Source organism: Notolepis coatsorum, assembly GCF_963971535.1.
Source record: "Notolepis coatsorum genome assembly, chromosome: 12".
Taxonomy (NCBI): domain Eukaryota; kingdom Metazoa; phylum Chordata; class Actinopteri; order Aulopiformes; family Paralepididae; genus Notolepis; species Notolepis coatsorum.
Window position 1 is genome coordinate 56,082,448 of NC_140176.1, and position 72,089 is coordinate 56,154,536.

At 43.9% G+C, this 72,089-nt stretch overlaps 1 protein-coding gene across 3 annotated transcripts; it reads left to right on the forward strand.

Annotated features, from left to right (window-relative positions):
* The first annotated feature begins 740 nt into the window (after positions 1–740).
* On the forward strand, positions 741–42,666 carry LOC311238170 (uncharacterized protein). Of its 3 annotated transcripts, XM_084326184.1 has the most exons (25): positions 741–830; positions 3,925–3,989; positions 4,085–4,170; positions 6,598–6,674; positions 6,858–6,940; positions 7,893–7,964; positions 8,062–8,155; positions 8,367–8,502; positions 9,904–10,040; positions 12,703–12,814; positions 14,943–15,060; positions 15,738–15,878; positions 16,497–16,610; positions 21,274–21,864; positions 23,430–23,639; positions 28,164–28,273; positions 28,470–28,613; positions 33,956–34,091; positions 34,285–34,495; positions 36,384–36,520; positions 36,614–36,868; positions 36,969–37,031; positions 38,514–38,744; positions 39,845–39,910; positions 42,320–42,397. In XM_084326184.1, exons 2-24 carry the CDS (start codon positions 3,951–3,953, stop codon positions 39,884–39,886), a joined length of 3,339 nt encoding a protein of 1,112 aa, XP_084182310.1. In that variant the 5' UTR covers positions 741–830; positions 3,925–3,950; the 3' UTR covers positions 39,887–39,910; positions 42,320–42,397. The 3 variants fall into 3 exon arrangements, with proteins under 3 accessions (XP_084182310.1, XP_084182309.1, XP_084182311.1); XM_084326183.1 differs by lacking the exon at positions 39,845–39,910 and having other exon boundaries at positions 42,320–42,666; XM_084326185.1 differs by lacking the exon at positions 39,845–39,910 and having other exon boundaries at positions 33,956–34,067; positions 42,320–42,666.
* Positions 42,667–72,089: the final 29,423 nt, after the last annotated feature.

Genomic DNA, 72,089 nt, shown 5'->3' on the forward strand with positions numbered 1-72,089 from the left:
ATATCTGTATGTTGTGACTGTATGTCATAAATGTCATTATGAATGAAAATGGGGGATCCTGCAATTCGAAACTGGCCCCTACAAATGTCCTAACCCAGTTGTACAGTATTCCAATGTACAGTGTACAGTGTGTGTCCCCCCCTACCCAACCCCCCCCCCCCCCACCTCCAATGTACAGCCCCACCCACCCCACCTACCCAACCTCCTCCAATGTACAGTTTCTATGTCAAATGTATATACACTCTTTTTCTGGACACTTTTTGTATCACAAATTACTGTATTTGCAAATCTGGTATGTCATAAATGTATAGATGTCTGTATGTCGTGTGTGTCATAATATGATTAATTGAAAATGGGGGACCCTGATGTAAACAAGACGAAAGTATTTCTCTGGTCTGCATCCCCTTAACAATTGTATGTATTGAGCTGTACTGTAACTGTACCCATTCTGCAATCTGTTAATAAACTTTTCAATCAATCAATCAATCAATCCGTGATTTCAGAATACCGGAAGTGTTACGAGAAACAACCCGCCCACGGCTACGGAAAGTATAGACGCCCCACAACTGCAGGTACGCCCAGAGCCCTATACGGCTCTGGGTACGCCCAAAGGGCTCTGGGTACGCCCTACTCCACAACCCATAAAACGCGGAAGAGGAGGAAGCGGAAGTCCTTCTTCCTGACGCGGATTGGTTGGTGGTCTCGGCATTTGAATCTCGCTCTAGTCTACACACCTGGACCCTCGGTAACGTTCAACGAACTGCTACTAAAACGAGATAAATACACCGTTCAGACTGACACATCGACTGTCTTATTCGCTGAACTTGTCGGTAAGTAAACGTTTTACCTCACGGCAACGTTACATTAGCTAGTGTAATTATTGTATTTGATTTCAAACCTTTATTTCAACTCATAAGACATCGAGGTATCCGTGCGACGACGAGCTTACAAAACAAGACAGTTATTCAGCCAAATTCAAACCGTTACATATAGGCACAATAAATAAGAATAACAAATTAATTAAAATATGCTATGTCACCGACGCAGGCAGACAGTGCGGCTCTGCAGATGCTCCTCATTGCGGCATTCGGGGCGAGAGCAGCCATACGTTCTTCGCTGTTTACACGTTTATAGAAAAATATTTAAAATGTTTATTAGCAACGCCGAGTTTTCAAACCATTGCGTTTCTCTGTCCAATACCCTCGTGCAACTGAGTACCTTTGACATTTATCTGCGATACTTCATAGTTCTATATAACGAACGTTTCGCGTCGGACCAGTTGTTCAGAGTTAAACAGGGTGGTGTCCTCTATGGGGGAGCAAGGGACTGTGGAGTCACTCGGCCAAACCTTGTTGTCTGCACCAGTCACGAAAGGGGCTACTACTATCCCAGAGTCCATTCCCATCCCTTCAATAATTATTTCCAGTTATTACATGGCGTTTTCACATTCGCCGAAATGCTTGCTTGTGATTGGTCAATAGCCCCCCACAGCGGTGAATTATTTTTCGATAACCACCGGTGATTGTTTTTCGCAGCTGGAGTAATCAAGCCCCACTGACGCACACTGTTTCAGTGCAGCCAATCAGACACACCTGCCGGGCTGCCCGCGATAATAATAATCACTTTATTTGGGCTGACGGAGCCACAGAACAACTGCGATTTGTCAAATGAATTAGGTATATTGTTAGTAAGTTAGCCATGTAATAAGCGGGATAATTTATAGCTATACTCGGTCATCATCGCAAAATAATTGACCTTCACTGACGTTTAAAATACCGAGCAATTATTTTGCGACAATGACCTCGTAGCTATACATTATCCCTTACATAAAGTCACAGGCAGAACAACGCAGTCATCCATCCCATCTCCACCCGCCAGATTACCACAAGTCCTATGGCAAATTCTCTTCAAATTCAAAGGAACATTTTCTTATCTGAATGTAGACAAGTTCCTGATTGAACGTAGATACTTATTTTTGTTAGTATTGCTGTCCCTTCCCTCTGTTCAGTTTCTCATTTTCTTTTGATTGATTGAAACCTTTATTTATACTCAGGTGAGCTCTGAGGTGAGGCCACCTCATTTACAGAACTGTGTACAACAAAATAAAACAACAAAACAATGTGCAGTGCATTCCGTTACAAACGGTTACAACATGAATCATAGAGAAATTAAATCAAACATTTAAATTCCATAAGGGAAGCAAGAACTTCCCACTTTAACTTTGACTGAATGTAATTAATTACTGGACTTTGGGGCTTCATAAGAGAATGTTGTCCTGTACTAGTCCGTGGAACTTTAAATGTGATCCAGTTATTACTAGATTGTGTTTGATGGGCTGGAGCATTCCTGTCCAACAAGGCGGCAGCTATACTATATGGTGGCTGTTTGCCAGTCAACGCCTTTAAAATGTACAAGAGCCAATGATAGTCACGCTGAGGTGCCAGGGATGGCCGACCAACCTTACTGTAGAGAGGATACAATGGTGTGTAGATTCGTACCTATCCAGTAATAAATCTAAGTGCAGAGTGGTACACTGAGGCCATGTCCTCACGTATATGGATCTTTTGCCAAACGCACATTTTATTCCACGATTGGGCCTCATCCACACGTAAAGGGTGTTTTCAGAGACATAAACGGAGACTTTCTTAAACTCATTTTAAAGTGAAGATTTTCCAAAATATCCGTTCAGTGGATCCGTGCAGCCACTGTAAACGCATAGTCTAGAAGATAAACGATGACGCCACAGCTCACTACGCATGCTCAGACTGTTGTTCCATCCATGGCAATACAATAGGCCGTAGCCTTGAAGCGCACAGAGGCAATAAGATGGACAGCGCCTGTTGCTGAAATGTCATTCAAACTATCCTTACTTATATATGCGACGGCACGTGAACAGTACAATGCAATTAATGAATGTCTTGTTGTAATTAGTATATATATAGTTTGTGATAAGGACTCGCCATATTTAGTTTCAGAATCCGTTGAATACATTGACATTGTATCTCCGTCGCCCAGTGCGCAGAAGTAAAGCATTAAATCGTGACATATCTAGATTGGTTGTTTCCTCTGGACTGCATCTAATCCACCGCTATATCTATCTTATTTATTATCTACTGTATGTATGTCAATATAGCCAATGGAAATGCTAGGAGTGGTGAAGTGGGCTGGGTGAACCAATCATTTCTCTGTCGTCCTGACCGCTCGTACCACCATGGTATTAGGGATATTGCTTATCGCCACCTGCTGGCCCGCATGCTTGTTGGAGCAATTCATATGCGTTTATGTGTTTGTCTGGATGGGGATTTTTTTTTTAAACACTGTGGTGTGGACGGGGATTTTATTTTAAACGGAGCCTGAGAATATCCGTTTGGCAAAAGATCCATGTACTTGAGGACATGGCCTGAGTCCAAGGGTTTCAGCGTGAAAGCTGAAGCATGACGACGATAAAATTACATCTCTATAATCAAGAACGGATACAAATATTGACTAAACTCTTTTCTGACAGAATTGAGGGAATCTTGAGCTCATAGAAACGAAAGCTTGTTTTTTGTTTAATGTATTTTCTCTCATAGGCCCATTTGGGTCTCTTGCTTCTGCTTTGGCACTTACAGTATTTTAAACGTGTTAAATAAATAAAAACTAAAATAATAGGGTAGTCAATTTGTAATTTTAAATATATAAAATGTTTTTGTATTTGCCATTTTTTGCAGGCCTACCGGGAGATATTCAGATACCCTGAATAAGTTGACTATAATGCTATACAGACATTCTGGCAATATGTTGTATAAAAGTTTGGACATACTCGGCACTCACTCAATAATCAGTTTATTTCAGTGGGTTGAATTTATGTACTGTGATGTTGGAAGCTAGATGCACACCAAGAGGTTTTGAATATGTTTTCTTAAAGGCATTTTTTGTGGACAGTTTTAGGTTGCAGACCCCCAGAAAAAATGACTGGTAACCGAGCAGTGACGGCTTTGCTGACCTGGGTAAGTGTGTTCTGCCCCGGACATGGTGACATCAACTTGGTTTATTTTCAACATCCATAATGTTGAACTAACTTAACTTTTAACTGAATCAACAGATTAACAGCACGCAACCGGACGAGCCAGATCAGGGAATCAGCGACTTGAAAGATGGCATGTTGCTGCTGAAGGTGGTGCATAAACTGTGAGTCAATGTGATATTTGTAACTGGTTAAACTACTTTTTTTTTATTATCTTTCCCACCTCCTTTTTCCTCCGATTTTCTCCCATCCCAATGTTAGTAGTTATGCCAATTCCCAATCCCCTTCCTGGTCGCTGCGCACTTACCCCCCACAGTCGGTCTGGGAGAGTGGAGGCTATCACGTGCTTCCTCCGACACACGTCTAGCCAATCAACCGCTTCTTTTCACCTGGCAGCGCGGACTCTCACTGAGCGGGTGTAACGTGTGGAAGGATCACACTACCCCCTTAGATCCTATCCGCGCTGAGCAGGCGCCCCGACCGAACTGTAGGATTCGCTGTTTACAACGACCCGGACCCACCCCGCCAGCTTTCCCACCCTCTAATACAGCCAATTGTATTAGTGTGAACGGCCAGCCAAGCTGGTGACAACGCCGGAGCTGTGAGCTGGATTCGATCAGGTGAATCCAGCGTCTCCGGCGTTTGGTGACGAACGCAATCTCCGCTACGCCACCTGACCGCTGGTTAAACTACATTTTAAACATTGCTCCTCTTGGAGAGCAGTCCAGAGATTGATTGATTGAAAAATGTATTAACAGATTGCAGAATGGGTAATACAGTACAGCTCAATACACACTTGTTAGGGGATACAGACCGGAGAAAGACTTTCGTCTTGTTTACATCAGGGTCCCCCATTTTCAATTCATAATGTCATTTATGACATACACAATATACAGATATATATCATGACATACAAGATATACAGTATTTTTTACAGAGATCCTAACAGAAACTATATACAGGGGGAGGAAACTGTACATTAGGAGGGGGTTGGGTGGGTCAGGCGTTTGTTTGGACATTTACACAGGCCAGTTTCGAATAGCAGGCTCCTGTAGGTGCTCTTTGAGGGCGGTTTTGAAGGTGGGTAGTGATTCACATTATTTTACAGCTGTGGGTAGGGTGTTCCACATTGTTGTGGCATAATTGCTAAACGTGTTTAGTCCCGGTTTGTGCCGAATCTGGGTTGAACATGATTTGTGGAACTCCCTCTGGTGTGGTCGTGGAATTCCCTGACCTTTTGGAAAGTATTTCGACATGTACATGGGTATCTTATAGTGGTGTAGTGCATCTTGTAGACGAGGCCCATTGCAAGCTGCTGTACTCTGTCGTCTACTCTAAGCCATCCTAGGATGTCAGTGGGCAGGGGTGAGGTGGGTTTTAGGAGTAAGGTCAAGCAGTAGTCTGACCAGTATGTTTTGTGATGTTTGTAGCCTTGTTTTTAGTGCCTTTTTAGGTGCTTTGGTACCATGAGGTGCAAGCATAGTCGTAGTACCCTTGAATGAGTGCTCCTGCCGAGTCTTCAGGGTATTCTTGTTTACCAGAGGAGATCCGGTACAAGAATCTTGTTCGTTGGTTGACTTTTTTTTATTACATTGGTTGCCATTTTGTCACAGGAAAGATTTGCCTTTTAGATGCAAGTGTTATCACATGGCCTAAATAGGGCCTTGCCTGTGACTGGCAATGTTAGGGTTAAGATAAGGGACTGGTAAGCTTAGGGATAATATAAGTGACTTGTAAGGTTAGGGTTCAGATAAGGGACTGGTAAGGTTAAGATACGGGTTGAAGGTTACAGCTAAGGTACCTCTGGGTGATTTGATTGATGCACATCCAAGACCCTTCCACAAATGCAGGATACAAAATTGACTCATTAAAGAAGAATATTATCCACACACTGTATCATGCTCCCATAGCCACTCCGAAGGCAGAGGCCATTCTAGCTGACCCTCTATGCAGAGTTTCGACTCTTGCCTTCAGGACGGAGGTATACCTCCCATAGGAGGGACAATCAAATGGGTATTTGTGATCATTTGTTCAGTCAGTTGTTGGATTTTTAAATACAATTTCAAAATAAGCTTAGGCTTAGCTGCTACTGTATAGTCACAACAAATACTCTGTTCTTATTCTACAGCTGATTAGTTTTATGGTGATCTATTGAATTTTTTAATGTATTTATGTCTTTATTGTATATTTGCCATGTGTACTGGTTGTGCTGTGTACTAATACTGTTGCAAACCAAATTGCCCCTTGGGGATAATAAAGACTGTCCATATCGCACAGCCCTGCTATTGGATAATCTTCTATCTTGACATGGGGCATTTCGTATCTCAATAACGATATATATCACTATATAGTAAATTCAATAAAACATTTGTCTGTACAAAATAACTGAACGCACATGCACAGAAAACATATTTCACCTCGGCATCTCTTTCTACCATAGCTTTCACTTATCTTGTGCAAAAAAATTTGATTTTCACATATTTGATTTCAGAGTAAGTGATGAATTAGCATTGTGTTTAGAGTGTAGATGTGATCAATATTTGTGCGTCAGAAATCCACTGTCAATGTGATCTAATCCTGGTTTTCCACAGGAAAGAAGAAGCCCCGCCTTCCTCCACCGACCAGCCCATTCAAGACCGGTTTGAGTTCATTGCTGACTTCTTGCAAAGTGAGTTTTCCTATTTCTCCCCAGCTCAGGCCATTGTTGGATAACTAAGTGAATGAGACAGGTTTTGGCTTTTAAGAACTAAGAGTATTCTTTCTTCTTCAAAATGAGAGATTCATATACTGGAAAGGGATTTCTTAATTCCTTTGTATTGTCTAAATTGTTGTCTTCCTGTTGCATGTTAAGAGGACTGCAGGTTCAGTCCCGGTAACGCAGCGGCATTGTCATGGGAACAGGTCAGCAGAGGCGATACAATAGAAATATGCAAGGTAGGTGTCTGCTTTGTTCATCCTCTGGACCATCTGGAAATGTTCCAAAATATGAATATCTATTTTAAGAAAGTAACCGTTACTTCAAACCCTTCTCTCAGTGTGTCAGGATATAGGGATGTGAGAGGGGGGGAAATATACACGTTGAGGATTTCTTTTCAATAATGATGGAAGGCACGTTCAAAAATCCAATTATTTGACTGCAGGATGATGGGAAGTGTAATCATTAATTCAAAACTTGACAACTTAACAAAATATAGCATCACAGTATCATAATATTGCATTTGTATTGGTGCTGTCAGGCGATTAAAAAAATTTATTACAGGATTTGTAATTAATCACATAACCATTTTAGGCCTGATATTCTATAATCATATTTCAAATGGCATGTGTCCGGATGGCACAATTCGGTACTGTATCTACAAAACCTTCTGTTTAATCATCTTCCCTTTATTCATTTGCTTAGATTTTTCAGGTCTAGTCAATTTGTGCATGGTGTTATTCAGTCAAAGATGTATAAAAAGAAAATTGAATTGATATTCTCATTTGGTTCATTACAATTGACTCAAGCCTAGTAACGGACACAGTATTTCTGACACTGGGAATACATTCCCTGAGATCCATAGATATCCCTAGAATCAGATACCAAGAACATGCAAATGGACCATATTAAAAAAAAAAAGGTCTAATGTGTATTCCACATTCTTATGGAATTAATGAGATTAATTAAAAAAAATTTTTTTTAAATAAATGAGTTTATTTTCATAACGTGATAATTTGCTGTGTAATTAATCTAATTAACGCAATAAACTGACAGCCCTAATTTTTATCATTAATTTATATAACAAAATGTATCACAGTATCATAATTATTTCATCTCCCACATAGATGATAATGGATGAATATGGGTATATTTCTGACATGGCGGTTTTGGTTTTTGTTCCCCCTCCAGGTGATTCTGTTGCTGTTGTATCATGACCTCATGAGAAGTTACCATTTCACAACCTTCCTCCTTAAAGTGGAGGTGAGGGGGGTTTCCTGGCCTAGTACACGTTGGTGTAACTCTAGTACATGTTTTGTTTGATGCGATGTCATGGCTGATATTTTAAACATATTTTCAGAAGGAGCTTGCGACCCTTGCCAGCCGCTTTGTGTTGGAGAGGGATGGTTGTGTTTCCCTGAATGGTGACCTGGAGAGCTACCTGAGGAATGAATGTAAGTCCCACATCACACTCCTACTGGACCTAATTGGATCGTTAAGGTCTTAGTTGATTAGTCCAGTAATTGGTCCTTACGGTCTTAGTGAATTAGTCTAGTAGTTGGTCATTAAGGTCTTAGTTGATAAGACCTTAATGACCAACTACTGGACTAAAGTGTATCCCCCTGTAGAGAATCCTATTACAGCGTGTATTCCTTTGTCTCTCAGCTTCTCCTTCTCATTCCATTCCGTCGGTGTGCTCCACGTTAAGCCCCTCTGGCTCCGATCTGGCGTCTCCGGTGTTCCACCGCTCCAGAAGTGTCCAGTTTGTGGATCTGCACACAGTGGCCTCCTCCTCCGTCAGGTAACGCCACACACTACACACCACCCCCTCCGTCGGATAATGCCACATACTACACACCACCCCCTCCGTCACACCACCCCCTCCGTCGGGTAACGCCACACACTACACACCACCCCCTCCGTCGGATAATGCCACATACTACACACCACCCCCCCCTCGGTCAGGTAACGCCACACACTACACACCACCCCCTCCGTCAGGTAACGCCACACACTACACACCACCCCCTCCGTCACACCACCCCCTCCGTCAGGTAACGCCACACACTACACACCACCCCCTCCATCGGCTAACGCCACACACTACACGCCACCTAAGGGACACTGTCGGGAAACCACTTGAACTGACGTGTGTTTGGTTAACTGTTTTAATTAGTTACTTTTACTGTGATGACATGAATCTGAGACACTGGGAAGAGGATTGTGAAATGAATAGAAAGGATAACTGCCCTCCAACTTCAAACAATAGATCGTATTATATACGTATCACACTCCATACATTTAGTACTAGACAGTAGACTATACGTGTCACTCCATACATGTAGTACAATAGACGGTAGCTAGGCCACGCTTTAAAAGATAGGAGTGCGTCACCTTGTTTTTAGAGCTATATCTATATTATAGCTATGGATGCATACTATGGTCGTTTGACAGTAACTATCTTCTGTCCAAGATGCAAAAAATAATAAAAAATTTTATGATACGTTCACGCGTTATCCCGTGGTGAATATAAGTATCGTTTTGGAATGATCCGGGCTAATTCCTGGGAGGCTGAGATAAAGGGCGCGTCGTTTGACAGTAACTATCTTCTGTCCAAGATGCATTGGCGTTGGACACGCTACTATGTATATAATGGGTATTATGTTTCATCATGAATGCATGAAGGGGGGGGGTGTCGTTTCTAATGCTTTGATTGCCAGTAACGGCATTCGTTGTGAACACTACACAAGCTGATCAGCTGGATCGAAATGAAAACATTGCAGGATCAAGCTGGAATTGACGTCACAGATGTTCCTTACCTTAGATCGGGCTTATTCCAAAAAGAATATTCCAATTGTTTGATCGTCATCTGGTCCACGACATAATCCAGCACAACACATGCATCGGGGGCATTTGACGCGCTTCACATTCAGTCTTAAAATAATTAAATAAAATTGGCTTAGTGCAGAATAATTCAAGACTATAAACTATTTAGTCTAGTTTTACAAATAATTTGTTAAGAAATCCCGATTCTGAAAATCACACTCGGCCCGATCTCCGATCACGTGATCGGATTGGGACATCCCTACTCTCCATACATTTATTACCATATACATCAGACCGTAGACTATATGCGAGAGGATGGGATGGGCCAGGACGATCAGACCATGACAGTGACTGACCTTTGACCTCTCCTGCGCAGCTCTCCTCTTCAGGATGTTATGAACACTCCTCATTTCCGGATGAGGAGGATGAAGAGGCAGATGATCCAAGACGCAGAGGCCCATGATAGCATGGAGAAAGAGTTGAACAGCTCACTGACTCTTCTGGAACGCAAAGGTAAATAACACTCTTCCGGAACAGAAAGGTAAATACATGACTCTTCTGGAACAGACGGGTAAATAACTGACTCTTCTCATAGAAAGAAACAATGGACTCTTCTCACATAGAAGGGTAAATAATAGCGATGTCCGATATTATCGGCCTACCGATATTGGCATTAAAATGTGATATCGGAAAATATCGGTATCCGTTTAAAAAAAAAAAACATTTCTATAACCTTTATTTACCCAAGCAAGTAAGAACATTTTATTTATTTTCTATTCCCCGTACCTGGTTCAACTAAATCCATCAAAAAACCCATTATCCAGATTCAATTAACCCGATGTTTGAATCCAGGCTTTCCCTGTTCCTCGAACACTGATTCAGTCTCGTTAATTCAAACCAGACTTGATGCTCAGGATAAGTGCGCACGGCACCTGAAAAGACAGCAGGTGTCGATCACGGAAATCCTGATTTTCTAACTGCTTAATGGAATGAATAATCTAATGAGATCTTGCTAGCAAAAATAATAGTTCAACTCTTTCAGAATAAGTAGATACAAACGAGCCCAAAGAGTATCTAATTGATACGAATTAATAGATACTTATGAGGATATCTGTACTGTATGCGCTCGTCTTGGGTATCATATAGGCGTGACCCCCGAAATAACGTGTCGGAGGCTATACAGTTTCACTATTAATCAGGTTTTAATCTGTTTCGGACATCATCCATATGGTTTATACAAGTGACGCCTCATGTGCATCATCAGATAACAGTGCTTAATGCATTTTCTCATTCATTCATCAAAATGTCAAAGGCTCATTCAATTTCTCAAATCGGTCAAACAGCGCATCATCAGACATTTTAATCCCAGTTACAATATCACAATAACGTGAGTGACAGTGATACAATTCAACAATCCACAGATTCAGAGTAATTCATAATCCACAGTCCACGCATAAAGACGCTTCAATTTATTCTTGAATTAATTTTACCTTTATTTTACCAGGTAGTCACTTGAGATCAAAGATCTCTTTTTCGAGCAAGACCTGGCCAAAATGGCAGCAAAAACAAAAAACAAACATACAAAAATACACAACACAGACAGAAACATAAAAGGCAAAGTGGGGCAAGGGGATACATTTGAGCTGCAGCAAATCAGATTGAATGTGATTGGAGGGTAGGGTAAAAAGGTAGAAAGAGGATGGAAGGTGAGGCCCTGCAGGAGGTTGCTGGGGAGAGAAGGTCAGGTTAAAAACATAAAATATAACGGCACATTATGCAGTGAAGCAGCGACATTCTCCCATCTCATTCTTTAAAATGCCCTTAATTTGAACTTTAAAATCAGATATGGTAGTGAGGGCCTGCAGTTTCAAAGTTTTTTGAAGTCCATTCCAGGCAGGGGGAGCCGAGAACATGAAGGCCCTTTTCCCAAACTCTGTGCGGGTTCTGGGTACTGAGGCATATAAATAGTCCTGGGATCGTAAGCTGTAAAATGGGTTTGATGTGATGGTGAGGTATGAACCGAGGTAAAAAGGGAGCTGACCAATAATTGCTTTATAAATGAAGGTGTACCAATGAAGCAGTCTACGGGCAGTCAAGGACGGCCAGTTAACTTTAGCATACAGAGTGCAATGATGGGTAAGTGATCTATATCCAGAAATAAATCTTAATACACCATGGTAAGCAGTGTCCAACATGTGTAGTGAGGTGGAACAGGCATTCATGTATAAAACATCACCATAATCTAATACTGGTAAAAAAGTGGCAGCAACTAGTTGCTTCTTTGCATTAAAAGAAAAGCACGATTTGTTTCTGAAAAAGAAACCCAACCTCACTTTTAGCCTCTTGACCAGGCTTTCAACGTGTGGTTTAAAAGACAAGCTGTCATCAAGTAAAAAGCCAAGGTATTTAAAAGTCGACACAATCTGAATAGGAATGCCTTGCGATGTGTGTATAGAGGCAAGACAAGGCATTTTTGTTTTGGATTTAGTAAAAATCATAATTTTTGTTTTTTCCGGATTTAAAACAAGCTTTAGTTGCTGATGTTGGGATTCTATTTCTTTAAACGTATTTTGCAAACTTTCCAGAGCTTTTGTCAACGTATTAGCACAACAGTAAATGACAGTGTCATCAGCATAAAAATGAGTTTGCATTTGGAACATTTTTGCCTAGATTATTGATATAGATTGTAAATAACAATGGTCTTAGAACAGAACCTTGTGGCACCCCCTTGTGGACAGATAAAACATCAGAATAAAAACCATCAGCCTGAACACATTACCACATAGTGTGTGTGTCGCGACGCATCCGTATAACTATGACGTGCATTATTTAGGACAAAGTAAATCTATAGGGTGAATATGATTTATTATCAGCATTTTAGGTATATTATTTTACATTTCAAAAGCCCCCTCTAGAAAAACTAAGCACAAAAATATAATTCAGAATGGTATAATGGGATCTAGACTGAGAATTATTTCAGGAAGCGAGCTGGCATTTCTTTGCGAGGGTGTGGCCATAGTCATTTAGACAATCCGACATCGGGGAAAGGTCTGGCTTAAGTCGAGCTATCCTGAAAATTATCCGGCTAACTCAGTTAGCCAGGTACGAGGAACAGGGCCCAGGAAGGCTCACTGTACAAGAGGAGGTCATACTATTTGTTCCTGTGTTTGAACAGATTCCCAGATCAGAGAGCTGAGCTATCGATTGGAGAAGCTGACTCGGGACCAGTGTGAGAAGGAGCAGGGCGCGGGGCAAGAGCTGCAGGAGTTGCTGGACAAGAACCAGGCGTAAGGAAGGAGTTTTTTTTAATAGTATTTATTTTGTATTTTATTTATTACAATGTTTCAATCGTTCATCCTTTATTTAGATCAGGTATCAAACGCAAGGCCTGCGGTGTAATTATATTTGGCCCGCGAGATGATATCAAATGCAGAAGAAAAATCAACTCTTGCGCCGTTAATGCTACAAATCCCAGAATGCTCTAGTGTGATGTGTTTTTTTTCTTGCTACGCTAAGCCATGGCCTATCTTTTTATACATTTTTCTTGTTGCCTGTTAAAAAGGTTTCTATTGAAAATTTACTTAAGGCTACAGATGGAGAGGGCATAATCATTTAATTTGGTTTAAATTTAAATAAAAAAAGAGACTAATGCCACTGATATCTTTATTTAAAATGTTACTTGTGTTTATAATAATAAACACTTAAGTTTGTTTCCATATGAAAAACCTATATCCATACTCATTATAAATCTGGAGGAAAGGGAACACATGTTCAATTCTTCAATATTTAGTCTGGCCTGCGACTTTGTCCCGTTTTAATTTCGGCCCACTGTATTAAAGTTTGACACCACTGATTTAGATCCTCTGAGGGCGGACCCTCGATCGAGATTACAATAGGCAGAAAGCAATATAAAATAACAAAGATAAATTGGATGATAAGACACAAATATTAGCATTGGTTAAAACTATTACATTAAAACACATTAAGATGTAAAGTCCTTTAAAAGAAAAATATATTTATATAAATATCCCAGTGTCACCAGGGAGTCGATATTTCAAGTGCTCTGTAGTTTATTCCATGAGTCGGCAGCATAAAATCTAAAAGCAGTCTTTCCGAGTTTATAATTGTAGGTTTGAGGAAGATGTAGTGTAATCCAGTCCTGAGAGCAGGTTTGATTAACTCCTACATTGAAATCTAGTAAAGTAATGTAAGAATGTATGTAAGACTGAGATGGTGACAGAACAGACTAACAAAAGGAATGCGGAAAGATACGGCAAGAGATGGACAGGCATGCAGTGTACCTGTAGAAGTAACCGTCTTTGTCTGTGTTTGGTGAATCTGGTATAACGTCACAGTGACCAATCGCGGCCACTCTTATTGTCTGGGACCAAACACGGCCACGCCCCACTCCCAGCAAAAAGTGGGAATCTCTAGAATGGGTTTGGGGCAGTGAATCCACAGCTAAAGAGATTGGTTTTATCGGGTATCACAGTAGCCAAAAAGCTGATCGCATCACGCTGGTTTCAACCGGAAAAAATGTGCCGTAAAGTTTGGTTTCTTACATATCTCGATGTAATTTACCATGAAATATCTACAGCAAGAATTCTGGGTCTCAATGAATCCAAAATGTCAATGTGGTTAGAAGTGGTGGAGAGAATAAAAGCTAGCTTATAATGGTAGTGTCTGGTTAGGTGCGAGGGATAGTGGAGGTACTTCTCAAGGTGGGGTCCGGGAGGGGGGGGTTCGAGCTGAGCATATGTGTGTAGGTTTTTTTTTTTTAGATAACAGGTATTATGGGTATATCTTATATAAAACGACTAACTAAAAGGTGATCTCATTGGATGTGCCCTGACAATTAATGCTTGTATATCTTATCGTGTGTTGTCATGTTTGTTTATATGTTTGTTTAAAAAATAATAAAAAAATAAAATACAAGAATGGGTTTGGGGCGTCGCTGTATACGGAAGTAGCTCTCAAGGTGACTATTAGACAACACTTTTTTGTTGTCAGTAGATGGCAGCATTGGTTTAAAATTAAAGGCTGAAAATGTTGAACTACAACACTGCATTTCCCAAGAGTGTTAGCACAGGTCACTGGGATGTGTCTATATTCTCCAACGTGATCTGAACAGCGTTAAACGATACTGCGACCTCGGTATAGCGACCAAGAATGGCCAACTAATTATCTTAACAAAAGTGCGCTTGTAGCGTTACATATGTTGTCTAAAGGGGGACATATGGTACAATTTAAGATTCTAATGATAATCGGCATATAAAGGACAACATAAGAGCATCGTTAATTTGTAAGAAACCTCAATGAAAACGGCGCAGGGTGCTATTGTTATGAAAATGTGATAGAATCCTATAAAAATGTGGACGCATTTGGCCTACGTTCCGTTAACCGTTTGTCTCCTAGATTGCAAAGCCGTCTCCATGAGGTCATCAACCAGCACCAGCAGTTGAAGACCTCCAACTCTCAAATGGAGCGCAAAGTTGACCAGTTGACAGAGGAAAATGGAACTCTCTCTGCCAACGTAAACAATCACTAACACGCACTACATTTATTACAGTATGTTCTTCCTGTGTCTCAGGACAGTTCAGTCAGTATTTGTGAACACACCACTCTCCTAAAGCTAGAAATCAGAGAGGGAACCCGGCAATCTGTGATTTCACTGGGATGTAAAATCTGATGCTCCTCCATAGACAATGAATGGGGCTCTGACTTCATGAGGCCATACAATGTTTGAGCTCTTGCACCCAAATGTGTTGGAATGAAAAATGTATTTGCACACCTGGAATATACCTATTCAACAAATAACCAACTGATATTCAATAAATAACTAACTGAAATTTGATGAATAACTAACTGAAATTCAATAATCAACTAACTGAAATTCAATAATTAACTAACTGAAAATGTACCAATAATTAACAGAATTTTGATAAAGAACCAATTGTCTGTCTTAAAATAAATAATTTAATAATTTAGGACCTGCTCCGAGGTCACCATTTGGCACACATGCGAACCATGCATACAATGCGTATCTGCGATTAATCTTCTATACAGCTGTTCATGCTTAGGAGTCTCTTGAGGAACGCTTGTAGAAAAAAAAACTCATACATTTGAGTGTGGATGCTTCTTTTATTCAGTATTGTAAAATTATCACAGAAAAGAATTTGATGCCCTTTAACTGTTTCTGTTGTGTGTCAGATGAGGGAGTTGTGCAGTCAACTCATCCATGCGGAGGCTGAGCTCGGGCGGCTGTGGGAGGCGCAGGCGTCTGCCAGGGAGGAGTGGAGCAGCAGGAGCAGTCTCCTTGAGTCGCAACTCAACCAGGTCACATCACACAAGGTGAGAGTAGAGCCTTCTAGAGTCTCGAACCAGGCCACATCACACAAGGTGAGAGTAGAGTCACAACTCAACCAGGTCACATCACACAAGGTGAGAGTAGAGTCACAACTCAACCAGGTCACATCACACAAGGTGAGAGTAGAGCCTTCTAGAGTCTCGAACCAGGCCACATCACACAAGGTGAGAGTAGAGTCACAACTCAACCAGGTCACATCACACAAGGTGAGAGTAGAGCCTTCTAGAGTCTCGAACCAGGCCACATCACAAGGTGAGAGTAGAGCCTTCTAGACAGTCACAATTCAACCAGGTCACATCACACAAGTTGAGTAGAGTCACAACTCAACCAGGCCACAGTGCATAAGGTGAGAGTAGAGTCACAACTCAACCAGGCCACAGTGCATAAGGTCAGAGCAGAGCCTGCTAACACTCAAAGATGAGGTCGGAGCAAAGCCTATTGACACCCAAATACAAGGTCGGAGCAAACTCCTAAGCCATTTCTAGGGTGATTTATTATTACGATGGGTAAAAACAGTCCCAACATATTGGATCAGTGTACACAGTCTTATCGTATTTTGGTCAATAGTTTGTCTTTTCTTTTGACTGATTTTCTCTTGTCAGGACCTTCTGGCTGGACAGACTGAGATCCTCCAGAGTAAGATCTCCTCTCTGGAGGATGAGCTGAGTAAAGTCGTGACTGAAGACCAAGGAGAGAATATGGGCGCCATTATGCAGGTTGGAAAGAACACAACCTGTACACCCCAACTCCATAAAACATTAGGAAATCTACCTAGATACTTTGTACTCATAAAACATTAGAATACTACCTATATACTATGTACTCATAAAACATTTGAATACTAGATACTATGTACTCATAAAATATTAGAATACTATGTACTAGGGGTGGGACGATACATCGATCCAGATCGATATATCGATCTATTATCAATAATCAAATAGGATCGATGCCACGTAAAAAGATCGATTCATATTGCGATACTCTTATTTTGAAAATCCGGCGACGTCATCGCCCCGCGCCCAGTGTTGTGAAACTCCGTTTAACATCAACAGCACACAGAGCGTCACTAGAGCAAGACTATTGTGCCTATTCTGTGACCCAAAACATGTCCCTGCTGTTTTATTCCGCAACGGGTCCAATGCATCTAACCTGCTTTGCAATCCTTGCCACTCCATTATGCCCACGTCACGTTAAAGATCGAAGATACCGTTACATTAGCGTAAGCTAACAAGCTAACCCAGAGCCATAGGCAGAGAGAAGTGGGGACTGGGAAGGAGGGTGCATTCTCGGGATAGCCCCACTAACAGGATCTGGACGGCTTTTCCAGCCAAAATACAGCTCTGTGACAGTGAATAGGATATTAATAGAGAAAAAAAAGAAAAACAAACCAAAAACAGTGAACAGGAAGTCTATTTGTATTAAAAACAATAGATTGTTTTTCATTTAAATGTCTGGAAGAGCTCAAAAATAAAAATGTCAAATGATATTGCCATTGCCTTTTTTTTGTTTTAAATGTTACTGATTGTGTTAAATGGGCATATAATATCGTCTCATATCGATCGCAGGCACCTGAATCGAATCGTATCGTATCGTGGCAGACTGTGTGATATCGGATAATATCGTATCGTTGTCCAAAGAATCGATATCGTATCGTGATGAAACTGGTGATTCCCACCCCTACTATGTACTCACTCATAAATCAATAGAACATTACCTAGATACTATGTGTGAATAACCCCAAGAATGGTTTATTTTGAGTAATTACCTGCGTAATATTTGTGTTTAGGAATATCCAGAACCTTTTGTTATTTGAATTGATGGAAGCCTGTGTGTATGACTTTAATTTATGTAAATCCATGTCGCTGTGTTGCGAGGCAACAGTGTTTTTATCACTGTCACTTTCTTTTGTTGACAGTTCAGTGTGAGAGAAGGAATACGCAACAAGGTTTAATGGACCCGTATGAGGCCATATCTCTTACGGTGGTTATTTGATTGTTTTAAAAAGGAATGTAATGCGATGTAAAAGGATAAATTAAACTGTGATTGTACCCTACCCGCAACCCTACAGCCAAAGAATTTTCCTTCTCCCAAGTACACCACTCTTATTCTAGAATTGATGATTTTTAAGTATCGTCATCTCAGATCACGCCCCTTTGACCCTAGATATTAGATTTTCCTCTCAAAACGGAACCCCCCCGGCTCTGGAGATTGAATCCCCTCCTATCTGATAAAGTTCTGTGAATTTATTTCAAAATCTATTGATGATTTTCTTGTTACAAATCAGAATGATTCCACCTCCTTTTCCTTACTATGGGAAACATTGAAGGCGTTTCTTAGAGGGCAAACCATCTTACTCGGCTCACTCGAACAAAGTACACAAAGCTAAGCTCCAAGAGCTCACATCTAAGATACTTCAAATAGACTATAACTATTCTTCAAACCCTTCTCCCGAACTTTTTAAACAGCGACTGGTCTTGCAGGTGGAATTTGACCTTATTTCAACTTGATGAAATCACGTAGCACCTACTATGAACATGGAGATCAGGACGTCTACTCGCCCATCAACTCAAAAGGAACGCAGCTTCCCGCTCAATCCCTCAAATTAAAGACTCTTCTGGAAACCTAACCTCTGACCCTGTACACATTAATAAAGATTTTAAATCGTACTACTCTCTTTATAAATAATTTCCTTCAGATGCCTCTCAAATGACTGCTTTCATGGATGGGCTTGAAGCCCCAAAGATGGACCCTGCCTCTGTATTGGACCTGGATGCACCTCTCTCTACGGAGGAGATAGTACATAAAATTTTGACAATGCAGACCAACAAAGCTCCAGGCCCCGATGGGTTTGGTGTTTAATTCTATAGGAAATTCCACAACAAACTTTCCCCACTTCTATTGCCCATGTATGAGGAATCACTTAAGGGTGGTTCTTTACCTCCCACTTTAACCCAAGCATCTATAATCCTGCTTCTGAAAAAGGACAAGGATCCATCCTCCTGTGGTTCATTTAGACCAGGGGTGGGCAACTTTGTATATGGTGAGAGCCGCTAAATTTCCACACTCAATCTGGCGGCTGCATTGTTTATCGGCAGTCCCGCCAGTAGTACCCCATCACTCAAATAGCCCATAATAGTCACAGATGTGATAAATAAGGCATATAAACAATTATAATTTGTTGTAACTTTGTTTTTATTCCATTTCGAACGCATTTAGTAATGCTTAATTTCAACTTTATGAATTTATAAATACAGCTGAATTTGAAAGTATTGCTGTGTAACCCAAATGTATACAAAAATGACAAATTATAATTAAGGCTTCTATTAAAATAAATGTATGAACTTAAAGCCCACTGCTCAACAAACACAAAGCAGCATTCCTGCTGCATTTCACTACAACAGTAAATCAAAAGTGCAATAATAAATGATTTTGTTAAATGTATAAACTTTTATCCTGCTACTAAACAAAACATTCCTGAGTGCTTCATATCCATAACATGCATTTCAGTGTTATCTGAACACTACAAAAGTAAACGAGTAGCCAAGTGCAATACTCATAATGAATTCCTTTTTGTGCAATTCTACATGCCTCCCATTGACCCTTTATCAAACTGGCATGACATTCACCCTCCCCCACAGTGGGTTCTGTCTTTAATGAGACACTTGTGGTCTCTCCTGTTGGTGCACAATAGAAGGAATGTCAACTTCAATGTTTGTGCATGCGATCTGCATCTGATGAAATAACGGTTAATTTGTGTGGCGCGCACGCTTACTTGATGTATAATGCAGTGCCGCATTGGACACTCAACGCCACTCTGCCTTAGAAGCCCGGCGAATCCTGTGTTTTCCTTCATTGTGGGTGCTCCATCGGTAACAACAGCGGACAGTTTATCAAACCCCCCATATTGCTGCACGGCACTTTCAACAGCGTTGAATATGTCCACACTAGGACTGACCCCTATTAGTCGACTAATCGATCGAAAGGAGCCGTAGTCGACTGCCAACCTATTTTTATTTTAATATATATATTTTTAATATTGACCTGGGGCCGAATAGAGTGTCGGTGAGGCGCCACTTGCCCCTCCCTGATTTAGACCCTGGTCTCTCCTCGACGTCGATGTAAAGGTGCTGGCAAAACTACTGGCCTCTCGCTTGGAGGGGGTGCTCCTGGGAATAATATCTGAGGGGCAAACGGGTTTTATTAAGGGCAGACTCTAAAAGCCAGACTGATTCACCTGAAATCATAATCTCCCTCGATGCTGAAAAAGCATTCGACCGGGTTGAATGAGAGTATCTTTTTGCAGTACTGGAAATTTGGTTTCGGGAGACAGGTTTATTGCATAGATTCATCTTTTGTATACTTTTCCTCAGGCTAGCATGTGATAGACTTCAGGGCTCCCTAGACCGACCAGTGGGGGGCACACGTGAGCAACAACCAGGAAGGGGAGGGGGGAATTCAAATAACTACTAAATTGGGATGGGAAAAAAACACAGAAAAACGGGAGGAGAAAAAGTGGATAAGAAAAGAAGAAAACGCTGCTGACCGAAAGAGAATCCCTCACTGAGGAAAACACAAAGGCCTAACCATGTATCACAATGGTGATGTCAGCCAGAGATGGGGAGAAGCATGAACCTTTAAAGGACATCTCCTTGAAATAAATTACATTTTACAGTTTTATTTCTGATTTCTTTTAAACAAATTATTTTGTATTTAATTATTTAGTTATTGCAATTATTATTTAGGCAGTTGAACTGAATGGAAAAAAAAAAAAAACTGGCACTGAACATTGAACTACACTGGCACTGTTTGCAGATGTACTGTTATTAAAGTTAGTTAAAAATATTTTGTATTTTTTTAAATCCAAAGGAAAGAATATAAACAGATTTCATAGGGCCCTAGTTAAGGTGAGTTAATAAATTCACTCTGAAAATCTGCTCCGCTCTGATAAACTGACTCTTTGGTCAGAGCGTCCAGTGTGCACTTTGAGCCCTCAGAATTTCCGAACAACTTGAGTGCGCTCGCTCTGACACTGGTTGTAAATAGTGTGTTGAATGTGCCTCCCTGTATTGTAAATGGTTCATATGCCTGTTGTCACTACTGTATGTATAATTGTAAATAAGTTAATTTATGTGTTGTAAATAAATATTGTTGATATTTATTTATGTGCATTGTTTAATTTCAGCTCTGTGTAGAGAAATGCACTGATACTAACCCCCCCCTGAAAGAAATCCTAGGGTCAACACTGCTACCTATATACTATGTACTCAATCTATAAACAATATAATCCTAGATACTATATACTCAGTCAACTTTTACTATGTTTTGTATTATTTGTACAACTGTCATTAACCTCAGAATATAATTTTCTCCACAAAGAATGAACTAGAGTGTGAGATGGAGGATCTGAGGAGCCAACTGGAGAACACCCTCTCATGCCTGAGGACTGCTCAAGAAGAGGTCAAGACCAAAGAGAACCTGCTTGCTCATTATCAGCAGGACATCAATCAGCAGAAAGAGCTTCTGCAACAACAAATAGTCTCCTCAGACGAGGACGTGACGAGGCTAAAAGAGTCCCTGAGGGAGCGCGAGAACCTCCTCCTCCAGGTGACCGAGAAGATTTCTACCGTCTCCTCCCTGTCTGCCCAGAAAGACCAACAAGTCATCTGTCTCCAAGAGGAAAAAGATGACCTTCTGGCCAAGAACCACCAGGAGAGTCTTCAGCAGAGGGAGGCACTCCAGCAAGAGATGGAGGAGGTGAAGAGGTTGAAGGAGGAGATCCAGGTTCTGAAGAAAAAGCTGCAGGTCCTGGAGAGGCAGAAAGGCACCTTTCGAAGGCTGGAGGTAGCGCTGCAACAGGAGCTGGCCTGTCTGAGGAGCGGACACCTGGAGGAAACGGATAAGCTGACCAGAGGCTTCCAGGAACAGCTCGTGGTTCAAACGGAGGCTGCAGAACACTACAAGACCAAGGTTGGTGTGAACACTCACTATTTATACTGAACACTACACACTTCCTCTATTTAGAAATGTAATTAAACTGAAACAAACTAAGGCTTTATTTATTTCTAATTTATTTTAATAAACCTGCCTTCTGACCGGTTTAGGCTTCCAGGTCTCCATCATGCAGACCTATCTCTCTCTCTGTCATGCACATATTTTAACCCTCTGAGAACCACATTGACCCATTTTTACGGCGAGGTAGCAGGTCAACAGTAGATGCCACAAAGAAGTGGTGACATCGTCTGGGAACTTGCTGATTAACTTGAGATGCAGATCACCACTAATGTTTTTCTAGTCATAAATCTGTATTAAACATTGTATTTTGGTTAGGTGGCGGTGGCCATTCAATGTTTGAGTGTATAAGGGCGTAGAACATTATGATTGAAGTTCACTTCCCATGCTCAATTATGTCTCATAAGTTGTTGCAGCAATTTTTGGGTTGATACAATTTTTACTACTTGATCATTGATAAACATGGTCAAAAGTCCCTCAAATACCACATTAACACTTTGGATGCCAGTGACGCGTTTTGTCGTTAGTTCATGCCGCCAGTTGAGTGCCGGAAAAGCTATATAGCGTTTGTTTGTCTTTTTTTTATTGGCGATTCATCAATCGAGCCTCGCGCTAGTGTTGCAGAGTCTCTCTGAGCTCAATTGGGAAGATACCGCCCCCTATCGTCTCTCCCTGTGTAACTGCACCCCATTCGTTTAGACTGATGAAGGGGGGGGGCAGTTTCCTCTTAACTTTTCCGTCAAGCCAACTGAAGAGACCCAAGTTGATTGCCGGCCCTCAGAACAGTGTGGATTATGTATTTCCAGCACCCAACGCTGAATCAATAAACGCGATCGATATTTGGAATGGCGATCAGGAATTGGAATAATCTTTTGATCTGATCTGAGATAAGGAATCTATTTTACCAGTCTTGGGGTAATCGGAGCTTTTTTTTACAGATATATCAACGTGTCCCATATGTGTGTGTGTGCTCGCTGATCAGGAAATGAGAGAATATACTTTTCAGATCGCTTCTATAGCGTGCATAAGTTAATTTGAAAACTATTCATAAATAGGCCGAAAAATTACAACGTTTGTGTATGCCAGAATATTCCAATAAATGCAGTTTATCACGGAATCTATATATTTTCCTGAAAAACGAGGGCTTTTCAAAATGCTATTGAACAGATTAAAAAATAAAAATCAGTTTAGACAATGTTGACTGCAAACAAGTCATTGATAAGCGACTGGCAGATTAGACACATAGCCATAATTTAAGACGGAGATTATGCGTTCACAACACTATCATTGAATTGGGTGCTGGCATTTAACCACGTTTTACCATGTTCACCAGTGGTAAAGTGTTAAGACACGGAGACCTTGAGGAACACCATAGAAAATCTATTCTGTGATTTGGTATGTCAAAACTTTGACGTTTGGAGATTTCTGTAAAAATTGCATTTTTCTGTTCTGGAAATTGCCCACAACTTTCATTTAAGTGAAAGTCATTTGAGCTCAGTCCTGTTTTTCTGTCACACTGATAGATGGAGAAGGCATACCAACACTACAACACCAAGAAGCGGGTCTTCCAGGACAGCCAGGATCAGGTCACTGAGCTACAGCGCTCCCTAGAGGTGAAGCAGCATGAGATCAAGGCTGTCACCACGGAGAACACACTGCTGCAGCTAGATCTGGAGAAGGCCCACACCAATGAGAACACCCTCCTGGCCAAAGTAGCCAGTCTACAGGCACAGGTTGGTCTGTCTGGCTGGACCGTATACTGGATACATTTTGGGGGGTGGGGTAGTTATAACTTATGGAAAGTCGGTGTTTCCCACATGATTTTCAGAGACTATGGGGGGTGAACCTCCGACCCTCTAGGTTAAATGAAGTTAAATGAATCAATCTGGTACTTTGAGAGCAAAATAAAGAGGCTGACTAGTGCTTCCCAATCCTCCTCGAAGCACCCCAGCCATTCAATGTATTTGTTAACCTGTTAAGCCTCCCCCTATAGGGGGACCCTGCTTTTCTTTATCATAAATCGATCAATGGACTGTATTGGATCCCCAATTATCATATCATGGGGTCTCATTGGAAAGCCACACTCATTGGCTACAACCTTGTGCAAAGATTTTTGAGATCACCAAATGATTGACTGAGCTAGAGCCCCGGGAGTCGGGGTGGTAATGTGTACTTTGGGGCACGCCTCGCATATCTTGATGTAACTCGAGAACCGCTGAACGGATTTTGTCACCTGAAAGGGCAATCGACAGGCAACACATAGGGCTTTAATTCTATCTATATATTGTATTAAAAGAAATGCACACCGAGCCACTAGAGGTCGGCAAAGAATCGTCCACATGTCGGCCCTTGGATGTTAAGAGGTCAATGTTTAAAATAAAAAATTGTAGCCAAGAGTAAAGACCATAACCCTATCAAAAACAGTAGTCAAAGTGTATATTTTCATTTTTACCGATGTTTTATTGGAAATACAAATTTATCTGAAAATGCTAATTATCGTAAAAACCGCAAGAAATGCCTAAATCCAGATTCAACCCTGCAATTGGAAAGGGGAGCATTTTCCCTATCCATAGATGTATGATTTGGTCATAAGGTCAAGTTCAAGGTCAAATATGAATTTATAATTAAAGTCTATTATCATTAATTACTGTATCTACAAATCTTTCTGTTTAATCATCTTCCCGTGGTTCATTTGCTTAGATTTTTTTGTACACATGATCTCAATAAGGTGGTGAATGAGCTCAGTGAGCATTTTCTCCCTGTATCAATTTTTGATAATCATCAAAATCATAAATCATAATTAATAATCATTTATTCATTACAATTTAGACACAATATGTCTGACACTGGAAATGCATACCCCCAGGTCCCTAGATGTTCCTAGATACCAAGAATATGCAAATTGACATTGCAGAAGTGGAGCAATCTTCCATTTACTTAGGCATGTACCTTTAGGCAAACGGTCTACAGATTAACAGGTTCCACCACCAGCACACCTCATTCAACTTAACTAGCCCTTTAGTTGAATCAAGGTGTGCTGGTGGTGGAATTTAAAAAATGCATGGAAAGGCTGGGGTGTCTCGATCCGTAATCCGTATCCGTAATCCGCAATGATTTTCATTCGAAGCTTAGCTCACCTGGCAGCCCTGCGGTCCGTTGGTGACAAGTTCGAATCCCCTTTTTTTTTTTTTTTTTTTTAAACTGGTATTCTTTCGCCGGTTAAGGTTAGGCATGGTTAAGGTTAAGGTTAGGCATTGTTTCGGAGTTGGTTAAGGTTAGCGTTTGTCTTAGAGAATGGCAATAGACAGCCTATTTCCGCACTGCCGCTCTCTCGCGCTGCCGCGGTCACATGGTCACATTGTCACATTCTTGCACTCCTCCGCTGTTAATAAGCAACACGCGGCCAGGACAGTGTTTCTAGTTGTATTCTAAAATTATATTCTATTGTATTCTAAAATGTGACTATATGGTTTTATATTAACTTAATAAATAAACAAACGAAAAATCTACTTATTTCAACGAACATTTCAAACTAAATAACAGATTATGCACAAAAAGCTGAAAACAACCGAAGCAACCATAGTATTTTAATGAGGCTATTATTATTATTATCATTATTTTGCAACAAGTTAGCCCTCTCATAAATAGCACATATAAATGAATAACTAACTTGAACTAACTTAATAGGATTGAAGTGATATTTGGCTAAAAAAATCGGTCGCCTGGCCTAATTAAAAAAAAAAGCCTGACGATGTGCATTGGGCCGCGGCTCTCTGACGCCTTATTTTCTGGGTCCCGGCCTGAAAAGTTTGGGAACCCCTGGACTAGAGCATACATTTGAGCTATCAAAAAATGAAGCAAAAGTAGTTACCTGTGTTGAACTGGTTTATTTTTTTTTTGAAAATAAAAAAATATAGGAGATTACTATTACGACTACTACCACTGCCAATACTACTGATGCATCCCTATTGGCAAACTTTATATTTAAAAAAGAAATGTCTAGGTAATTAATGGGAAACCCTGAAAGTACAATGGGCCTCCTTTATAGAACAGAGTGTATACTATGCACAGATATGATCTTAAATTTGGTTTCATTCACAAATCTTATTTTGGATTAGTTTGTTGGTATGGTCAATATTTGAGTGGTACAGTTTTAAGCTCATCCTAGGGCTGGGCGATATGGCCAAAAACCATATCACGATAACTATATGATAATTATCGATATTGTTATAAGTATAAAAAAAAATATATATATATACCGTACTATAAGCCACGGCTTTTTTCGACCCTGCGGCTTATATAACGGTGCGGCTTATATGTCGACAAATCGAAATATTGCTTTTTTTACTGCATTGAAATGTTATTTATCTGTTCCCTTATTTGCTAAACTTAATACAACTTGTAAATGAGTTAATGTTATTTGTCCGACAGTATTGTGTCCCAATGGGAGTCATTCTCTGTAGAGGTGGGAACTTAAAGCTCAATATAAGAACGGCCATGCACCACCACCCACAGAATCGAGAGAGCAATCAATCTGTCAATCCTTTCCGTGTCTGGGCCGGGTGAGGTTTCCCGTGTTGAGTCAAATTAAGCCGCAGGCTCCACTCCTTACATATGGTAATTAAACATTAAAACGCATGCGGCTTATAGTCCAGTGCGGCTTATATATGTACGCATCATTCAATTTAGCTGCTGCGGCTTATAGTCGGGTGCGGCTTATAGTCCAGTGCGGCTTATATATGTACACATCATTCAATTTAGCTGCTGCGGCTTATAGTCAGGTGCGGCTTATAGTGCGAAAAGTACGGTATATATATATTTTCTTTTTAAACGGATGCATGTTTATTTTGCAGCAATTCTTTGTAGTTGCTGCCATCTTTAGTGTTACAGCCCCTCACACTCCAGTTCTCAGGCTGCAGCTGGTTTGAAAGCTAAAGTAAACTGGCTTCTCTGCTGGCTGTGGCTCCAGGGGAGTTGGAATAGTTCTGGCTCTGCTAGTTTCTTTTCTATCTTTTGGTGGAAAACCACCGCTTATGTGCACCGTGACTGGAGACTATCTCTGCTAGCACACATAGTAGGGCTGGGCGATATGGCCTCTAAATGATATCGCGATATTTTTTGGCCATATCACGATACACTATATATATCGTGATATTTTGACATTTCCTCTAAAGCACTTAAAAATGCTTGATGCATGCAGTCACGCCAATAATAAGTCCCTGCAACATATGTTTGCATTATTAAACCATGAAGATGCTTTAAAAAATTATTTAATGAAAATGTACTAAGAGTAGTCTACTGACACACTAAAAAAAATGTATTTACATCTAAGACTATTTATATAAAAACTCTTGGGTGCCTTTTTTGCACAGTACTGTGTTTGAAATCTGTCTAATGAAATTACAATTGCATGTCATTTAAGGTCCGCGCTGGTAATGTGTCTATAATGAAATGAGAGGACAGCTCTGCGCTAAAGCAAGTCTCATCTCAGCCGCAACGTGACAACATATACTCTTATGTTCACGATATAGTAATTTACTACATTTCATGTAGAACAAGCCGCGATACAGCGAGTATACTCGATATATCGCCCAGCCCTACGGTCTAGCTAAGTTTCACTTCTAGAGTAGATTTAACTTCACATGAAGCAGAGAAAGAAGACTAGTGCTGAAAATATACACATTGACTGCTGTTTTGACAGGGTTAGGGTCTTTACTCTTGGTTAATGTTGCATTTCTTTTTTGAATGTAGCCATCTGTATTGATTGATAAATAAATCTTGTACCGATCGCTCGGGCTTAAGAGGTTAATACAAAGAATTGTATAAATAATTTTTGATGTTGGGCAGCTAAGTGGCGCAGTGGGCAAGGCGCTCGCCACTAATGCAGGAGATGCTGGGTTCGAGCCCAGCTCTCGGCATTACTAATACGTTCATACTAATACAATTGGCAGTATTAGGGGGTGGGAAGCTGGTGGGTGGGTATCGGACGTTGTGGACAGCGACTCCTACAGCTCGGTTGGTGCGCCTGCACAGCAGAATCAGGAAGCGACAGGGGCGACGTGTCCCCTCGCCACAGATCGTGCTGTGCAGGTGAAAAGATGCGATGGCTGCCTCCGAAATTGGGGATGGGAGAAAAATGGGGAGGAAAAGGTAGATAAAATATCAGGAAAGGTAATGTAATATTAGATGACAGAGCGTGGTATCGTGATACTTAGGCTGGTATTGTGACAACTACTCTTAATATCTGTCTCACGTAGCTGGCTCGGGTCAAACAGCCCGCGATCAGCCAGGATGACAGTCTGGATCCGAGCTGCCTGGATGATTCTCTCGACGAGGTGCCTCGCTCTAAATATCCCAACACCACAATGTAAGTCACCTCACTCAACACCACAATGTAAGTCACCTGACTCAATATCTCAACACTACAGTGTACTTCCCCATTGGCTTAAAATAGCATTGCTAACAAATGCTAAAAGGTGGCTGCTACCAATTTCTCAAACGGCAATTTATATCTTCTGAAAGGATTGTAGACTAATTTTGTCTAATGCTGTTCTTCTGTGCAGGAGGCCGTCAGGCCCAGAGGACTGCAGCACACCGTCGGTTCATAGTTCGGAGCGCCTGGCAACCAAATGGCAAGTTGTCACAAGTGGTCACGAGTCTCTGGACTCCCTGTACTTCACACCATTGAATAGCAGACAGGTCAAAAGGTCAGTTACACTAACATTACCATCATACAGAATTCCTATTCCTTACATTATTACAACATGCTACAATGTTGTTTCTCCATCAGGGGACCAGGGCTACCATCCACATGCCAGACTAAACACATGCTAGCTTGTTTTTAACTCCTGTGTGCTCCTGCATTTCAATGGCTACAACAACTTTCAATTCTCATGGAGAGTATTTTTCCACCTCTTTTCAACATCAACGCCAGTATAAATGGTGTTTAGTGAGGTAGGCTGAAGTTAGTGTGACTGGTGTTAGTGAGGTAGGCTGAGATCAGTGTGAATGGTTAGTCAGGTAAGCTGATATCTATTCAAACTAGGGATGCTCGATATTAGCTGGAATAAAATGGAGTAATTTCAGGTAATTAACATTACATATCTCTTGTTGTGGAATTAATACTTGACAATAAATCAAATCAATCAAATTGAAAACCGATACCGATATTTTCCGATATCACATTTTAATATCGGTAGGCTGATAATATCGGACATCCCTAATTCAAACTTATGACCACATGCATCTAAGCCCGGAGCCCTAAGTAAATGGAAGATTGCGCCACTTCTACAAGGTCCATTTGCATGTTCTTGGTATCTATGTACCTCAGTGAATGTATTCCCAGTGTCAGAAATATTGTGTCTATTACTAGGCTTGCTTAAATTGTGATGAAACAAAGGAGAATATGAATTATGACTGACGGTGAATAACACCATGCAGTACAACAATACACTCTCACACTTTATAATTTGTCTGCACTGTTCTTCCTGAAGTCAAAGATGAGTTCCTTGGTTTTTGTAGTGTTCAGTGCTAGGTTATTCTCCAACACAACAATGTTAGTTTCAGGACCTCATCTCTGTATGCAGACTCATCCCCCCCCCCTGCAATAAGTCCAACCACCGTCATGTCGTCAGCAAATGAATGTTCTCCGGGTGGGCTGGACTAGTCATGGGTGTAGAGGGAGTACAGCAAGGGGCTCAGCACACAGCCCTGGGGAGAGCCGGTGCTGAGTGTGCGGGAGGAGGAGAGGTGGGGGCCGAGTTTCACTGTCTGGGGTGCCTAAATATTAAAGGCAACCAACTTGTGTCTAGCCACGCCCAACTTGCGTCTAGCCGCGGAGCTCTGTCGCGGCAGCATAATGTAGCAGTAATCCCCCTTTAACATCGACAACTAGCTCAACTGGTAGTGCTGCCTTGCTGTGGATCCTGCGGTCCGTTGGTGACAAGTTCGATTCCCTTCAATTTTTTTTTTAACGTGCATTCTTTCGCCGGTTAAGTTTAGGCATGTTAACTTTAAGCATTGTTTCGGAGTTGGTTAAGGTTAGGCATTGTTTCGGAGTTGGTTAAGGTTAGAAGGGTTAAGTTTAGGCGCTGTTAAGGAGCTGGTTAGAGTTTGTCTTATAGAATGGCAATAGACAGCCTATTTCCGCGCTGCAGCTCTCTCGCGCTGCAGTGTTCACATGGGCGTAGTGGCCAATCAGAGAAACGCTAAACACAAGTTGGTTGCCTAAAATATTCACGCGTCTGGGGTCGGTTGGTCAGAAAGTAACGTGTATGAAAGTAACATAAAGCCATTATTTATAATTACAGAAGAGGGCAGCAAGAATAGTTCACAAAGTAGATTCAAGAGAACATACCAATTATTTATTTAATCCAGACTATTGAAACTATTGTATTGAAATACAGACTTTATTAGTTTTGATTCCCTGTCCAGATGACAGCGTAAGGAAATGTTTCTATTACATTTTAAGCACCAATTTGCATGAACCACCTTTAAACAAAGGTGCACCTCAGTTATAGGTATCAAACTATGGAAGTCAGGTGGCGTAGCAGAGATTGCGCTCGTCACCAATTCTAGAGGCTGTGGTCTCGACTTGCGGAGTCAGCATAGCTTGGGCTGATCGCTATACTAACCCGTTTGGCTGGGTTAGGGGGAGGGCAAGTCATGGGTGGGAATCTGGTGTTGTGGACAGCGACGCCTACAGGTCAGGTCTGGGCGCTTGCTCAGCGGAGGCAGGACTTGACGAAGGCAGTGTGACCTCCCACGCGTTACACTTCACCAATGAGAGTCCTCGCTGCCAGGTGAAAAAAGTCACTGGCTTCAGGATTCCCTTGTACCGACCAGTCGGAGAACATGCGCACAACAACCAGGTAGGCGAGGGGGGGAATTGGCACAACGACTAAATTGGGATGGGGAGAGAACAGAGAGAAATCGGAGAAAGAAATTAGAAAGAAAAAAAGAAATTAAAGAAAAGATGAATAGACAGTATAGCACAGTTTATATAGCAGCGTAACATAGAATAATAATATATTAAAATATTTTATAGTAGTGTAGTATGATTTAGTTATATTATAATAAAAATGTATAGATGCTTGTGTATAAATGAATGAACCTAAATATGTAGTTTGACAGATACACAAAATGGGTTTAATTTAGTTGTGGTGTTTCCATTTTTGCAAAATGGGTATGCACATTCTGTTTGATTTGGTGGACATTGCAATAAGTCCACCTTGTGTAGGGGCAGGTGCATATAAGAATTTTTCTTCCTGTGCCTTTCGGCCATGGAATTTGGTGGATCATATTATGTACTGTTGGACTGTGGTGATGAATGTGTTAAATCTAAAATGGCGGAAAATCCAATATGGCGGACTTTATGGGTCCTTGAGGAAAATCTGTAGAGGGCATAGAGATGGATGTCTGCATCAAGTTGTGTAAATCGGACTCACTGTGTAGGATTTCTGATCTTTTAAAGTTGACCTTTAATTATAGCGCCCCCCCCTTTTTTTTAATTATTTTCCCCCTGCTTTTTTCTGTTTTTCTCCCCATCCCAATGTTAGTCGTTATGCCAATTCCCAATCCCCTTGCTGGTCGTTGCGCACCTACCCCCTACAGTCGGTCAGGCAGAGTGGAGGCTATCACATCACATGCTAACACATGTATAGCCAATCAACTGCTTCTTTTCACCTGGCAGCGCGGACTCTCACTGGGGGAGTGTAACGATCACACTACCTCCCCCAGGTCTTTCCCTCGCTGTGCCCTGACCGAACTGTAGGAGTCTCTGTTTACAACGACCAGGACCCACCCTCTAACACTGCCAATTGTGTTAGTACGGACAGTCGGTCAACCCGGAAGCACCACAGCTGGATTCGATCTCACCGTCTCTGTGGTGGTGGGCAGACGCTTAGTCCGCTGCGCCACTCTGCCGTCCTATAGTGCCCCCTTTTGACCAATTGGTCCAAAAACCATGGTCATTTGCACAACTTCAATGGGTCAAAGTTCATGTTCATGTTTACCATTTCACGGGAATTTGCTAAACCAATGCTGAAGATAATTATTCACACAAACGATAGGGTTTCTGCACTTTGAAGTTGAAACCCTAATAAACGGTTCTTGTTGTTGGTAGGTTTTTGTTTACCTGCATGGTTCAAGGAGGTTCTCCAGCTTCTGTATTTTGGTTGTCTACAGTCCACAGCAATCCAGCGAGCCAGTGTTTTTTACTTTGTTAGACGTGGTCTGACTCATCTTGGCTCTGAACCCCATCATCTGGTCTAGTGTGGGTTGGCGATGGGGCTGCACGATTTGGGGAAATAATCGAATTGTGATTTTTCTAACGGATATTGCGATTAAATTTGCAATTATTATTTTTAAGCAGCCCCACGGAGGTTTATTGGCCTACGTGGTGGGTCTGTTCGGGACAATCTAAAACCCCTTACCTCCCTCTCCCAAACCGATCTTGTATCTCAATGGGACTTCCTGGTTAAATAAATGTAAAAAAAAAATCTATTTGCTAATTGCAGCATTCCAAAATCCCGGTTTCGATTTAAAAACTATTAATTGTGCAGCCCTAGTTGGCGACCCTGCTTGCTCGTACTAGGGCTAACGTTAGCCTAGCCAGCATTAGCTCTAGCATCCACGTTAGCTGCAGCATGCTTAGCATTGCAGTGATACCGTAGGCTTGAAATGCTCTGGTGATATGCAAAGTCTTTGCAAACTTCAATTTTTTTTAATATATATACTAAATCTCCCTTCAACGGGCCAAGCAATGCAGTCAACTTTCCCCATGTAGCCTACAACTGTCTGACGTCACCCAATGCACGCTGTACAACTGTATAAACGGTATCCAACTCGTCCACTGAGAAACGTTTTATAAACAAAGTGCTATAAAATGCGTAATATTTTTTTTCTGTAGTTAATTCATCGAAATTAACGCTGTAATGTCCCAGCCCTAATTGGGACCTGTAATTATATTATGGATTTACCCTGACCACCGTGGCAGATCTTTCACGTGAATGCCATAACTCTGATAGCTTTCATTCTAATCTTGTCAAATTTGCGGTGCACATTCATGACCCTTGTAGTATTTTTACTCTCAAATGTCAGTATTGACATTGGCCCCAGAAATCCATTATCGGTCAGGCTCTAAATCCTCTTTTTTTTAAATTCACTTTTTCTCCCATTTTCTATATTTTCTCCCATCCCAATTTCGTATCATCCAATTCAACCCTCCCCTGTCACGGAACGCTGTTTCTTGCCTCCCACAAGCCGGCTGCAATGTGGACTAAGTCATGCATAGCACAAGTCCCCTCCGGTACTTGAGGTAACGGCAGTCTCATCTTTTCACCTGCGCAGCTCAATCTCTCAGTGGCGAGGAGTAACGCGTGGGAGGCTCACGCTGCCCCCGACACTTCCTGATTCTACTGCGCAGGCGCACCAACCGACCTGTAGGAGTCGCTGTCCACAACGCCCGATCCCCACCCATCAGTTTCCCACCCCCTAATACGGCCAATGTGTATTAGTACGGACGACCAGCTAAACTGAAAGCAAATGTGGAGCGCTGGGCTTGAACTGACAAGCCCAGCGTCTCCAGCATTTCGTGGCGAGCGCCTTGCCCACTACGCCACGTAGCCGCCCGGTCAGGCTCTAAATCCTTTGCCTCAGTCTTCATGTTCATTATTTACTCATGTTCATTATTTACTCTTCCAATATATATATTCTATCATTTGTTTCTATATATTTACTATTTCCATATACTTTATACAATTATACTGATTTACTCATTCAATATACAGTACTCTATACTTTTGCTTTCAATATACTTTCCATTATGTATTTGTATTATATAATTCTACATTTACTTGGGTGTTTCCATTATATTAGATGGAATTATATTTTTTTTCTTAACCCCATCCATCCATCCTTGTGTGTTTGTTATATTTGTCTGCCGTTTGTCTCACTACCTCTTAGTAAAGCCACTGAGTTCTAGAAAATAATGTATTATTGTTATGGTCAGTACCTGTATATTGAGTTGGTGTTATTGCTCCTCCTCCAGGTCCAGGGCCGGTCGTCACATGGAGAGTCTGACCTCTACAGCAGCTGATCTGTGTCTGGACTCCGCCAAGAGGCCTCTGCCCTCCTCCACCAAGAGACGCAGGACCACTCAGGTTATCAACATCACCATGACACAGGTGGAGGGCATATGCACGCACACACCGGGTTTGTCACCTGCACTAGCACAGACACACACACATTAGGTGATAATCTGTAGAGGCTACATGATTGTTGAGGCTACATGATTGTTGGTAATGTAACATTGGGTGACTAAAGTCTGCAGAGGCTACAGGATTGTGAGATGTTAAATGACTGGTGATCTGTCTGCAGAAAACTCCAGGGCTCAACGAGACTGACGACACGTTCTACAGCCTGCCGTCGGCCCGCTCTCAGCCAAACCTCTCCTCCACACACGCCTCACGCCCCATCTCAATGGAGCCGCTTGACCCGCCCGCCGACATGGCCACTGGCGGCAGTAGCGGCCAACTTGGCAATCTCCCAGGATACAGGAGAAGCACTGCCCATCCGCTTCCTCCACGCAGTGAGTAATCAGTCTATTCTTCAGTGATCCATTATAGTTACTGAAACTCTGTCCGTCTTACAGTGATTCTTCATAGTTACTGAAACTCTGTCCGTCTTACAGTGATTCTTCATAGTTACTGAAACTGTCTGTAGTATTAGGAGTAGTAGTCGTTTTATTCAGTCATCTCATACAATATGCACAATCATTTTACAATATTTGATTTTACAGTGACTGAAAAGGTACAGACTGAGGCATGCCTGTCCTACCGTAATTCCTCTAATAGTAACCGGGTCTCAAATACAAGCCGGGTCTCTATTAATGGCCGGGTGCGCTCTTGAGCTAAGCAATTATAAGCCGGCCTCCTAATACAAGCCGGGTTACTAATATACTGAGCTGCATACTGAGCTAGTTACTTGATTTCACTTTGAAAACGTTGAAATGACCAGTGACCACCTGTAATTGCACTGTTTACTATTTCATACAGTACTTGGTTTCAATAAATGAACCCAGTACATTTTACTGGGTTCAAACCGACACAAAATGTTGATTTATTCATTATGATCCGTTTGAAAATTTGAAATATAGGCCTCCCTCTTATACAGGCCTCCTCCTAATACAAGCCTGGTACCCGCTACAGTTGAAACAAATACAAGCCGGGGTTACTATTAGAGGAATTACGGTATATTATTATTTTTTAAACTTAAATTTTTATTGAACACTTATAGACATACAACACAACATATACAATAACATCAATAACACAACAGTACAATGATGTAGGCCCCTTGAACTCGGCTGCGCTCATCTTCCCAGACCCCCGCAAGAGGAACCTCCCACCCTCCCCCCCCCCCCCCCCCCCCCCCAGAAACCGGGCTCCCCTGCATCCCAGGTCTGTCCCACACGGGGTCCAGCACTCAGCGACACAGGCATCTTTAATCTGATTGGGCCCGACCCAGTAGAGGGGCGAGGGGCAATACTCTCCCCCCCCCCCCCACCGAGCCAAGCCCGCTACCTCCCATGCCACCAAGCCCCCCACCCCACGCACAAACAACCCACGGGATCCCACTCTCCCGGGTCAAACCGCCTAAACGCTGACCCCCACCCCCCTGAGCTGAGCCCATTGGCGCCCCCCATATCTTAGGCCGCTGCGCCCGTAGCCGGGCCCCCATCGACACGGGTCCCTTGAATCAATTGGGCCAGGCCCAGTAGAGGAAAGGATAGGGGACTCCCTGTCCTATATTCTTAACAGAATTAAGACTCTAACGGTATTCTAAAAGAAATTAATAAACGATTTAAAAATTGCTTTACAAACCAAAAGCGAATGACTCATTCTTAACTTTATATCGTCATTGTTCCACAAGTTAACCCCAATAATAGAAATACACCCCCTTTTAATCCCTTTCTTAGCTTTTTGAACAGTAAATTTACAAATATTCAATACAAATATATGTATTGAGAAAAAAAAATCACCCCGTCCGGGAGTAACTTTGCTTTAGCTCTGTACATTATTTGCATAATTTTATAATGAACCAAATAATTAAATTTCATAACATGAGACTTTATAAACAATGGATTTGTGTGATCATAGTAACCAGCCTTAATGTTCAGAATGGCCCCCTTTTGCAGTAAGACTATTGGATTTACACTCTTTTAAAAAAAAAAGTTGACCCCATACTTCCACACAGTAAGATATGATAGGAAGTATAAGTGAGCAGTAAATGATGTACAAGGCTTTATAGTTTAATATATCCTTACATTTATACAATATTGCTACTGACTTAGATATTTTCCCTTTAATATAGTTAACATGTTTCACGTTAATGTAATTTGATTTATTATTTAACCTTGTGTAACATTATATAACATTAGAATGTAGTATGTAACAGTGACAACTTGTGTGTTCCAGGTAGTGGTACCTTCTGTGTGGGGACAGAGAATGAACCTGACCTACTGGGTGACGATTGGGTGAGGATCGCTCAACTACAGGCCAGGAACCAGGCCTGCCTGCCTCACCTGAAGAGCAGCTACCCCCTGGAATCTAGGGTCAGAGGTCACACACAGACGGTTCATTTAACCCCTGGAGTCTAGGGTCAGAGTTCACCCACACTAAACACGTCTTTCTTTCTCTCCCTCCAGCCCAGCCTTTGTCCAGATTTCATCATCACAGACGAAGACCTGCGTCTGGGTGATCCATCAGAGACCATCCGCCGAGCGTCTCTGATGCCCGACTCCCTGACCGGCCACCGTTCGTCTTATATGCCTGGGCATACTGCTGGCCCTGCCTCCCGCGGCCACTCCCTGATGCCCGAAACCAGCGCCGCTTTCTCTCAGCAGCTTTCTCTCAGGCCCAAAGGGCAGACCTCCTCCGCCCTCCTGAGGCCCTCCCCTCAGGTTAGTTCAGTTACTAGTCCTACATGTTGGTTTAGTTACTAGTCCTACATGTTGCTTTAGTTAATAGACGGATGTATCTCTCTTTCTCTCTCTATCTCAGACCAAGGCTAGCTTCCCCAGGCCTCTGACACCAAAGAGGAACACACGGAAACCTCTCAGTCCGGTGAGACACACAAATACACATGCCCAAACATACACAAAGACAAATGCACGTACGCACACATGTGACATGCTTCATCAAAATACGTCTGTCTCAACAGCACAATTCTAAATAAACGTGGATTTATGTCAACATATAGATTTTGGGGTTGGGGGTTTTGTTTGATTTTGAATAAACAAAGTCTTAGCTTTCAAAATATCAAACTCTTTTCGCCAGATTCTGATTAATACAATCGGATACTACAGGTGTCCCTGAAACAAAACCACAGATAATTGACAGGTTTGTAACGCAGCAGGGTCATTAATATAGGCAGCAGGGTCATTAAAATAGGCTGAACATGTTCATCAAACGCATACACCAACTTTATTCCATGCAACCTTCCCTCACCTGATCCGAGGAAAAATAAATACAATCCTCGTTCTCTACGGTTAGTCTAATCAATGCGATCAATGACAGGGTGTGAAGTAGGCAACGCGATAAACTGGTGAAATGTAAAGTAGTGATGAGTAAATTCCAGTTATCATGCAGGCGCGCTGTATTTTTGTAGTTGGCTAACATTATGCATTATCAAGCATTGTTGTGTGATAATGAGCAGCAACTCATGGATGATCACTGTGTAGCCTTGTACGGATGTCGTCTGCCTGGTAATGTTAGATTTGTATATTGGAATGTGAAATGGGCAGATTGTGGCACGGCAGACCACTTGGAACCAGTTTAACACAGCTATCTGGTTTTCATCTTGTTAATGACAGCAGATCAAATAACCGCTATGCACATCCCTAGAGTCGATCGAAATAGCTATCTATCTGGGATGTAGGGATGGGCAAAAATCAGAAAATCGATATTCGATAGTCACTGGGAACTATTTGACTATTTGAAATACAGTGCTGGTTGCTTTCATTGCCAACAGCTAGCGTTAGATATTTGGGAGTCTGACCAGCCTAATGTTATTTCCGGGGACAAACGTTAATTCCGGGCGGTCAGGTGGCGTAGCGGAGATTGCGCTAGTCACCAACACAGGAGATGCTGGGTTCGAGCCCAGCTCTGCGTTGCTACCAGCTTGGCTGGTCGTTCATACTAATACAATTGGCAGTATTGGGGGGTGGGAAGCTGGTGGCTGGGAATCTGGCGTGGTGGACAGCGACGCCTACAGGTCAGGTCTCTGCGCTTGCTCAGCGGGGGCAGGACTTGGTGGAGATAGCGTGCCCTCCCATGCGTTACACTTCACCAAATGAGAGTCCTCGCTGCCAAGTGAAAAGACGTCACTGGCTGTCGCCGCACGTATCGGAGGAAGCGTGCGATCGACTCGGGATGCCCTTGTACCGACTCGTAGGAGAACATGCGAACAACAACCAGGTAGGGGAGGGGGGGAATTGGCACAACAACTAAATTGGGACGGGGAGAAAAACAGAAATTGGAAAAAATTACATTACAGTTACATTTCCGGTCTCCGTTTCCCTCTGTGCGTCTTTCTGTGTCTCTCAGGCTAGCTTTACCATTGAGAACACGCCGAGAAAGAAGACCTACCTTCGGAAAGGTTTGGACAAACTCCGAAGCTCCACTCTCAAACCTTCCAAGTCCCCGACTCAGAGTGCCTCTCGCAAGTCGCCATGCAGCGGCACAGCAGCAGCTGTCAAGTCCCGCACCACGACCACCCGGACCACAAAGTCTCCGCGCACCGCCAAGTCGCCCAGCCTGGCGGCCAGCGCTCGCAAGGTGAGCATGTTTCTACTGTAGGGCTTGTGATGCTTTCATCAATCATTAGGAGAAAAGACTCGACACCCTTTACTAGTTAACTGCATTATGCTCATAAATTAATAAACCCATACATTAGTTATTAGATAACAGCATGATCCTATAAACTAATTAATAAACGCATGCATTGGTTATTAGTTAATAACGTTATGCTTATAAATCTATTAATAAACGCATACATTTGCTTAGATCATTATAAATGGTCAATTAGCTGAAATACAGACTTTATTAGTTTTGTTTAGAGCAAAATGCAGAGTATTGCCAGCAAACATACAGAGGTTGTTTGTTCCCTGTCCAGATGACAGCAGAAGGAAATTCAATTGTAAGCACCAATTTGCACGAACCACCTTAAAACAAAGGTGCACCTCAGTTATAGGTATCAAACTATGGAACTCTTTGCACAATGATGTAAAAGAGTTCTAATATATTTCACTTCAGAAAGTTGTACAAAAAAGATAAATAGACTGTATAGCACAGTTTAGTATAGCATAACAGGATAATATAGCATTATAGTATAGGCTAGTAGGAGTATAGTATAGCAGCTTAACATAGAATAATAATATATTAAAATAACAGTATATATATATATAAAATAATACTGTATACCAATATAGTCTAGTATAGTATGATTTAGTTATAGAAGTGTGTATAAATGAAGGAACATCAGTAAATGCAATTTAACTGATGGATACACAAAATGTATTTATTTATGTTTAATTGTGTTTTCATTTCTGCAAAATAAGTATGTACATTTTGTTTGGTAAACATTGCGCTGTGAACAGTCTTATCGGTGTACTGCATGTATGTAGGGGCAGGTACAATAAGAGTTTTCTTCTTCCTGTTCCTTTCGGACTTGGAATTTAGTGGATCATATTAAGTGAACTATGTACTGAAGACACTGTTGGATTGTAACAATTCCATGTACGAATAAAGAAAGAGAAATGCATTATGATGATGATCGTGAAGAAGACTAGTATATTATGATGACGGTGAAGAAGACTGTAGTATATTATGACGGTGAAGAAGGCTCTCCAGTATATGACTATCTTTACTGTCTTTAGTGGCGTGCTCCCACAGCTGACATGTCTAAAGCCTCGCCCTGATGGTCTATACTGGTGGATATATTGGTAAATATACTGATTACTATACTGGTTACTACACTGGTGAATATACTGATTACTATAGTATACTGGTTATTATACTGGTTACTTCACTGGTGGATATACTGAACTTGCACTATGGGTTAAGCCTGGGTCTTCCGTCTTCACTGGTCATTGGTTTTATAATCTGCACCTGGGTCTTCCGTCTTCACTGGTCATTGGTTTTATAATCTGCACATCAGCCAGTGGGAGGTTGATATTTCCTTGTCAAGAGTACTAATCTTCAGCACCAGAGGTCTTCTTGATAACACATCTGCCACAATGTGGGAAATAGTTTGTGACCACAATCTGAAGCTCCACCTCTGATAGTATCATCAGACTAACACACTCGTGTCACTTTGGACAAATATGTCCCAACTGTCGGAGGGATTTAAGACACGAAATGCAGATTTCACAGCCTATAAAATAGTGCCAAACTTCAACTGTACTCGGTGCATGAAGGCCACGCCTACTTTAAAGGCAGATTATGAGGTCAGCAGTTTAATCCCCTGGGTTAACTGAAAAAGCCTCCTTCAAACCAATAGATCCTACCAGGCATTGAACAGTGGGTCTCATTCACCAACGGACTTGAGACAAAGATCAGACACATTTTTGTCCTAGCTCATTTTCGGGACGATTTTGGGATTCACCAACAGTCCCTTCTCCTGGATTTGGTCTTAACTAGGAGCAGGATTTAGGAGCGCTGAAGAGCAGTCGTAACTCTGACAGACTGGTGTGCGCCATGTTCTTAAGGGCTTTATTTGGGAGGAATCATGGTGATTTCGTTCATGTCAACTCTACAGGCATCCTTGGAATTAATTAATCATAATCATAATAAATATGACAATTTGTATGATAAAACATTTTATTACATTTAGTCATGCCTCAAGAGGCATCGTGATGTCGGAAAATAAATAAACACTATACCAACACTGCAAATGACTGTGGATAAATAAATAAGAACTAAAGCTAATCGCATGGATATAGCTATAGTGGAATGGACTGTATTAATATTCCATATTTATACCATCTTGTTGCGCACTCCTGGCCACCTGTTCAGCGCACACTGTATAGCCTACGTGTGTAATGAATGAATAGTATAGGCTTATATTACTCTAATTGTTTCATTAGGAGATAGTAGATACTGTATGCGCTGCCCTATAGTAGTACGTACAGTACACATCTTAGCATGACATCTTAAGGCCACCAGAGTCTGGCATACTGTTAGCGGACCGGACTCGTCGTCCTCAATCGTTTGAGTTTTCAGTCAAGCTTACCACGCTTACCAATTTCCTACATTTCTCATGCCAGTTTACTACATTTACATTTAATTTTTTATTTTATCTCTTCCCACGGCGACTATGGATAAGGAATTTCTTTATTTAATTAAAATGTTCACGACAACATGGATGCATGTACTCTGCCAGCATGTTTAATATTCATCAAAGATTTTTATGAAATTTTATTGTAAAAAATTAAAAAAAAATAACTTTTACCATTAGCCTTTTCATGTCACGCACCACCTAGAGGGCGCTCGCGCACCACAAGGGGTGCGCGCGCACCACAGTTTGGGAACCACTACTTTAGTGGAACAACAGTGACTGCTATAGGGCAGCGCAGTATCTGTAATCTAATAAAAACAAGTCATTATAATAATATAAGCCTACTGTTCATTACGCACGTAGACTATACAGTACGCGTGTGCGCGCGCTGTGGCCAGGAGCACGCAACAAGACTGTATCAATCTAATCAAACTTTGATCCCGTCTCAAAGCGCTTCCTTATTAACTGTTTAATATGGGGCAATGCCGATAATTTTTGGCGCACCGCCCTTGCATTATAAGGAGCTCTAGGGGCGTGTCTGTATGCAAATTAAGTAAACCGGAACGTGCGCTTCAAGTTTGTGAATGAGTGACTTATCTCATTCTGGGGATTGCAGCTGAGATCATTTGGCAAGTTAAGACCTCTCCACGCGTTGGTCAATCCGGGGGTAATTGTCGTCGACTTTCTCTTACGACCTTCCAAGGAGGCCGTCATAAGAGGAAGACTATGTTGGTGAATGAGGTCCAGTGTCTCAGGAGCTAGAGCAGTCGTCTGGTAATCGGAAGGTTCCTGGTTCGACTCCTCCTGACGGTGTCTAAGTATCCTTGAGTAAGACACTTAACCCTAATTGCTCCCAATGAACAGGTTGGCACCTTGCATGGTTGCATCCGCTGTCTGTGTTAATGTATGAGTGAATGTGAGACATGCATTGTAAAGCACTTTGCATTTATATAACGGCTTTTATCCAGTCAATTTACCAGGATTGGTCTAGTGAACTCACCAGGTAACTAGTGTTCAACTTCTGTCAAGGAAGAAAAACTTGTTTTAAAACATGTTGTTCTGTGTTTCCCCCCAGATGATGAGCTTCAGGAGGAGTCCTCTTAACCTGCGCCCCCAAAATTGGCCATTTTAGTTTGAGGACTGTATACTTTTATGCAAACCAAAACTACATACTTTATACTTATAGCACATGCATGAGCCTGGTGAAGTTTCTGATTCCAGAAAGCCACTAGGGGTCGCCAAAGTGCTGGTGAGCAAATTGTCCTAGAAAGGCTTAATTAACCCTTGTGCATCCCTAGCACTGGTGGAGCTCATGAGGCTTAAGGGATGAAAGTATGAGTCAAGTTCAAAGCCATACAATTTTTAATGTTTTATATTTTTAATTTTTATAGTTTTTATTTTGTGCAACATTTTAATTTTTTATTAAAGCAAATAAAATATCCATTTGGATCCTTTATTTTTTTAACTGATTTTTATTTTGAATGATAATTGTACCATTTTACTCTATTGTATATTGACTTAATAAATGAAGTTGAACTTGAAAATGATGTTTGTGTTATTACTGTGATGAACGGCAAGTGAAAGTTTTGCTGGGTCGACTGGACCCTACATGTCATGCCAGGTTTCCCGCACAACCAAACGCATTGAGAATCAAGAGGTTTATTTGTCACATACATACCAGGGCATACAGTGAAATGCGGGTGGTCATGCCTGCATTGATTGTGCAAAACACAATAATAAAATAGACATAGAAAAAATTAAATGGGTAAGACACAAGATATGCATGGTAAAAAAAAAAGACATGCTGAGTTCCTGAGAAACTGGTTCCTATATACAATTTTAAATCTTAATGTATCTAAACTATACTATTAGTACCTCCTTCAAGTGATAGTTTTAGTGGGTGTACTTGTGAGTGGAGAGTTCTGATGGCCTGGGGGAAGAAGCTGAGCCGGAGTCTCTCTGTTCTTGCAGCGTGTGACCGTAGGTGCTTGCCTGACCGCAGCAGCTTGAACAGGCTGTTGGGGTGGTGGGGGTCTTTCATAATTCTGCAGGCTCTGGATTTGCACCTCTTGTTATATAAATCCTGCAGGGGTGGTAGTGCAATACCCCTAGTACACTCTCTGGAGTGCCTTCCTGTCCAGTGCCGCGCTGTTTCCAAACCAGGCAGTGATGTTTCCAGTTAGAATGCTCTCTACATCCCCGGAATAGGAGTAGAGTATCTTCCCCGATACTCTGAACTTCCTTAGCGGTCTCGGGTGATAGAGGTGCGGTTTCGCCGTTTTCACCACAATCTGTCGGGTCCTCTGTGATGTGGACTCTGAGTGCCACGCCCCTTCCGGGAAGTGCATAGGCCATGCCACCCATTAACCCCATGTAATCGCTCACCTTGTTTGTAGAGCTAAACCTATATTTTATATTATAGCTATGGTTCGAATAACTCAGTCGATTGTCTGGGTTTCTTCTGGTCAACATGCAAAAAAATGAAATATTTTTTTCATCTACACATTTCCGTTTTATACCATGGTGAATATGAGTATAGTTGTAGAGTGATCCTGTGTAATCCAAGGGAACTCCGTCAAACAGCCCTTTAGTGAAATCCACTTAACACGTTGCCATTTCTCACCTGATTATTGAATCATCCTGAAATCAACGCTAGATTATCGGTATTATGTTTAATCATACATGCCCGAAAGAGGACCGGGGAAAATCGGCCCTCCGTGCTTTGATCGCAGCCAACGGCACACACGGGCTGCGATCGTGGGGGGAAAAAATATCGGATCAACGCAAGATTGATAATATATAGTCATCAATCGTTTCTAATAGAGTGCAATAGCGGCCGCAAGGTGTTTGTCTGAGACCGCAACTGTGCAATACAACCGACTGAGTGCAACACAGTCCTACACCATAACAGGATGAATTATGAATGGAAATGGTTAATAAAATAACTTATCATCATAACGAGTATACTCGTTGTTGGCGGCCAACGATTGGCGGGCTATAACGAGTTAACTTTTTTTTGGCGCAGAAACGGTTAAGTCGTTTTAAATTGGATGTAAGGTCATAAAATGTCTTGCGTTTTATTTTTGAACAAATGTCCCTACATGATTCACTAACTTAAATATAGTTTGATATTCGCTCGTAACTCAGTCCAGCTTATTTTTCTGGTAATTATAATTTTTTACAAATATATGTTTATTGTTTTCTTTTATATATACATTAACAGAGGCATACAGACATCACGGAAACGGCTCGGACACAGCTTCACAAGTTAAATAAATATATAGCAAGAGTCAGTGGCGGACTCGGGCTGTTTGAAGGGCAGGGGCGAAAAAAAATAAAGGGCACCTACTGCACATGGGACCCAATCGGTGAGCAAAAAGCTGATTGATTTTAAACGTATACAGATCACGAGTATTTGTTTTGTCAGGGATAGAAACGAAAAGTCCAGCTATGATGTGTCATGTATGGTGAAATAGTCTTCATCCTTGATTAAGATTAACATTAGAATAACGGACCATCCAGATTAATAGTATAACCACACCTCTATAATAAAAACACAATACACCTTTAAAATGTTTATTTCACCTCATTGTCATGGTGTTTGAAAAGTAGATTATCGTGGTGTTTGAAGGCCTGCCCTAAACCATTGCTGCAGTGGTACATTTCTCAATGCTAAAGATATCGGTGAGGAATATAAATATTTGGGAAACAGCATTTTAATATGGTCTGGGTTGAAAAATAGTGAACCTATTCTTTAAAAGCCATTTACAACATAAAACAGTTGAAGTTAATTTGAGTGCTGTTGAGCTTCTTCCTCTCTCCTTCTCTCCTCCTGTACTCTCCTTCTCTCCTCCTGTCCTCTCCTCATGTCCTCTCCTATCTCTATCTCTCCCTCCCCCCCTCTCTATCTTCCCCATTCTCTCCATTAAACTTAATATATTGTACCTGGATACTGGCTGGATCAGTGGGATATTTTAATGGCAACAGGAGAGCATTCAATTCATTTGTCGTTTGAATAATTTCTCCCCATCCTTTTCATCCTCGCTTTCTTTAGCATCTCCATGACCGTCTTCATCCTCATTTCTCTCCATAGCATCATCTGCATTTTCTCTTTCCTCCACTTCTTCACAATCTCTCTTCCTGATATCATCATTTCCCTCTTGAATATCTCCATCTTCATTGTCTGTACTGTCTTTATCTAAGGTGGAGCAAATAATATTTATATATTATAATAGTAATAATATTGTACTGTATATAATATTCATACTGTAGCCTACAATGTTATAATTGTATTATAAAACAATGTCATAAAGCACTACCTTGCCTTGCTTGGAATAAAAAGGGTCTGGTTGGTCAATTTAAATGTTTAAGACACATTTTTCTGTCAAATAAGCATTATTGACCATGTTAGTACCAGATTCTCAGTTATAATCCAAACTATGGCTCTGTGAGACAAGCTTGTACACATAGCTAGTAGTGATTTAGGATTTACAAATACATACCTGTATCCTTATCTCCTCCCTTACTATTGTTGTTTTTGAATGTATTTTCCAGCTGTTTTTAAATATTATTCTGATTTCTTTCTCTCCTTGGCATTCTGTAATCATAGAATATAGGCCAATGCTAAACCCACTTTTAAGTTTACTACCACTCTTATCTTTAAAAAGCAATTCACACTGAACTAGTGCTATGGGTATATTTTGTGCAAATTATCCTAAAATAATTTGTACACTTTATTTCTAAATTGAGAACACAGGTTAGCATAGAATCAGCTAAGCAATGTAGCTGTTTAGTTAGCTAGCTACATAGCCACAGTAGCCTATAGGCTAAAACATACTGCCATCAATAAAAGCACGCCACTTGCAGTGTACATACATTAGTATTTAGTAATGCATAATTGGTCAAAACAAACTCAATCTTTGCAACTTCAAAGAAAGCTTGCTGTATTACCTACCTCACACACAGTAGTAGAATGCAGGGTTACAGCTCAGACTGCATTAAGCCCTCTTGTTGTGAAGGATCAGATTAAACCGAATATGTATATTTATTTATATATATATATTTAATTCTATTTGTATATCGTTTGATATCCCCTGTATATTCCTTGTACAATATGCATTGAATATCCCCGTTTCTACTAAACAGCCCATAATAGTTTCATTCTACCATTGGACGAGAACCTGGCGCCAGGTTGCCATACCCCTAGGTCCAAGTTCAATCGTGCCGCCTAACATGTCGAGGCAACCCCCGGTTCCGCGCAGTAATATGCCGGGCGAAATACGAATGGTACTATTTGTTCATAGCGCATATATATATGGCGCTCGTAAAGTAGAACTTTCTTTTAGTCCAGTTCTTTACCCTCCAACAGAGTGACAGACGCAAAAGCCTCCCCACGACGCACGTGCGGTGTAGTAAGGCCTACTTGGCCCAGAATAGGCATTGAGATATCGTGTAGATTAATAGTTGAATGGTCATAGTTTGGCACCATACCGTCGAGTTGGACGTATTCTATTAAGCTAATAATAGTCTATTTATGTATGGTGCATCGTTCGGTTAGAGTTCTACAGTTATCAGTACCCCCATCGTTCCTGACGTTATCTGGACGCTTGACCAGGCTGGTCAGACCCCTAGTGGTGATTGCATCCGAGGAGCTCCGGGTCAAGAGCGACTGGACCTGTATATTGGATTACTCTACCCAGATGACGGCAAGCCTTCCACGGCTTGGATTATGCTTTGTGTGCTTTGATTATTCCATGGATAAAGGCCAACACTGCCGAGTGTTGGAATTACCCCCCGGAGAGGACTCCAGGTGAGGCGGCGCTCTACACGTGAGGTCGCACCACGTCTCTCCGTTGTGGACCGGCAGATACCGTTCCACAGAGGGTCCAGCTGTATTCGTCTGCGGCCCGAGGTTCTGTGGGCACCGTGTCCAAGACTTTGGATTCTCCCAAGACACCGTCGGCCAGATGGGATACCGCCAGCGGCTTCTCTAACCCCCCCCTCCTACTGTCTTACAACCAGCGGGACCCCCCCCCCCCCCCTTAGTGTATCCAGCTATAATCATTTAAGTACCATCGCTATCGTTTCCTAAATATTCCAGGTTGTATACTTACTCCCTGCGCAACCAGAGATTGGACATTCCATGTTGATTTACCTACGAATACTCATTTGCCATAAAAGTGCATATTCCATATTTCAAATCATAAATGTAATTAAGTGATCGTTGTATACACCCTTTGCTGTATTAAACTTTCGATTTGGTACATTTGTGTTGGTTCGTTTCATCAGGTGGGAAAGTGTTCATCATACTTATATCTTGTACTGGGTGGCCAGAAGTTAAAGTACATGAGGTAGTGGTATTAAATATCATATCTAACAATACAGTCAGGGAATTGTACCCCTCAGTTACAATTGGTCCTTCGAGCCGGAGGGTAACTAGTGTAATATTAATATAGTGTTATTAATATCGAAATGGCCTATGATGAACACTCCACGAAACGATCCTCCTAACCTAGAACGCCCGCGGCGCAGACGACAGACACCTCAGTACTTAGAGGCTTACACTGTCAGTCAACTACCTAGCCTTCGACAAACGGTAAACGCGGTAAAAGTAGAAAGTAAAATTATGTCTGACCTTAGCGACCAGGTTTCCCCGACCACAGAGCCCCTAGTAGGTCCTAATGTAACTGACCAAGCTCACGGTGGGGACCAGGAGGGAATTGACATGCCTTTACCCCCCGCCACTACTAAAGAAGTAGTCCCCGACAAGCCCCGGGAGGAAGACAACCCTACAGAGAGAGAACTCTGCACGGAGGAAGAGGAGGAGAGCGCCGAGGAACTAGAGCTCCAGGACTCCCCAACGAGTACCCCCAGGAGCGGCTCACGCAGGAGCGGCTCACCTCCACTACCGCCTTCCCCCAACGAAGCGGAGAGGACACTACAACAGGCGTTCCTCGTCAGCCTGACAGCCTCCGCCGAGCGCGATCGGCTCCAAGCACAGATGCTTGGCGAGCGCGAACACCTCCAAGCGCAGCAACGGAGCGAAGAACAGCGCACATGTCTGGAGATGAGACGCTTCCAGATGGAAGAGAATATGGCAAGAGACCGGGCCGACGCCCAGCGCGCCGCTGCCGGTGCCCAAAGAGACGCAGAGCGCGACAGACTACAAGCGCAACTAATAGAGCAGCTGATCAAAAGGACAACTCCCTCTCCCTCCGCCAGGGGCTCAAGGAACTCGTCGAGACAACAGTCAAGAGCAGCGTCACCGCAACGAGCAAGCGACCCTGAACTTGACCAACAGACCGAGTCTAGACCCCCCGCAGATCCCCTTCCCATACCGGTCCAAGCGAGACCCAGCTACAAGGAAGGAGCGGCCTACACTGCGGAGAAGCTAAATAAACGATTACAGGATCTGGAAGATTTGATAGAAGAAGAAGAGGGAGAAGAGGAGAACCAAGCCCGACGACAGCACAGTACTCCACCGGACCAGGAGGTCCCATACAGTCCAGGCTATACCCCCGCGGCGCTGCGCTACAGACCCCCGACTCTATTTACGGGTGAGCACGACGCACGACCAGCCCCGAGGAACAGTACCTGGACCAGCGGGCCATGGTACCCTGCCAGTACCAGCCCACAGCGAGGCGCAAGAGGGGACTCGCCCAGGAGGTCTCTCCCCCAACGCTCGCCGATGTATCAGCCATCCACGGCGTCATACAACGCCACGCCGTCATTCCCAGACTTCGCCTATGAGAGTCGAGCACAGTACACGGAGCTCCGGATGTGCTTAGAGACAATGATGGTGGATGTCGCTGATGAACGCCACAAGTATGCAATATTATTGAAGCACCTGAAAGTACCGCGAGCGCACAATATAGCGCTAGCCTATGCTACCTCCTCGACCCCATACACAGCGGCCCTTGCAGCGCTGGATCAAAGATATGGATGTATATGGGATTACGTAATCCAGGAGATAAGGCATATTGACCGCCTACCCCCAGCCACAGACAATCGCTCACTAGACGACCTGTCAATCAAAGTGCAGTCCCTGGTGGGGATGCTGGGAGCTCAACGGGAGAAGGGCATGCATGAGCTGTACGCCAACTCTAACGTTGAGAGGATTTTGGAGAAGCTGCCACCCGCAAGACAGGAGCGCTTTCGGCGGCAGAGGGACTACCGAGATCCCGACGGCCCCGAGCCATCCCTCCTTGATCTGGCCGACTTCCTGGCGAGAGAGGTCAGCAGCTTACGACTGGACACCTTCGGGCGGAGCACGCCAAGCTCCAGAGAGGGACCCAGGAGAATAAGTGATGGAAGAAGATCGGTGACTGTCATGCACCAATCAGAGTCAGTACCGAGCAGTAAGAGTCACAGCACCCCCTCGAGAAAGGAGAAGTGGAAGATAGCGTGTCCCTACTGTGAGAAAGAACACTGGCTGTCACAATGTGACTCATTCACAAAGATGAATGCAGAAGAAGTGAGCCAATGGATAAAGTCCAACCGGCGCTGTTATCGATGTGCGCGGCCCCACATGGCAGCCGAATGCCGCCTAAAGAAAAGGTGCAGCCGGTGCGATGGAGCCCATCTAGATATACTACACGATAGTAACGGAAGACGGCCTATACCTGCACCACGGAGCGGCACCAAGGCAAGTGTCATGTACATTGACCCCGCCAGCAGCAACGGAGCTCAAGTGCTCTTAAAGGTAGTCCGTGTGACATTGAGCTACCAGGATGAAGTCATGGACACTTACGCCGTCCTTGATGACGGGTCAGAGAAGACCCTTCTGCTCGCCTCCGCTGCGACTCAGCTGGGACTGCGGGGGAGCAAGAACGAAATGACGATTCGGACAATAAGAAGAGATTTAAAGACGATAAAGGGCGAGAATGTCTCCTTCACTATCGCAGCCAACGGGCAGCCAGAGCGACGGTACAAGATCACAAATGCTTTCACCAGCCAAGAAATAGGACTATCGCAGTACACCTACCCTGTCACCAAGTTGATGGATAAATATGTGCACCTGCGTCAATTACCTATCCCGCTCATAGACGGCGCTACCCCGACCCTGTTGATAGGCTCCGACCATGCAGAACTCATAGTCCCGATTGACCGGGTCCATACAGGCCCCAGAGGCTGTCCTGCAGCAGTCGAGACCCGCCTAGGATGGACATTGCAAGGCCCCCTCGCTAAATCTCTCAACCGAACAGCAGCCACTAGCTGCTTCCACTCCAGAACGACAGAAGAAGACACCACTCTCCTGCAGCATGTCGAGAGGCTATGGACCCTAGAGACAATGCCCTTTAAGAACGAAAAGAAAGACATTCGCTCTAAAGAAGACATTTACGCCATCAACCTACTCGAGCAGGGGACAAAGAGAGTCACAGTCGGCGGAGTGATGAGATACGCAACTCCACTCCTGAGGCGAGAGGGAATGCCCACCTTTCACGCAAAGAAAGACGCCATGGAGCGCTATCTACTGAACACAGAGCGGCGCCTAGCAAAAGACCCCGTTCAAGAGAGTGTGTACCGAGCTGAGATTGAGAAGCTAATCACAGCGGGACACGTAACAAAGATTGACATTAAAGAGGCCGATCAGACGACCGAATCATGGTACGTGCCGCATCACAAGGTCCATCACAATGGCAAGGATCGCATTGTGTTTAACTGCAGCTACCAGATCGGATCCCAAAATCTGAATAAAGAGCTCTTGCCCGGCCCCACACTCGGCCCCTCCCTACTAGGCGTGCTACTGCGCTTCCGCCAGGACAAGGTGGCTATAAGCGGGGATATCAAAGGGATGTTCTTGCAGGTGAGACTAGTAGAGGAGGACAAGCCTCTGCTACGGTTCCTATGGAGAGAGAAGATCGGAGATGAGAACCCATCCATCTACCAGTGGGAAGTACTCCCCTTCGGAACCACATGCAGCCCGTGCTGTGCTACCTTTGCACTACAGAAACACGTCACAGAGGACCCAGCAGCAGATGAAGAGGTCCAACACAGTGTGAAGAACAGTTTCTACGTGGACAACTGTCTACAAAGCATCTCGACTCAAGAAGAAGCCGAGGCTCTCCTAATCAAGTTACGCGCCTCCCTAATCAAAGGAGGCTTTGATCTCAGGCAGTGGGCCAGCAGTGACCCGCACGTATTGCGCAGCCTCTCCTCCGCAGACAAGGCTGCCAGCAGCGAGACCTGGATGGCGACAATCCCAGGAGAAGCCCAAGAAATGACACTAGGATTAGTCTGGCGCTTCAAAACAGACTCGCTCCACTATAGACACAAACCCTTGGCTCCAGAGCAAGGAAGGTCGGCGGCGATACCGACCACCAGACGGAGTGTGTACAGAACACTCGCCAGACAATATGACCCGTTGGGATGTATTCTACCTTACACCACCAGGGCAAAGATGATTGTACGAGCACTATGGGACAAGGACCAGGGCTGGGACGACCCAATACCCGCACACCTTGCCTCAACATGGAGAGAGTGGGAGACGGAACTCCGCTCACTCCCAGGTGTCAATATACGCCGCAGCTACTTCCCATCCACAGTGAGGCCAGAGACATGCGAGATTGAGCTACACGTCTTCAGCGACGCCTCCGAAGTAGCCTACGGATCGGTTGCCTATTTGCGTGCCCAAGAGATGGGAGGAGAGATACACACTGCTTTCATACTGGCCCGCTCAAGAATAGCCCCACGTAAGCAACAATCTATCCCACGTCTAGAGCTCTGCGCAGCCCTCGCAGGAGCGCATCTAGCCACGTTAATCCAACGTGAACTCACCATTCCGGTGCATAGAACAATCTTGTGGTCAGATTCCACGACAGTACTCACATGGATTAAGTCTGATTCATGCAGATACAAAGTCTTCGTGGGAGTCAGAGTCACCGAGATTCAAGAATTAACAGAAGAAGCAAGCTGGAGGTATGTGGATACCAAACACAACCCAGCTGACGTCATCACCCGGGGAATGTCCCTGGATGACCTAACCCGTCGCAACATCTACAGTGACGGACCAGCATTCCTCCAGCTCCCGGAAGGAGATTGGCCTACGCCCACCCCGAGGGAAGCAAGTAACGAGGAGGCTGAGAACAAGAAGCCTATGTTCTGTGGACTGAGCACTGTCGCCTCCACAGACCCCAACATAGATGACTGCATTACCCTAGAGAGTGCGCAACAAAGAACATTCCTGCGGCACCACCCAGAGATTCAGTCCACCACTGACATGTCAGCAGCTGACTACGAAGAAGCAGAACTTCTTCTACTACAACGAGCCCAGAGAGACTCGTTCCCCGATGAGCTAGACTGTCTACAGGGAGGAAACCCCGTCCCATCAGACAGCAGACTGATTCACCTGGCACCAGAGTGACGCACATAATCTCATCAGAGTGGGTGGTCGCCTGCGGAGAGCCCCCGATCTACCAGATGACATTAAGCACCCGATCGTCTTGAACAGCCGACACAAGGTCACAGAGCTGATCATAAAGAAATACGACGAGGATGTACACCACGCAGGAGCAGAGAGAGTCTTCGCGGAGATCAGACGTCGTTATTGGATATTGCAAGGGAGAGAAGCAGTACGGCGCTTCCAGCGAACCTGTCTAGACTGTCGTAAGTGGCGCGCGCAGCCCAGCATACCACGGATGGCTGACCTACCCCCCTGTCGCCTCCGAATCGGCGACAAGCCATTCCACTCCACAGGCATGGACTGTTTTGGCCCGTTGTATATAAAGAGAGGAAGAGGCACCGAGAAGCGGTGGGGTATTGTATTCAAATGCATGACCACCAGAGCGATACATATCGAGCTCCTTCCGACCATGAGCACAGACTCATTCCTTATGGCCTTCCGGAGATTCACATCACGGAAAGGAAAACCGTCTACATTGTTGTCTGATCACGGGACCAACTTCAAAGGCGGAGAAAGAGAGCTGAGAGAGAGCTTCCAAGCTATGGGCCCAGAACTTAAGACCCACCTCGCTCCAGCCCAGATTGACTTCCAGTTTAATCCCCCGAACGCACCCCACTTCGGTGGAACCTGGGAACGAGAAGTACGTTCTATAAAGACAGCCCTGTATGCCGTACTCGGAGCCCAGACTGTGGCAGAGGAAGTCCTAATGACAGTCCTCACGGAGATCGAGGGAGTATTGAACTCAAAGCCCCTCGGTTACGTCTCCAGTGATGTAGCAGATGTCGACCCAGTCACCCCCAACACACTCCTAATGGGGTGGCTGGACCCCGCGCTACCCCAGACAATGTACAGGCCCGAAGAAGCGAACGGCCGAAGAATGTGGAGGTACAGCCAAGTACTAGCTGACAAGTTTTGGAGCAGCTTCCTACTTCACTACCTACCGTCTCTACAGACCCGCCAGAAGTGGGTAAAAGAGAGAGACAATTTGACAGAAGGAACAGTCGTCATGATTATTGACCAGTCACTCCCCAGAGCTATGTGGCCGGCTGGCCGCGTAAGCAAAGTGATCACCGGTGCCGATGGCAAGGTCCGAGCAGCTGAAGTACTCGTCCAAGGGCGCACCTACACACGTCCCGTGGCGAGGCTCATAGAACTGCCCCGACTCCCAGATACTATCGATGATGACCATGACCCTATGACTTTGTGAGTTGACTGACCCTTACAGCACACCTTGAGTGGTAGACAGTGCGGTTAATCTGTCTCTGCTTAGCTAATTAGGTGGGACTAATTAGGGGCGGCTGTTGTGAAGGATCAGATTAAACCGAATATGTATATTTATTTATATATATATATTTAATTGTATTTGTATATCGTTTGATATCCCCTGTATATTCCTTGTACAATATGCATTGAATATCCCCGTTTCTACTAAACAGCCCATAATAGTTTCATTCTACCATTGGACGAGAACCTGGCGCCAGGTTGCCATACCCCTAGGTCCAAGTTCAATCGTGCCGCCTAACATGTCGAGGCAACCCCCGGTTCCGCGCAGTAATATGCCGGGCGAAATACGAATGGTACTATTTGTTCATAGCGCATATATATATGGCGCTCGTAAAGTAGAACTTTCTTTTAGTCCAGTTCTTTACCCTCCAACAGAGTGACAGACGCAAAAGCCTCCCCACGACGCACGTGCGGTGTAGTAAGGCCTACTTGGCCCAGAATAGGCATTGAGATATCGTGTAGATTAATAGTTGAATGGTCATAGTTTGGCACCATACCGTCGAGTTGGACGTATTCTATTAAGCTAATAATAGTCTATTTATGTATGGTGCATCGTTCGGTTAGAGTTCTACAGTTATCAGTACCCCCATCGTTCCTGACGTTATCTGGACGCTTGACCAGGCTGGTCAGACCCCTAGTGGTGATTGCATCCGAGGAGCTCCGGGTCAAGAGCGACTGGACCTGTATATTGGATTACTCTACCCAGATGACGGCGAGCCTTCCACGGCTTGGATTATGCTTTGTGTGCTTTGATTATTCCATGGATAAAGGCCAACACTGCCGAGTGTTGGAATTACCCCCCGGAGAGGACTCCAGGTGAGGCGGCACTCTACACGTGAGGTCGCACCACATCTCTCCGTTGTGGACCGGCAGATACCGTTCCACAGAGGGTCCAGCTGTATTCGTCTGCGGCCCGAGGTTCTGTGGGCACCGTGTCCAAGACTTTGGATTCTCCCAAGACACTGTCGGCCAGATGGGATACCGCCAGCGGCTTCTCTAACCCCCCCCTCCTACTGTCTTACAACCAGCGGGACCCCCCCCCCCCCCTTAGTGTATCCAGCTATAATCATTTAAGTACCATCGCTATCGTTTCCTAAATATTCCAGGTTGTATACTTACTCCCTGCGCAACCAGAGATTGGACATTCCATGTTGATTTACCTATGAATACTCATTTGCCATAAAAGTGCATATTCCATATTTCAAATCATAAATGTAATTAAGTGATCGTTGTATACACCCTTTGCTGTATTAAACTTTCGATTTGGTACATTTGTGTTGGTTCGTTTCATCAGGTGGGAAAGTGTTCATCATACTTATATCTTGTACTGGGTGGCCAGAAGTTAAAGTACATGAGGTAGTGGTATTAAATATCATATCTAACAATACAGTCAGGGAATTGTACCCCTCAGTTACACCTCTGGCATCTGAACATTCAAGAGGGGATGTGTCTCTAAAACTGAAAACTTAAATGGATGGAATATTGTAGTGACGGGGCTGCTCAGAGTTGTGTCTCAAGTTCCCAGCATGCTTTGTGCCTCAGTTAAACTAACTTACTCTAACCTAACCTAAAGGATACATTGGGGGGAAAATGGGGACAGTGCAGATCGAGAAACATCAAAATGTTAGCTAGATATTAGCCCATCGGTTCCTTGCAAAAACTCTCAAACAAATATTTGATAATGGCCATATAATGTGTTTAGAATATAAGCAGGGTTTAACAATTTTGAAACACCCCTAGACTGTCTTCATCATGGCACCCACTTTGGGAAAGCCTGCCCTGGTAAGCTGCATCACATTTTATCCACTAACAGAGCAGTCATTAAGACACGTTATTTAATTTTCTTGCTATGTTTTCACGACTCAATAGGGCACTTTAGCGTGACGTTTTTCAATTGTGTGGGCACATGGTCAAGTTTAGACCATTGGAGGGGCACCAATGGGCACGTCCTCTCATTTTCACCGCTCAAAGGGGCACTTTAGCGCAATGTTTTCAACTGTGGGGGCACATGGTCAAATTTAGACCATTGGAAGGGCACCAATGGGCACGTCCTCTAGTTTTTGCCGGGGACAGCCCTAGTGGGCACTGATGTCAACAACAACACTACTGAAGCTAGCACGGCACTCTGTGAGAATTCGTTTTCTACCCTCAAGAACGTCTTTACAGAACATCGCCTTAGTATGCTTCATCGACGCAACTAAGGCCAATTTAATTCAGTTGGCATTTGAGAAGGACTTAAAACATTTCAGGAATTAGTGGAGGGGCAGTGTTTTAAGAAGATTTCTCTCTGTCCCCAAACACCGCTTGCCTCTCTACTTATGATGGTGAGTAGCCTGTGGATGAATTTTGATTGCTTTTTTATGCACCTTATTTTTGTCAGTTCAGTTCAGTTTGTCAGTGAATTCAGAAGTGTTGAATAAATGGAGACTTTTCAAAGATATAGAATAGAATAGAATAGAAATGTATTATCCTGAGGGAAATTTGACACTGCAAATCACTCAACATTAAACATTTAGACAGAACAAGTCACGAACAAGAATAACGAAACAAATGGCCTAAGAATAGAATAAAATGAAATAGAATAAAAATATAATACAAGATACAGTAAATAAATACAGTAAAAATATACTGAAGTCTACAGTAGGTGTAATAATGCACAGTGCTGTTTAAAAAGTAAGAGTCCAGGAAGATGGTAATTGTCACTCTGTGCTCAGTGATGCAGTGAGGCACAGTGATGCATTGTATAGTCTGATGGCTGTCGGAATGAAAGACTTCCTGTGCCGTTCAGTGCTGCATTTAGGTAGTGTGAGCCTATAACATGCTCCTCCTGTCAGCCAAGTCTGTGTATAGTGGGTGGGAGGGGTTTTCCGTGATGGCCTGGAGCTTAGCAAGGTTCCTCCTCTCCGCCACCCTCGCTAGAGTCCAGCTCCACCCCAACCACGCTACTGGCCTTCTTGACCATCTTATCCAGCCTGTTTGTGTCCCCTGCTCTCAGTCCGCTGCCCCAGCAGGTCTGTTATATATATCCGTTCAGTCTGTTTTTGTATAAGTGAAAGTTCTTAAGATAGAGAGAAATTAGATTTTTCAATTGCCTCTCTGCTGTTTAGTTCAGCACCGTGGGCAGCGCCAAGCAAGCCACAGCGCCGCTGTCCCAGCTGAAACATATAAAAGGGAACCCGTGTTGAAAAAACCATTGTGCCCCCCTGAGAACATTTTATGCCCCCCCACTAATTTGTTTCTGCAGCCTGGTCTGGGAAGAGCACCAATAGGGCACACCCTCAAATTTTTCGCCACTCAAAAGGGCACTTTAGCGTGTGTTTTTCAACCGTGGGGGCACCAGGGGGGGCGACCCCCCCCCCTGAGTCCGCCAGTGGCAAGAGTGACATTTAACACTTTCCGTGCCACGGGTCCGGTGCCCCGGAACCCTGTTGCGTGCCACCACCCACTTCAATGATAGAGCTCTCATATTTGCGAACGCATAAACTATATCTTAAATTATGGCTGTGTGTATAATATGGCCGTCGCTTATCAATGACTTGTTTGCAGTCAACGGATTGTTTTTCAATCGGTTCATTTCCGTTTTATACCATTTTGAAAAACGCTCGTTTTATGAAAGTTCCAGAACATTTCAGAAGATTCTGTGATAATCGGCCTTTACTGGAATATACTGGAATACACAAAAAAACGTTGTCATTTGAAAAAAGCTGACTATCCCAAGACTGGTCAAATAGATTCCTTACCTCAGATCAGATGTTCTCCAAAAAGATTATTCCAATTCCTGATCGCCATTCCAAATATCGATCACGTTTATTGATCCAACGCTGGCTCGGCAATGACTTCGATCATCTCGGGTTACTTGTCTGACAAGTAAAATGTGGAAGCAGGATTTTTTTTTCTCCATGCTTTTCATTCAATCCAATCCAATGGGGTGCAGTACCATCCGGAGAGACGATAGGGGGGCGGTATTTTCCCAATGGAGCTCAGACAGAGTCCCAGTGGGTAACGTGAGGCTAGATTGATGAAATATGAATGGAAATCGCTAATAAAAAAAAGAAAACTATCAAGAACTAGATCTCTCGTCTCGTTGGCAGTGAACGGTTGGCATGAACTAACGAGAAGAAGATGGCACGGCCCAGGTCAGTCGCTGTCTGTTTTGCTCCACAGATAGTGTGCATTTTTTGTTATTGTGTTTATTTTTAATACCGTTTTTTATAAAGAACTATGCTGGCATGGATGTCATACGCCAGTCACTTATGGACTTAAACTCCGGACTGAAAGAGGAGTTTAACAACACTTTATGCCAAGATTGGCCACCGGAGATGAGACGAGACAAGAACAAATGGAATGGCGCCGCGTTCAAACGAAGGCACAGAGGACGGAGAAGTGGAATCAGGAACAGGCTAAAAAGTTCTGCTTACCGGCCAGTGATCCCATCGATTCTGTTGGCGAATATTAGATAGCTGGAGAACAAGATGGATGATCTCGGTCTTCCACGCTGATCGAATAGAAGAGTCGGGAAAGTCCATAGGTGGGGGGGGGGGGTCTGCTTCCTTACAAACAACGGCTGGTGTATCCCCAAGGAGGTAAAGATTGTTTCCCGCTCCTATTCGCCGGAGCTTGAACATCTGTCCATTCTATGTCGCCCGTTCTATCTCCCCCACAAATTCACAGCCATAATCATCACAGCAGTATATATACCACCTCAAGCAGATACCGCCAAAGCTCTGGCAGACCTACAGGACTCATTGAACCAGCACCAAGTCAAGCATTTCAGACGCAGCCATGATTGTAACTGGCGACTTCAATAAGGCAAATCTATATAGTCGGCAGTGTTGGGCAAGTTACTTTTAAAAAGTAACTAGTTACAGTTACTAGTTACTTCTTCCAAAAAGTTACTAAATTACTTACTCAGTCACAAATTATAAAAGTAACTAGTTACTTCAGAAAGTAACTATTGCGTTACTTTCAAGTACATTTTTTACATAAACAACATACACAAATCTAAACTATTTTAATGTTGCTGTGGGACAAAGTGAGACTAGCCTCCAATCAAATGCCATGTATATGTAGATATTATAATTACTATGTTTATATAGTGGATCATACAAATACAAACACAATAGATTAGGGGTGTAACGGTACACAGAAGCCACGGTTCGGTACGTACCTCGGTATTGGGGTCACGGTTCGGTACGAGTTCGGTACAACAGACTCTCATTGACGGAACAGTGAGCTGTGGTGTTCCACAAGGAAGCATACTAGGACCGCTACTATTCCTAATTTATGTAAATGACATGTCGTCAGCTTGTGACTGCAACTTGTTCCTGTTTGCGGACGACTCAGCCCTGCTGGTCTCTGACAAGAACAAGTTACAGGTTGAAAAAGCCCTCAGCTCGGAACTAGGCAAAATCTGCATATGGCTCGCCGACAACAAACTATCATTACACATGGGCAAAACAGAGTCCATTCTCTTTGGTTCAAATAACAAACTCAGCAAGACCGACGGCTTCTCGGTTACAGTGGGTGACAATATTGTCACAAGGAAAGATGAAATTACCTACCTGGGTTCCATCCTAGAGGCTAATCTTTCCTGTGACAAAATGGCATCCAATGTAATAAAAAAAAGTCAACCAACGAACTCGATTCTTGTACCGGATCTCCTCTCTGGTAAACAAGAATACCCTGAAGACTCTGGCAGGAGCACTCATTCAAGGGTACTACGACTATGCTTGCACCTCATGGTACCAAAGCACCTCAAAGGCACTAAAAAACAAATTACAAACATCTCAAAACAAGCTTGTCAGACTACTGCTTGACCTGACTCCTAGAACCCACCTCACCCCTGCCCACTTTGACAACCTAGGATGGCTTAGAGTAGACGACAGAGTACAGCAACTTGCAATGGGCCTGGTCTACAAGATACACTACACGACCAAGGTACCTATGTACATGTCAAAATACTTCCCAAAGGTCAGTGAATACCACGATCACAACACCAGAGGGAGCTCCACAAATCATGTTAAACCCAGATTCGGCCCAAACAAGGGACTAAACACGTTTCGCAATTATGCCACATCAATGTGGAACGCCCTACCCAAAGCTGTAAAGGAATGTGAATCACTATACCCACTTTCAAAAACACTCAAAGAACACCTACAGGAGACTGCAATTAGAAACTGGCCCCTACAAATGTCCTAACCCAGTTGTACAGTAAATTACCAAGTATGGCTTTGTCAGTATTCCAATGTACTGTGTACAGTGTCCCCCCCCCCTACCCAACCCCCCCCCCCCCCCCCCCCCCACCTCCAATGTACAGCCCCCACCCACCCACCCAACCCCACCCCACCTACCCAACCCCCCCTACCCAACCCCCCCCCCCCCACCTCCAATGTACAGCCCCCACCCACCCACCCAACCCCACCCCACCTACCCAACCTCCCCCAATGTACAGTTTCTACGTCAAATGTATATACACTCTTTTTCTGGACACTTTTTGTATCACAAACAGTACTGTATTTGCAAATCTGATATGTCATAAATGTATAGATGTAGCAGTACTGTCTATCTGTATGTCATGTATGTCATATATGTTATGATGAATTGAAAATGGGGGACCCTGATGTAAACAAGACGAAAGTCTTTCTCTGGTCTGCATCCCCTTAACAATTGTATGTATTGAGCTGTACTGTACTGTACCCATTCTGCAATCTGTTAATACATTTTTCAATCAATCAATCAATCAACACAGCGTGAGAAGAGTGTTTATGGGGGTAAATACTAGGAAAGCTACAGGTCCAGGACGAATACTCAAGTCCTCTGAAAAAAAGCTGGCCCCGGTGTTCACCACTATATTCAATCTATCCCTGGCCGAGTCCATGGTCCCTGCCTGCTTCAAGGTGTCCACTATAATCCATGTACCAAAAAACTCCTCCCCAGCAGGCCTAAATGACTACAGACCGGTGGCACTCACCTCTGTGGTCATGAAATGCTTTGAGAGGCTGGTCAAGGATTACATCTGTGCCTCCCTCCCCAGTAACATGGACATAGCTGTCAACATTGGGATTTGAAAATAAGGGAGATTCCGGCCCCCCCTCCCAATGTACAGTCTCTTCCCCTCGTATGTATATATTTTCTGTTAGGATCTCTGTTTAACACTACTGTATTTTTGCATATTGTGTATGTCACAAATGTAACAGTACTGTATATCTATGTCATGTATGTCATGATATATATCTGTCATATATTGTGTCTGTCATAAATGTCATTATGAATTGAAAATGGGGGACCCTGATGTAAACAAGACGAAAGTCTTTCTCTGGTCTGCATCCCCTTAACAATTGTGTGTATTGAGCCGTACTGTATTGTACCCATTCTGCAATCTGTTAATAAAGTTTTCAATCAATCAGTGAGGTGTCTTTAGTGATAAACTGTCTGATTTGTAAATATTTGGAAATTTCTTATTTTAGTAAGCCATAACGCTGCTGCAGCTGCACAAAGGACAGCGAGGTCTGGCCATCAAATAGATCTCCAAGCTTGGTTATGCCCTGCATATGCCAAACCTTGCAGCCTCCATCCAAATTACCTGGCTTAAAGTCAGGGTTACCTACAAGTGGAGTAAGAGGAGATGTTAATTTAGCTCGGCCCTCAGCTAGCTAATAATGCCTTATATTAGGCAGATCCAGACCACCTTCAACGCTGTCCATTTATAGTTTGGCCATTTTCAGCCGGGTCTTCTTCCCTTTCCAGATGAAAGAGCTCAACCAGCCTTACAGCACCTTGATAACCTTATTTGTCAACAGTACAGGGATCATCTGCAGAGGATATAGCAATCTAGGGAGAACATTCATTCTAATAAGAGCTATCCTACTATAGCCAGGAGAGAGGTAAAGGGGCCCATCTATCTAAATCTGCCTTTATAATGTCTAAAAGGGGGGAAATTAGCCTTGAATAATTTATCAAAAGTGGGTGGTATAAACACTTCTATGTAAACAAATCCAGAGCATGACCACCAAAAAGGAAAAGGCTCTGGCAGGATCGGGACAGACTTTAACGTCCCAAGTGGCATTGCTAAGGATTTGGTGAAGTTTATTTTGTACCCCGAGAAGGTTCCGAATGTAGAAATGATTCGGATCAGACAAGGAATAGAGGAATTGGGTTTGAGCAGACTGTCTTATAGCCTGAGCCAGAGGCTCAATAGCTATATCAAAAAGCAGAGGACTAAGAGGGTCCCCTTGGGGTTCCTATGTTGGAGGGGAAAGTTGTTGGACCTGAGTCCATTAGTCAGAACTGCCGCCATTCGTGAGTTGTAGAGAACTCGTACCCAATCGATAAACGTGCGGCCCAGGCCGAATTCCTCAAGTGTTAAAAATAGATAAGGCCATTCCACGCCGTCGAATGCCTTCTCCGCATCGAGAGACAGCACCATGGCGGGGTGGTCCATTTCCTGGGACATTTGGATGACATTAAGGAGCCTTCTCATGTTGTCACTAGAGTTCCTAGTACCCTTAATAAAACCTGTCTGGTCCGCTTTAATGATGAAAAGGAGCACTTTTTCCAAACGCATGGCCAAAATCTTGGAAAGTAATTTTTTATCCGAATTAAGTAGGGCTATAGGCCTGTAGGAGGCGCTCTTCATAGGGCATTTTCCTTTTTTAAGGAGAAGACGGATATTAGCCTCTCATAAGGACTGGGGTAAAATACCGATCTCTGACGAGTGGTTCAACATTGCCAACAAGGGGTCCAGAAGAATATGATTGAACTCCTTATAGAATTCACACCCAAACCTGTCCGGTCCCAGAGCCTTCCCAGATGGCATATCTTTCAAGGCATTCAAAGCCTCCTCCTTTGTGATCGGGGCACTCAGAAGCAAGTTCTGAGCGTCCGTCACCACAGGAAGATGCAGGTTTTCAAAAAAGGAGTACATGTCAGAGAGAGCACCATCAGACTGTTCCGTTTTGTAGAGATGGGTGTAAAAAGAGGCAAACTCCCTTTTAACTCAAAAACTGAAAATGCCTATCTTTTAAAGCGTGGCCCATTGACCACAGGGATGGGAATACACGCTGGCTGAGTTAAGACTATAAAGTCCTGGACTGTTATTTTGTTGTTGTTCACATTTCTATTGTTGTTCTATAGTTCACAAGCTGAACACATTTCCTACCTCATATAACTTTAGCAAACGTCCATTTTCTCAGTTTCCCTTGCTGTCGCAATGTTTTTTTTTATCCACTTTTTCTCCCATTTTCTATATTTTCTCCCATCCCAATTTCGTATCATCCAATTCAACCCTCCCCTGTCACGAACGCTGTTTCTTGCCTCCCACAAGCCGGCTGCAATGTGGACTAAGTCTTACATAGCACAAGTCCCCTCCGGTACCTGAGGTAACAGCAGTCGCATCTTTTCACCTGCGCAGCTCGATCTCTCAGTGGCGAGGAGTAACGCGTGGGAGGCTCACGCTGCCCCCGACACTTCCTGATTCTACTGCGCAGGCACACCAACCGACCTGTAGGAGTCGCTGTCCACAACGCCCGATCCCCACCCATCAGTTTCCCACCCCCTAATACGGCCAATGTGTATTAGTATGAACGACCAGCTAAACTGAAAGCAATGTGGAGCGCTGGGCTCGAACAGGCGAGCCCAGCGTCTCCGCATTCGTGGCGAGCGCCTTGCCCACTACGCCACGTAGCCGCCCAATGCTGTCGCAATGTTTATATCCCATCCATGTCAGCATGGATTGTGCTGAGAAAGGATTTTACCGATCGATCATTGGTCACTAGGAAATAGGGCTAGGCGTCGAAAATTTGGAACTAGCCCTTTTAACCAAAAACCTTTACGCAAGAGACGGATAAATAAATTGTAGTGATGGATGAGAAGGTGCAGTTGCCTGCTCTCACCACTTGGGTCTTCCTGTCAGGAAGTCCAAGACCCACTGGCAGAGGTCGTAGTTCAAGCCCAGGTCTCTGAGCTTGGAGGGGACTATAGTATTGAATGCTGAGCTGTAGTCAATGAACAGCATTCTCACATAGTTCCCCTGCCTCTTGTCCAGGTGTGATGCTGCCATGTGCAACACATGGGCTATGGAGTCCTCCGTGGACCTGTTTGGGGTCGATATGCAAATTGCAGGGGGTCCAGGGTGTTGGGGAGGAAGGAACAGATGTAGCCCTTCACTAGCTTCTCAAAGCACTTCATGGCTATGGAGGTGAGAGCTACAGGGCAATAGTCATTGAGGCAAGCAGGCGTGGATTTTCTTGGTACAGGGACAATAGTGGACTTTTTCAAACTGGTGGGGATGACAGACTAAGGACAGGTTGAATATGTCAGTGAATACCGGGGTACTTCCTTTGAAATATTGCATAATACAAGCACAGGTTATTCTTCTTGGCTCAACAGTCTGTCATGTAGCTCTTCTGATTGGCCCAGCCGTGTGGGGTTCAGTGAATACCCCTACACTGAGTCCTTAAAGGAAAACTCCAACATTTTGGGAAATTAGCTTATTTAACATCTACCCTGGAGTTAGACAAGAAGATACATACCTTTTTTCTTCTCTGTGCATGCAGTAGGAGTAGGAAGACGCGCACCGTTAGCCTAGCTTAGCTTCAGTCACTGGAAGTAGGTTCCTCCATTAGCCTAGTTCCCATCCTACTCCTACTGCAATCACCACTTCCAGTAGATGGTGGACTCGTTTATTTTGCCAAAGTGGCTGTAGTAGGTATTTTATGCTCATGCTCAATGTCCAAACTGTTCCTCTGCTTTGTCTTCAGCTGGAATTTTTTTAATTTTTAATTTTTTATGACTACTCGGTGCAAAAAATCTGCGTCGACAAGTTGTTATGATCGACGTCGTCGACTAATCGTTGCAGCCCTAATTGTACCCATTCTGCAATCTGTTAATAAAGTTTTTTCAATCAATCAATCAATCAATCAATCAATCAATCCACCCTGTCACCAAGGAACACCCTCAGGTAGGGATGTTCGATATTGGCTTTTTTACCTATACCGATATTGTCCAACTCTTAATTTCCGATACCGATATCAACCGATACTGATATATGCGGGGTTTCCCCCCCAAAAAACTGAATAATTTCAGGTAATTAACATTACATATCTCTTGTCGTGGAATTAACACAACATTATGCATACTTTTGACAATAAATAAAATCAGAATTTGTTCTTACTTGCTTGCCTGGGTAAATAAAGGTTAAATAAATGTAAAAAAAATAAAATAAAAAATTTGAAAACCGATACCGATAATTTCCGATATCACATTTTAATGCCAATATCGGCCGATAATATCGGACATCCCTACCCTCAGGAGGAGGAACTTGCAACACCATATCTGAAGTAGCTCCTGGCGTTTCTGCTTGTAGCAAAGCATCTCTGATGTTTATTTATTTATCTTTATTGTCAAGTAAATTTTTACATATACCTGAAATTTGTCCTCCACATTTAACCCACCCTAACTATTTAGGAGCAGTAGGCAGCCACAGTCCGGCACCTGGACTTGAAAGGATTTAAAGGTTCACATCTTAGCAACTCTTCTACTGGCAACTTTTCCAACTTGACATGATTTGTAGCCACTGTGTGATGTATATGCAGTGTAATGTATCTTGTCTAATAGTCCTAGATTTTCAATATAATGCATATAATGGCAGAACAATATGATAGTTGATGGTTCTCAAAGTGGGGTCCAGGGGTCCTTGAAGGGGTTCCAGGGGTTCCCTGGCAAAATGGGGAATAATTCACTTTCACTAATATTTCATTCACTAGATGTTAGCTCATTGAGATAATGTATAAGAATGACTGTTCTGATCATAGGTTTCACTCTCCTCTGTTATCTCCTCACCTACATAGAGTAGCTAGATAATCAGGATGAAATCATATCTGACAACAAACATCTTCTCAGGTGGGGGTCCCTAAGACATAATGTTATAGCTGTTAGATATCAATTTGGGGGTCCTTAACATTAAAGCTCAACTTGGCCACACAATACTGCATGGTTAAGATTATTCTTCATAACAATAACCCAATATGTCAAATGACAGTGAGTCAAATGGGGGACCCTGATGTAAACAAGACAAACGTCTTTCTCTGGTCTGCATCCCCTTAACAATTGTGTGTATTGAGCTGTACTGTATTGTACCCATTCTGCAATCTGTTAATACAATTTTCAATCAATCAAGTCTGCAACTAAATGTGTATTTGTGTGTATTGTCACTGGACATAAATATTTCTCAAATACTCTTCCAGAACCATTCATAAAGATTCATATACTGTAGAATTTACCCTTATACTAATAGACCTTTCACAGAATGTTGATAATGTCCATTTGTCCTCCATGTTGTTAGAAACAACAGTTGCTAAATACAAAACAAAGGTTGATACGTGAGAAATAACAACATTTTTATAATTTTGTTTGATTGATTGAATACTTTATTTTGACACAATCGTAGGACAAACATTTGAAAAACAAACAATAACGGTAGGTTATGTAGATAACCTAGTTATATTAGTATTGGCTGAGCGTTCCGCTCTGAGCCGTATGAGATATTCCATATTCTATGATACCTATTGTATCCCCTTACGAACAAAAATTACATGCACCCCACCTGTATGGGGCTCTGCCCCCATGGTGGCACCGCCCATATAGTAGTGACGATAGTCACCACACACCCTTCCTCGCCAAAAACCCGTCCCAGGAAAAAGATTCCTCAAGAGGGAACTCAGGGCCGCGCAGAGCGGAACGCTCAGCCAATACTAATATAACTAGGTTATCTACATAACCTACCGTTATATGCCGTATTAGCTATCGCGTTCCGCTCTGAGCCGTATGATATATGGGGAAGAGCGGACGCGAAGCCCAACAAATGTACCCCCTGAGGACCCGTAAGCCCACATCAAGGGGTGCGGGGAGCCCTGTCACCCCATCCTCCCTAACGAAGGGGGGGCGCAGTCAACTCCACCTGAATGCGAACAAGAGGGAAACTAGAACCCCTTGAACACACCGTACAGGCGGAACCACGTGTGACTCAACACACTGTGGCCCATACCCATACACTCCTGCTACCCGACCAAAGGACGGGAAGCAGGGAAGGCCACAGACCCCAGAACCGCCTGGGAGACAGAACCCCCGGTCATGTCCATGAGGAAAAACCTTACAAAGGAGCCCGGGGAGGACCATGAAGCTGCAGCACAGATGGCCTCCACCGAGGCCCCACCCAGGAGAGCGGCAGAGGCAGCCACCCCACGAGTGGAGTGCGCCCTGACGCCCCCAGGGGGATCCTGCCCAGCCAACGTGTAGCAGAGGGTAACACCCTCGCACAACCAATGGGACAGGCGCTGCTCCGACAGTGCCTTACCAGCACGAGCCCCACCGTAACAGACAAAAAGCTGGTTGGTAACCCTGAAATCCTGAGTACGGCTGAGGTAAAACCCCAAGCACGGACTGGACATGACAGGTGAAGGCCCGCAACTAACTCACTAGTGTGAGGAGGAGGACGAAACGCCTGAACCACAATATCCCGGGAGCGGAAGGAACTCCGGATATTCTCAGGCACGAAAGCAGGATTAGGTCGCAGAGTGACACCGCAATCGGCCCGAAAAGACAGGCACTCTGGACGTACCGAGAGAGCACAGAGCTCACCTACGCGTTTAGCGGAAGTGACAGCCAGAAGGAACGCGGTCTTGAAGGACAGCTGTCCCAACGGCGCCTGCTCGAGCGGCTCAAACGGGGCCAAGGACAACCGACCGAAGACCAATTGAAGATCCCAAGTCGGAGCCAAGGAGCGTTGCACCGGCTTAACGCGTCGAGCGCCAAGCAGGAAACGCTTCACAAGAGGGTGGCTGAACAAGACATCCCCTCAAACCCCTCATGATAGGAGGATATAGCTGCTGCATATACCCTCACCGTCGAAGCCGACAGTCTATCAAGGAGAGACTGGAGGTAACCAAGGACAGCATCCAGGGGGCAGGAGACTGAGTCCCGGCCCCCCGCCTTACACCACACTTGGAACACACGTCATCTGCCCGCGCAAGCGGAGCGCCAAGCAGGAACGCTTCACAAGAGGGTGGCTGAACAAGACATCCCCTCAAACCCCTCATGATAGGAGGATATAGCTGCTGCATATACCCTCACCGTCGAAGCCGACAGTCTATCAAGGAGAGACTGGAGGTAACCAAGGACAGCATCCAGGGGGCAGGAGACTGAGTCCCGGCCCCCCGCCTTACACCACACTTGGAACATACGTCATCTGCCCGCATAAGCGCGACAGTGGAGGGAGCATGCGCATTCCAGATGGTAACACCATCAGGATCAAGAACCTGTGCCCCTCAACGTACCCATCCCAACAACTGACCTAACAGATGTATGGGGAAGAATCCCTGGCGGCACGGCATCGGTCCCAGACCTGCCTGGCCATGTCCAGACGCAATCCTCACCCGTCAGGATGAGGGCCGCCCCGCGACAGTACACCTGCACCCCCATTCTCCCTGCCAGGGATGTGGGGAGCCCTCAGGCCGCGCAGATGGAGGACGCCCATAGCCAGCCGCCCGCCGCCTGGTGCAGACAGGGGGAGTGTACTCCTCCCTGTCTGTCGATACACGACACTGACGTCGTATCGTCCGTCCTGATCAACACCATTTGTAGACCAGAAGGACCGCTTTCAACACCAACACATTGAACGTAGCGCAGACCGGGCAGCATGGTTTGCCAGCTGCCCCCTACTGCGTTGGCCCGACGCATCACCAGCGAGGGAGGCGTCGGTGAAAACGCGACGTGAGACAGCGCCGTAACCGTCCTAGGACGGAACCTCCCGAGCGTGTTGACAACACGCTCTGAGATGGATGCCCATAGCCCACCAACCGTTGACTGGGAAGAGGAATACTCTACATCCAGTCTACAGCAACCCCAGGCTGGTAGAGACCTGCCTGGTATGAGACCTGACGATCCACCTTGACCGCAAAGGACCAGAATGTCATCAGGGCAGAACACTCCGTAACCCCGGACGACGCAGAGGCCCCAGTGCGGCCTCCACGCACTTGGTGAAGATGCGGGGAGCCAGAGAAAACCGAACGGCAGCCTCTGGTACTCATACGCTAACCCTGCAAAGGAAGCGTAGGTAAGCCCTAGGATGGAAGATCGGGGATGCGCATACGCATCCTACAGGTCTATGGAGGAGAACCAGACCCCCACCTGACAGTGTTCAACAGGTAGGAGACGATCCATCCAAATTCCTCTGGGTTCATTGCAGGTGGAAGATTCTTAATGAGATTTTGCCAGAGGTACGCTTGGAAGTGGGCCCTCTTCACATTTTCAATGAACGCTTCCTTTGTTGGAGGTAGAGCAGCGAGATTTGGTGAAGACATATATTATGTCCTTTCCCATTTTTCTCCCCCCAGACAAGTAGCCTTGTGTGTGTCATGTCTGTGCTCTCTGTTATGCCATAACAGGCTGAGATGAAGGCAGTGGCTTGGTCAAGGACTTGCTGGAATGGTGCATCCACATTGCCAATGGCTGATTTCCCCAACCCATAGTACGATGCTACAGTGTCACATCATGATATGGCATGGGCTGGTAACAGGTGTTTGACAATTTGTTTATGCTTGGCCAGTGTTGACTTCATGTCCACTATCATTCTCTCCTTGCGGGGGGATTCCATGATGAGTGCTACATCCAGTCCTGCCTGATGGTAATGGTGAAGAAGTAGGACAAACACATCTGTATCATCAGAAACCACTGTGATTTGATGGGCTTCTCCAGCACACCTCAGGTCTTGTTGGACGATGATGGTGTCAGCTTCTTCCTGCTGATTTTCAAGATCATATCTCGTCCGTCTCTCTTCCATCTCGATCTCGATGGGACATGGGTCCTCACCTGTCAACACCAACTTGTGTGTGTTTGTGCTCTGTAGATGGAATAGCCTGTCTTTGCTCAGTTCTTCACACAGTAATTTGTTCAGCTGTTTCTTGTTTTTGATGGATGACAGGACAACTGTCTGGGCTGGTAGCTTGGTTGATAGGAGGAGATGATGCCTTTTGTTGACCATTGTATCCCTGACATCTCTGGTGACAGACTTGATACTGTCATAATATCTGTCAAAGATATTCTTTAAGAGATATGAAGATAGCCGTGCCTTAGCGGCTGGGTGGCGCAGCGGAGATTGCGATCGTCACCAATGCAAGAGACTCCGGTCTCGAATCCGGGTGTCAGCATTGCCTCCGGCTTGGGCCAGCCGTCATACTAACTCAATTGGCAGAGTTAGAGGGTGGAAGTCGATGGGTGGGGATTGGACGTTGTGGACAGCGACTCCTACAGGTCGGTTGGGGGACGCCTGCACAGCAGAGACAGGAAGTAGCGGGGGTAGTGTGAGCCTCCCATGCGTTACACCTCGCCACTGAGAGGCCGCGCTGGCAGGTGAAAAGATGTGACAGGCTGCCTCCTCGTGTACCGGAGGGGACACGTGATGCAAGGCTTCTATCCTCCCTACAACCGACCAGTGGGGGGCATAGTCGAGCAACGTTCAAAACAGGGCAGGGGAGAATTGGAGACTCGAAATTGGGATGGGAGAAAAATAGAAAAATAAGGAGAAAAAGTGGATAAAAAAAAAAGTTTGCAGTGCCTTAACATTTCCAATGAAATCATTGACAGTGCCATCAGCTGGCCAGTGGATAGTCCAAAGAAGTGCAGATGCATCAATGACAGTGATGTCTGCGTCACCGGCTTTCTTCTCCGAGACTTCCACCTGAAGTGACTTCTTCAATGTGGACTTGGCTTTACACAGTCGCATTCCTTCCTCAGTGAACATGGCAGTTGGGACTGGTGCTAGCTCGTGGGAGAGAACATGATATGATCTTGAAAATCAGCAGGAAGAAGCTGACACCATCATCGTCCAACAAGTCCTGAGGTGTGCTGGAGAAGCCCATCAAATCACAGTGGTTTCTGATGATACAGATGTGTTTGTCCTACTTCTTCACCATCAGGCAGGACTGGATGTAGCACTCATGGAATCCCCCCGCAAGGAGAGAATGATAGTGGACATGAAGTCAACACTGGCCAAGCATAAACAAATGGTCAAACACCTTTTACCAGCCCATGCCATATCAGGATGTGACACTGTAGCATCGTACTATGGGTTGGGAAAAGGCTCTGTCATCAAAGCCCTGAAATCTGGTTACGACCTATCAGCCATTGGCAATGTGGATGCACCATTCCAGCAAGTCCTTGACCAAGCCACTGCCTTCATCTCAGCCTGTTATTGCATAACAGAGAGCACAGACATGACACACACAAGGCTACTTGTCTGGGGGGAGAAAATGGGAAAGGACATATGTCTTCACCAAATCTCGCTGCTCTACCTCCAACAAAGGAAGCGTTCATTGAAAATGTGAAGAGGGCCCACTTCCAAGCGTACCTCTGGCAAAATCTCATTAAGAATCTGTCACCTGCAATGAACCCAGAGGAATTTGGATGGAAGAAGGACACCTGTAACAGGGCACTGATCCCAATCCACCTACCAGAAAATGTAAAACTTGTCTCAGACTACATCCTAAAGATGATCCGGTGTGGCTGCAAGAGTGAGGCCCAGTGTACCTTGAAGAAGTGCAACTGTAAAGTGCATGGTTTGCCATGCACAATGTTCTGTACATGTTTCAGGGTAGGATTTTCAAGACCCTAATACAGTATGTAACGCATCTGCAAGATTTCAACAGGCTGCCTACCACCCCCAACCCTGACGATCACAAGCAGTCAGGTCAGTAGGCAGCTCTCCAGGATTAGTATAAACAAGGCCAGAGGACCGGACAACACCAATCCCAGGGTGCTCAAAGTATGTGCGGAGCAGCTGGCAGCACCGCTCCAGCATCTTTTCAACCTCTCCCTGAGGCTGGAGAGGGTGCCCCAGCTCTGAAAGACCTCCTGCATTGTCCCGGTGCCCAAGAAGGGACGTCCCAGCACCCTCAACGACTACAGGCCAGTCGCTCTGACGTCACACGTCATGAAGACGTTTGAGAGACTGGTCCTGCAACACCTCAAGCCCCTGGTGCGTGACTCCCTCGACCCCCTGCAGTTTGCATACCAGGCAAACATCGGGGTGGAGGATGCCATCATCTACATGCTCCACAGAGCGTACATGCACCTGGAGAAGCCGCGCAGCTCAGTGAGGATTATGTTC

What these genes read in the sequence shown, in the direction of transcription:
- LOC311238170 (XM_084326183.1), top strand. Translation starts at nt 3,951, where the DNA reads ATGACTGGTAACCGAGCAGTGACGGCTTTGCTGACCTGG. An exon ending in CTGAAGGTGGTGCATAAACT is followed by an intron (nt 4,171 to 6,597) that starts GTGAGTCAATGT and finishes GGTTTTCCACAG; the next exon opens with GAAAGAAGAAGCCCCGCCTT. An exon ending in TTGCTGGACAAGAACCAGGC is followed by an intron (nt 12,815 to 14,942) that starts GTAAGGAAGGAG and finishes TTTGTCTCCTAG; the next exon opens with ATTGCAAAGCCGTCTCCATG.